The sequence below is a fragment of the Zeus faber genome (genome assembly GCF_960531495.2).
Source record: "Zeus faber genome assembly, chromosome: 13".
Taxonomy (NCBI): domain Eukaryota; kingdom Metazoa; phylum Chordata; class Actinopteri; order Zeiformes; family Zeidae; genus Zeus; species Zeus faber.
Genome location: NC_137198.1, coordinates 5,420,287 through 5,485,870, shown reverse-complemented (window position 1 = coordinate 5,485,870; position 65,584 = coordinate 5,420,287). Strand labels below are relative to the sequence as shown.

The 65,584-nt window shown below is 46.9% G+C and overlaps 7 protein-coding genes across 10 annotated transcripts in view; 5 read left to right on the top strand and 2 right to left on the bottom strand.

Moving 5' to 3' along the window:
* Positions 1-3,610, top strand: part of cdkn3 (cyclin dependent kinase inhibitor 3) — a 4,616-nt gene extending 1,006 nt beyond the window's left edge. For both annotated transcript variants that reach the window (XM_080012454.1, XM_080012455.1), the window contains exons 3-8: positions 144-199; positions 325-369; positions 1,508-1,730; positions 2,550-2,581; positions 2,727-2,830; positions 3,237-3,610. In XM_080012454.1, the coding sequence (XP_079868580.1) occupies positions 144-199; positions 325-369; positions 1,508-1,730; positions 2,550-2,581; positions 2,727-2,830; positions 3,237-3,326 (550 nt within the window). In that variant the 3' untranslated portion in view covers positions 3,327-3,610. The remainder of the gene's footprint in view (positions 1-143; positions 200-324; positions 370-1,507; positions 1,731-2,549; positions 2,582-2,726; positions 2,831-3,236) is intronic.
* A 2,173-nt stretch (positions 3,611-5,783) lies between these two features.
* cnih1 (cornichon family member 1) lies at positions 5,784-11,558 on the bottom strand. Its single transcript, XM_080012456.1, has 5 exons — positions 11,397-11,558; positions 10,312-10,380; positions 7,950-8,062; positions 7,171-7,314; positions 5,784-7,070 (listed from the first exon to the last, which is right to left on the bottom strand). Exons 1-5 carry the CDS (start codon positions 11,475-11,477, stop codon positions 7,043-7,045), a joined length of 435 nt encoding a protein of 144 aa, XP_079868582.1. The 5' UTR covers positions 11,478-11,558; the 3' UTR covers positions 5,784-7,042.
* Positions 11,559-12,298: 740 nt separating this feature from the next.
* Positions 12,299-21,794, bottom strand: gmfb (glia maturation factor, beta). Its single transcript, XM_080012457.1, has 8 exons — positions 21,762-21,794; positions 21,112-21,296; positions 19,255-19,351; positions 16,899-16,948; positions 16,191-16,240; positions 15,753-15,835; positions 15,551-15,624; positions 12,299-15,437 (listed from the first exon to the last, which is right to left on the bottom strand). The coding sequence occupies exons 2-8, from the start codon at positions 21,112-21,114 to the stop codon at positions 15,366-15,368; spliced, it is 429 nt and encodes a 142-aa protein (XP_079868583.1). The 5' UTR covers positions 21,115-21,296; positions 21,762-21,794; the 3' UTR covers positions 12,299-15,365.
* A 1,968-nt stretch (positions 21,795-23,762) lies between these two features.
* On the top strand, positions 23,763-28,753 carry lgals3a (lectin, galactoside binding soluble 3a). Of its 3 annotated transcripts, XM_080012450.1 has the most exons (7): positions 23,763-23,900; positions 24,262-24,279; positions 24,411-24,561; positions 24,919-25,142; positions 26,715-26,803; positions 27,363-27,519; positions 27,957-28,753. In XM_080012450.1, the coding sequence occupies exons 2-7, from the start codon at positions 24,265-24,267 to the stop codon at positions 28,110-28,112; spliced, it is 792 nt and encodes a 263-aa protein (XP_079868576.1). In that variant the 5' UTR covers positions 23,763-23,900; positions 24,262-24,264; the 3' UTR covers positions 28,113-28,753. The 3 variants fall into 3 exon arrangements, with proteins under 3 accessions (XP_079868576.1, XP_079868575.1, XP_079868577.1); XM_080012449.1 differs by having other exon boundaries at positions 24,411-25,142; XM_080012451.1 differs by lacking the exons at positions 26,715-26,803; positions 27,363-27,519; positions 27,957-28,753 and adding an exon at positions 25,739-26,213 and having other exon boundaries at positions 24,411-25,142.
* A 451-nt stretch (positions 28,754-29,204) lies between these two features.
* Positions 29,205-39,946, top strand: LOC307239160 (deubiquitinase DESI2-like; the record flags this gene model as incomplete). The annotated part of the gene is made up of 7 exons (XM_080012453.1): positions 29,205-29,360; positions 30,482-30,618; positions 32,081-32,176; positions 37,731-37,803; positions 38,904-38,997; positions 39,100-39,241; positions 39,701-39,946. The coding sequence occupies exons 1-7, from the start codon at positions 29,297-29,299 to the stop codon at positions 39,944-39,946; spliced, it is 852 nt and encodes a 283-aa protein (XP_079868579.1). The 5' UTR covers positions 29,205-29,296.
* Positions 39,947-44,282: 4,336 nt separating this feature from the next.
* srsf5a (serine and arginine rich splicing factor 5a) lies at positions 44,283-52,481 on the top strand. Its single transcript, XM_080012452.1, has 8 exons — positions 44,283-44,348; positions 44,730-44,864; positions 44,986-45,056; positions 46,358-46,480; positions 48,386-48,455; positions 49,889-49,962; positions 50,408-50,515; positions 50,656-52,481. Exons 2-8 carry the CDS (start codon positions 44,739-44,741, stop codon positions 50,978-50,980), a joined length of 897 nt encoding a protein of 298 aa, XP_079868578.1. The 5' UTR covers positions 44,283-44,348; positions 44,730-44,738; the 3' UTR covers positions 50,981-52,481.
* A 638-nt stretch (positions 52,482-53,119) lies between these two features.
* pacs2 (phosphofurin acidic cluster sorting protein 2) overlaps positions 53,120-65,584 on the top strand; it is a gene marked incomplete at its 5' end in the record, with an annotated part of 57,724 nt that continues 45,259 nt past the window's right edge. Inside the window, one exon of the mRNA XM_080012711.1 lies at positions 53,120-53,238. Within this exon, the coding sequence (XP_079868837.1) occupies positions 53,120-53,238 (119 nt within the window). The remainder of the gene's footprint in view (positions 53,239-65,584) is intronic.

The following is a 65,584-nucleotide window of genomic DNA, read 5'->3' as shown; positions in this document are numbered from 1 at the left end:
CCGAACGTGGAATGTGTCGAAATCTCCTTTACACCGGGGCGACGCGGCAGACACCGCGCCATGAAGGAATAGACACCTTTTCATTCAACTTTCCGAGCTTGTTTATGTGTGTGTTTCCATGTGTTGTTGCTTTTTGTTTTAAGGTTACCGTTGTCTGTGGTGGAATGCTCACAGTTTCTCGGCATATGTGCGTTGCCAGGTAAAGCGTTAAGCCCCCTTTTTGGAGCAAAAGTCCGTATTATTACTTCATGCATGGGGTTCTCGCGTGGAGTTGTGCATGGAGATCACTGATGAGTTTCGCATTTTTTGTTTTCCTGGTTTCAGGATGCAAATACAAAGACATCAGAAGAAATCTCCAAAGAGATGTCGGTGAGTTGACCCTGAACGGAGCGATGCAAAGAGTCTGTCACACAGGACAACACAGGAGCTGGCAGAGAGCTCTGATGTCGAAAAGTTGAACTTTTAGGAGAAGCTCTTCAGTGACTCGTAATGACCACAACAGCCGAAAGATTGGGTTAAAGTGTAAAAACAATGTCCGGGCTATAAAAGATATTCTAAACTATTTTGTGGAAAGAGTTTTTCTCGGTGTTTGATTAGGGTGAACTCCTGCCCGTCCATGGAATATCACTCTCCATCTGTGATTCTGAACCAGGCCTCGGCACCAAAGCTCACTCATGCGAGGGCAGGCCAGTGCGGGGGGGGTTTACTATCCTGAGGAATTCCAAAATAGATTTTCCTTAAAATATGTTGCACAAAATCAAAGCCCTGTGCCGCGTGATGAAGCCTTCAACCGGTGACAGGAGAATCCGCAAGCCCACGTTACATCACGTCACTTTATTCTGAGTCAAGAATTATACAATAGTGGAAGAAAGTTACTTAAAGGATGTTTTCAATGCCACAGTTTGAGATTTATACTGTGATTATTAAATAATCAATCAATAATCATTAATTTTTTATAATATAATATATTATTATATAATATATAATACAATGTACAACCTATATCATTATTTTATTATTTATTACTTCTAATTATCATTACATAACACATGTACAGTCATTAAAAAATAATAATTAATACTCGTAAAAATGCTGAAAATCAGCCATTCATAGAAGTGAAATGATTATGATCAGATAAGAGCCAAGCCTCTTTTGGGAAATCTAAAATGTATCAGTTTATCAGCAATGATCGCAAATCTGACCTTTTTTAACTCAACCTTTCTGCGGCCATTTCTAAATTCTTCAGTGTTTCAAGTAATTTATTTGTGTTTAGTTGTATTAAGATTTAAATTGGCAATGAAAAGCTTGCTCTTCATGGCACGTCAATAATAATTTTTTAATACATTTTTATTTTTCATATACAGTGTATTTGTCATCGTGGGGATTAGTGTGTTCCCCTGCAGACAAATTATGAAATAGAATAACAATACTAAAAAAAACAAGCGCAAGTTTGAAATAAGATTAAATGGAATGAAGTGGAATAACAGGCGGCGTTGTGTTGCTGCAGAGGAGCTGCAGAACCAGGGCGTCCAGGACGTGTTTGTGTTCTGCACCAGAGGAGAGCTGCACAAGTACCGCGTGCCCTCCCTGCTGGACGCCTACAGGCTGCAGGGCTTCAGCGTGCACCACACGCCCTTCCCTGACGGGTGTGCACCGGAGCTGGAGCAGTGCTGCCAGATCCTCAGGGAGCTGCAGGTCAACCTGGAGAACAACAGGAGGACGGTCATACAGTGAGTGAGACAAAGAACATTTTATTGATATCAATGTTGGCCTTCCGCTGATCCCTATTTTCTTATAATAGGAGTAAGGAGCTTTTGATGTCATTTCAGATTTTAAGATTACATAAGAAATACACCACCTTTTCATTCTATAATATGGGGTCCCGGCTATAAGCAGATATTGTTATATATACCGATATTGTGCCAAATTATATACATATTTTCCCAACCCTAGTTAAACATTAAACACGCACCTTTATTTATTTTGAATTATTCTGAATTTGAAAAAACACTTAAAAATATATGAAGATTGATAATGTTGTTTATTTAGTATGGCGTTTCCAAGTTTCTCTTCCTGTTGTGTTTTTTTAATGATATGTTTTTGGAAATTAATTTGAAACATTCGGGGTGCGTTAATTTAATTTAATTTTGCCACAACCTCCAAATGCGTATCAGTTTTCACCTGATTTTCTGCACTTATTGTTGTTTGTGAATAAGAAAATAACTGAAAATAGAGGTAAATACTTCATAAACCCTTTCATAAAATTCTACAAAACATCGCCAGGAGAATAGTTTCACCACCGCGCCTTTTATTCCTCCAAACGTTTCAAGGGACTTTCGGCTTTCCTGTTGCTAAGTGGGAATAGAGCAGCAAACAGCCCAAGAGAGATGCAGATAAATATAGACTCTCCCAGGGAATAGTTTGCACTTTGTATTACTTAAAAAAAGGGAACACAATGAAAGCCGTATATTGATGCTTTACGTTCCCACTTTAAGCAGTTTACTGACGTATGTTACCTTCCCCCTCCCTGTTCCCCCTGTTCCCATCAGCTGTTACGGAGGTTTGGGACGCTCTGGACTAAGTAAGAAAAACCTCGATATCAGGAGCATATTTCCCGTCTTGGTGTTTTAGGGGCATTTATTACTTGACACAGATTATTTCCCCCTGTGGACGTTACAAATCTATTAATATTTCCTCTTTTTGTGCCCGCACCTCCTGTCGTCCAGTCGCCGCCTGCCTGCTGCTGCAGCTCTCCGTTTCCATGACGCCCAACAAGGCCATCGAGATCCTCAGGGATGCCAGAGGAGGCGGAGCCATTCAAACAGTCAAGGTGAATAGTGGCTTTATCGTCGCCTTTATTTTGCTTTCTCAATTCCCTGCATCAAAAACAAACAAGACAAATACAATACAATTCAAGGGAGAAAAAGTCTATTTTCAGCATGTTTTGAACAACAGTAACATCACATTTTATTTAAAAACGTAATGTTGGCTACTGCAGGTTACCGTTAGGAAGCGACGCAACTTTCTGTTTCTAGTCTCTTACGTTGGCACGGATGTCGCCGAAAGATCTGATTTGCGGAAATGCAAGAGTCAATAAAATCCCCCCCCCCTTTTTTTTTTTTTTCTCCCTATAACTCATAAAGACTGTCTGTGTCGACTGTATTGGGAGGAGGGCGCGCGAAAGTACATTTTTCCCTAATTTCTTCCTTTCAATTTTCTGTTTCACTTCACCACAGCAATACAACTTCCTCCACGAGTTTCAGGAAAAATACAGCGCCTACCAGCAAATCAAGGGAAATTCCGAGGAGAGATCAGTGTCTCGGTGATCCACCCAAGCTGGTCATCCAGTTTATACTCATGATTAAGTTTTTCATTGTAATAATAACAAAAAACGTCGGTCTTCCGCTGTGTCCTCCAGTCGTTGCACTTTAAAACAGTACTCTTAATATATTATACCTTCCAATGTGTGGAGATCGAATCAGTTTGCGCTCTTTGTAATCAAATAAAAGGAAATGATTCATTTGGATATTATGTTTCTGCTTCCATTTCAATTTCTCTTGGCATAATTTTTACACCAAAAAAGGCTGCCTTACGAATAAAATATCTAGTATGTAGGTTGTAAGAATTCATCTTTAAATTAAATGATTTTCAGATCCTATTCTGTCTGAGACCTTTTTGTATTAAAATAATACTCTCAACCAGGGATGGTTGGTATAAATATGAACCACCTGAGACTTTAGCTACATTTGTTGGCTTTTGACTTTTTTTTGCATTATTTGGAAGTTGAGAATCAGAGCTTCAAAACAAGGTGTCACTTGTGCAAATTAAGTAAATATTTTAAAAGCTATGACTTGTTAATGACAAGGGTGTGGCAAACTGTTTCTGAGATAATCGCCGTTTTCCCCCACACGTGGCTTCATTCAGCCAGCTCCCAGAATGCAAATGAGTTGGAGGACCAACAAAGCCGCATGGCTACTTGTCACATGGCCACTTGACACCCTGCTGAATGGAACAATCTCTGCATTGTTTTTGTATTTTGAGGAAATATTGAACAGCCTCATTGACACACATCTTTTGTTTAAAAAAAAAAAATTTTTTTTTTATTTAACAGTAAGAATATACATGTTTTATAAAAGTAGAATTATTTTGGAGTTAAGTGCGTACAAAACACAACAAAATGTAGAGTCTGTCAATAATATGAGTCTCTGTATATCAGCCTCGGTGTGTCATTTAGTATATAAATGTGCGTATGCCAGATATCTTCAAAGTTCTTGGAGTCATTATGTGGGCCAACCCCAACCCTACCCCAGCTACACTCTGAGAGCCTGTTTGGGGCTTTTCATTTTCTTTTGGCCCCTGGCTGCATTTGCAGGTAAACTTGAAAATGTTGTCCATTGCTACTTGTTCATAATCTGCATCACCAACCTCAACGTCACGTAACGTCATCAACTTCTTCGGTTGTAACAACAATGGGCGCGTCATCGATCTCCTCTGGTGGTTCTTGAAAATATTCTGTTTCATCTCCACATTCAGGTTGAAATCCGCTGTTTAAAATGTTCTCCAAGTCCGGGATGAAGCCTGTATCGGATTCAGCGTCGCTGTCGGAGAACTATCATCGCGGAAAATTAAGTCCAGTACGCGCTGCTTACACTGACTTGGATCTATTGCACTGGTCAGATTAAGGTCCGTGATATGATTTAGATCTTCCACCACCTGCTTCTTGTAATCCATAACAACACGGAGACTAACGTCTTCACAGACAAGCGGATCCTCGTCTTGTTTACAGAAGTGACATCAGCATTTCTTCTTTGATGGTATACGTTGGTACACGCCCCCTACACAGTAACGTGTGTGTGTGTGTGTGTGTGTGTGTGTGTAAAAGTAGTACGATTTAAAGGTTGAACTCTATCAAAACGGTTTCACATTGTGACTTCACATCACATGGAACATGGAGGAACGATCCTCACTTGGACACTCGCTTTAAAGGAAACCATCGATCGGCGTTCGGGCTGTTCAGCGTCTCGGTAAGTGAATTGTGTTTCCGCCTTTAATCTAACGGGGATATTGACCTCCACGTTTAACATTTTTCTACTATTTATAAATCAAATTAAGTTTTGAAAAAATGTTGATAAAAAAAACCACAAAAGAACACAAATCTGGAAAAATCTCATTTTCCCCCTAGAAAGTTATTTGCAACTTATTTGGCTGCTCCTGGCCGTTTTAGAAATGTAGGACAATGCGGGTTTTGCTGCGGTGGCTCACAAATGGCCTCCCTATATTTTTGAGAAAAGATGAGAAAATAAGTTTAAAATAAACAGTGTTGTCCTCTTATATCATGGCAATAATATATTGAAACAGTTTCTTTAGAATGTTATGAATCCACGGGGACACGCCCACTCCATTTGGTTTCCATTAGGGCCAAACGCATTTGGCTCATTGACCAATCAGCAGCGGAGTCTTGTGCTAGGAGCACTGTGATTGGTCAGAACACACCGCAGGGGCAAAGTGACAGGAATTCAACGGACGACATTTATATGAACAAGGTGGACCAATCTGTTTTTAAGATGTTTTGGAGTTAAAAATGGAAGTAAAGCAGCGCTATCTCAGAATGTTAAATGACTATTTTACTCATACTTGTATCAAGTCATTACTCACAGCTGGCAGTGTGTGTGTGTGTGTTTTATGCTTCTGAAAGGAATCTTTGATCTAGAATTCTTCCCTTATTCCTTCGCCGCACCACAAAACCAAAATGACATTCTTATCCACAGCGCAGTGTAGTGGGATAGGTTTTTATTTGGATTCATACAAACTCAAGTCTTCCATTCCCTAGACGTGGAATCTAAGAAATGGATTTGAAAAATAAAAATGATGTGTGAGAAACGGCCATCCCTTTTCCCTGATAAATGTAGAAGTATAAAAATGAAAAATATACTGGTGGGCGAGCAACTGTCAAGATGTTACCGATCCTGGCGGGAATTAGAACAGCGGTGTTTTCAGATTCCGATGTACAAAATGACACTTTTTAGGAGTGCTTTAAACGTCGAGAAGGTAGATCAATTGTACAAAGCAAACAAAGTAAAAACACTGGAGTTCCAAAGTGAGATATTTAGTGTTGAAAAAAAGTAAAAAAAAAAGACAACCAACCAAAATAAATCAAGTCGGTTGGAAAGGTGGAGTCGACGGCACGGCACGTCGGGGGTCTGCTCGGTGTTGATTCTACCTTCCCGAGACGACTGCAACGGGCGTCTGCTCTAAGGGACAACACACGGCGATCAAGCTGGGATGGCAGGGTTCAGACTACAAGACAAAACCCAAAAACATTGACACTGGCGTCGTTGTGAAAAACGATTGAGGTTCTGGCGTTACGGCGGAAAACGCGTCGGTTGAGACTGGTTGTAAGCGTCGGAAAAGAAACGGGAAGAAAACACACAGTTCACATCTTCTACGCGTTTAGTCACGATGATGATGATGATGATGAGTCTCGGGCCAAGTCCTAAAGTCTGCTCTGGAAACTTGGGAGTCTAACTGACAGGAAACAAGAGCTAATGCAGGTAAGCAGAGACGGCTCAGGATCTCACCGACACGACGCACGCCGCAAATCAACGACTATTCTAATTCGAGAGAAGTAGAGAAACGTGAAAGAACTTCATTTTAAATTCCAAAGCGTTTAATCACCACACTGTTTAAAAAAAAAAAAAAAAAGTCAGTCCAGGCATCTCGTTCTTTCATTAAATTGTTAGCTGTAGAATTATGCGAGGAAATGCAGCGACCAAGCTATTCGTTTGTCTTTTTTTTTTGTTTGTTTTTTTTTGTTTTTTTTAAAAGGGCTAAATGTTTTTGTCCCCCCCCCCCCCCCCCTCCAAAATGACACTCATTGGGTGGTTGGTTGAGAGTCCGTCCTCTTGAAGTGGAGTCTTGTGTCGCTGGAGGTTGAGCTTCAGCGAGTCCAGCGTCCGTCACCAGACCGACATGGCAGCAGCGTTTGGCCGTCCACCGTGCATGCAGATCCACGGGTCGTGGCCGTCGCCGTCCGCCTCCCGGTTTAGGAGCTCACCAGCACGTAGATCATCCTGGGGGGGGGGGGGGAGCAGAAGGAACCACGTCTCTCGCTGCGCTCACGACACTGGGAAACAAAGCGACAGGGTCCAGGACGGCGGTGCGACCACGTACCCGTACAGATAGTAGAAAAAGGAGAGCAGGTAGAAGGCCAGTTTGCACCAGCCCTCCTTTTGGCAGTACGCCAGGACGTCGGCGTTCATGATGGTCGTCGGGTCGTAGAGTCCCGGGCCGCTCATCACGGGCCGGCTCATATACCTGGGGGCGGGGGGTGAAGACAGTTCCAAATGAATTGACGTTCATTTTTAAAAGGGGACACTTAAATACGCTTATTCACCAATATAAAAATCACTGTAAGCAGGCGTGTAGCCGTGTCCGTATCCTGCGCTCAAGGCTTCAGCAAACAGTGGATTTCACTTTAATTCGACGCTGTGCCGGCTTTGGCTTTCATCCAAATCACTGCCGGCCGTCACGATCATTACTTTTGAGCTGGCAAATTGAATTGTCTAACAATTGAATTGTCTTTTGTTCATTTTAAGTGTCTGTCAGCACCAAGCTCGTTAGTCCAAAACATCCATCACATCAAGAAGAGCCATCTATTGACATTGAACAGTGGAATGTAAAAATGTAGGTAGACAGTTAATTTGCCTCAACCCAAATTCTGAAAACACCTAATTCAAACGGTTGTTATTTGCAACATTTATAACATAGGCTTAAAACTTCCCCTTAAATTTGCACGGAAACAGGATTGTGGAATCTAGAGGGGATTTTTAATTGTATTGTTAATTGTATTAATAATTGGTTTTTTTTAAACCAACTGATTTGTGCAGGCTCAGACACCAGCGAGAGCGGGAGACGTGTCCCCGACGGGGTAACAGCGGGGGGGGGCCCACCTCCACACATGGTACGCCAGCAGCGGCATGTTGAGGCCCAGCGTGAGCCACTCCGCCGCGCAGAAGAACATCACGCAGAAGAAAACGTGGATGAGATACTCGGGCAGAACCAGCTGGAAAGAGCAGAGGCAGACGTTAGCAGCCTCCCAGGCCGGGATTCTTCCTAAATTCTTAAGGAACCTCTAGGGGGGGGGGGTACCTTTTCGACTTTTAGTTTTATTTTAGTTTTTAAAGACACGGGGGTCAGATTTATTAAATACAGATCACAGAAGGCGGCCCAAGAGGAGAGGGGAAGATAGTGCGAAGCCGCTAAACCCAGTTCTCCAACGAGGAACAATTTGAGCTCTCTGGAGACGTCTATAAATTGCTCGGCGACCTCCACGGTGTGCCGAGAACGACGAGGACCTGGATGTGACGGAGCGACTCTGGGGCCCGAGGGCTCGAGCTCGACGATGCAGTTCTTATGGCCGAGCGATTTTGGGGGGGGGGGGGGGGGGGTCGCGCATTACAGCTGATCGGCACCGTGTGAAGCCTCATGCATCATCAGGTGGAACCACAGGCGATAAATAAAGACTTTCAGCACTGAGGCCGGGGGAGGGGTTATATCAACGTCACCCTTTTTCTGCGGCGACTCAAGGGTCACCCCGCGTCACCACGAACGGGGATGGCCGAAAAACACACTAAGGGGGGGGACCATGCCATGTGGGGACCAGCAGCCTGTCTCGGGGTGACACTTTGGGCTAGTGAGACGGGGGCGGGCGGGAGGGAGGGGGCAGATGGAGTCACCACATGGAAGCCATGCATTCAACCGGAGCCAAGGGTGGGACGGACGAGCCCACAGATGGAGAGGTGAGGACGGTGCAGGGAGGGGAGTGGACGGCTTCGAAATCCTGCACTGTGTTGCCAAATGTAAAGCAACGCATCATATAAACAGTAGCGTCAATTGGGATGAATGTTGCCCAAGGAAAAATATAAAAATATATATATATATTTTTTTTTAAACCGCTCACTGAGGTTTTGGTATAAATAGGATACAAAGTGAGGCGTCTTAATTCTAAATAACCCCTCCTGCTACCCAAATTCCTAACCAATCATTGAAATCCTAAGTATTGCTGATCTAAGGCAATGTGTAGTTTCTGCAGCCATCTGCTCCAAACTGCAGGTCATGGGTTTGAAGCCAAAAACCTTGAGTTTCACTCATTTCCACCCCAGAGCAAATAATTCCCTTCAGATACTTAACAATCTGCACTTCTATGACATGACAGTTATTTTAGCTCGAGAAGCTTGATGGCATCTATTACAACCTTATCCTGCCTCGTGACAACAAAAAAAGAAAAGTAAAAAAAAAAAACCTGCATGGCCCATCGTCTTAAATGGGCCCAAACAGCCTGACTTCCAATTCCTTCATTGGTAAACACTAGATGCAAACAGAGGGTAGGTTGTAATAAAGATCATGCATGTCTTGAGCATTTGCAAGTCTTTTCAGTTTAACAGCTGAGCTGAGCTTTTAAATCATCAACAACATCGGACAATGCACCATTGAGAATACTTGCTCCCTACCCCTGTGAGTCCAATGCTTTTGATGAGCTATTTGTACAAAACGAGAACAGCCAATGGGAAAACAAATCTAGAAATAGCTTTTGGTGAATTTGATCCCCCGAGTTATACAAAACCCTGACAGTGTAAATAAAAAGGAGGTGAACATGGCGCCTTTCTTTCTAATGAGGAATGAGTTTGTTTTTCGATAAAGAACTGAACACTACCAGTACTTTAGAGAGATAAAAAAATTTTCGAATTAAAAAAAATATAAATAAATAAAAAAGACTTTTGCCGTCACAGTCGTTTGCCTTAAATCCCAGGACACCTGCGCCTGAGGCCTAATCCTACTCTGAACCCCAGTCTTTCCTTTGCGATTAGTTAACTGAAAAGACATTTGCAAACACTCCCCTCGTGCAAAATGACAGACTGCAGACTGAACTCAACTGAGCGGGCATTTTAAATCAAAGATTTGTACAAACCTTTAATGCAATTTTGATTCTTTTTATCTTTTTGACCTTTTCAACTGTCTTTTTGCCGTTAACAAAATGTAACAAAAAAAAAAGCAGATTAGAAAAAAAACAACAAAAAACAAAGCGTTAGAGTTTTGACAGCTGACAAGATCACACCTGATTCACAACAGGCAGGTTATTTAGCATAACAGTGCAGAGAAATCAATTCAAAAAAGACTAATAGGCGCATAAACTCATCCTTTGAAAAAAAAAAAAAAAAAAGAAGAATAAACGAACAATTTTGACAAAGCATAAGTGCATGCACTGAAAGAGGCAAGGAAGGAACGCCGTGTCACAGAGCGGGTCTCACTTACCGGATTTAAAGTGTTACACTGGTCAATAGGATTCTTGTAATCGGTCTTCAGCTCATCGAAAGCTATTATCTGGATGAGCAACACAGGTGTGTTAGCACAACATAAATCACACACACACACACACACACACACACACACAGTGACATGACATTAGATATGGTTTGGGATGACGCTCAGTATAGTAACTTAGGATATGACGTAGTTTAACGTCGTCTTTGAGGCTCGTGATGCCGTTTTCTGACCTTCACAGACTAACACCATGCGGATCCGTCTGATCCGAATCCACGCCTCTACCCGCCCGGTCACAACGTTCCACGTTGCCGACGGCCGTTTCTCGGACATTCCTGGCGTTGGTCACGGAGGCACCAGGACCGTCCTCCCCAAACGCGCCCAGAGAGTCGAGACCGGGGTGCTGTTATTGTCAACACACGCGTGTTGACAAACGCACAGAAGGCGAGCTGGACCTCCCGTGCGCCCACACACGGCACACGCCGCGTATTCCCGTTGCGTCACAATAACGGGGAGTTTCCGCGGACTCTGACAAGCGGTAGAACCTTTAAGCGCAGTGTCGTCGACGCGGTGAACTCGGTGTGAATTCAGACGGAGGAAACCAAAGCGTCCGGAGCTGCGGCGCCCGGGGCTTAGCCAACCTCAACGCGGTTAGCGCCGGAGATAACCCGCATACGGTGGTTGCGTGGGTTTTTAACCGCCCTCCCCGAAAAAAAACAAAAAACAAACAGAAAACCTCCCATTTAAAAGAGCCACGCGTGTAAAAAAAATAAAATCACAAAACAGCACCCCGTCTCTGGAGGGTCTAGCTAGTGCGTGCTAACGTTAGCCCGCGTCCGGGGTGTGTGCCATTCATTCTGCGCCGGGCGCGTTCCGGGTGATATCCCGCACCGAGCCCCGCACCGAGCCCCGCTCCGCGTCCCCGCCGCGGCTCCGCTTTACCGGCGACCCGGAACGGGGCCGGCCAGCTCCCCGACGGACCGGCCTAACGTCAACACGGGCCCGCTGGTCCTCGGGGCCCCGACACGGCGTTGACGTGCCGCCGCGCCCGACCGCGCCGCGGACGCTGTACTCACATGCCAGATGGCGAAGAAGATGAGCGCCGCCGTCAGCAGCAGAGCGAGCATGTAGCAGAAGGCCGCGAACGTGAACGCCATTTTCTCCCCCGGCAGCTCGACGCTCGTCGCTGGTTCTGAAGCAGCCGCAGCGGAACGGAGAGACGTTCGCCCGCAAACATCGCGAGAACAAGCGAGGTTTTCTTCAGGGCCGCGCAGGTGGGCAGCTTCCTGTTTTTATTATTCTAAATTAAAATTATACGAACAATGTAAATTCATAGTTAATATAAGATTGTGACATCATTTAAATTGAAGCAGTTAACATAAAAGATCATAAATAAAGCCAATTAAACGAAATAATATGAATAAATAATAAATAAAAAGGCCTACATAATAAAGGAAAGAATCATTTCGTTTTTCAAAGATAGATTCACAGTATTCGAATAATCTCTTGCTTTTGTAACTTGTTAGATTGAGAGATTTCAGGAGTGAATTAAATTACGAAATTGGGAAGAGTGGACCGAGAATTAAAAAAAAAAAAAAAAAGTGTTTATGAAGAATTTACCATCTTAAATGAAGAAATTGGCATCATATTCTAAGGGATTGTTGGTTATCTTATTGAGACACCAAAATGTATCCATGCACATGTGCAGTTGAGATTTTTCTGGCATATAATACGCAATTATTATGATCACAATACATTGCATACTATTTTTCATAGCATTAGAACCTTGCTTGAATCAGAACTATTCAAGTTTACCCCAAGATAAAGTGGAAGAAATGTCACAGAAAGAAAGAGGTAGACAAAGAGGTACTACTTCCCATACTGTAAAAATGTGGGTCAATTTAATTTAAAGAAAAAGTAATTACATAAGATTATAACATTTAATAGAAGTAATAATAAAAAACTGAAAACCAAAATGTTAAACATCACTGTCATTTTATTGGGACAATATTAGACATTGTACAAAGTATGGAAAAGTACAGATATTTCACAAGTTACAATGATCCCATGAGGCAGCTGGCTCTGTTTTATGATTCAGGTTTAGAGGTTTCAGGAATGATCAGAGAGAAGAGGTAAAGCAATCAACACATATGCATGTTTAAAACGACTCCAGGGGCCTAATATACAAGTTTACCACATATATACGAGAAAGCTGTTTTTTTTTGGAGACAGGTGTCAGATACACAGGAAATAACCCAGAACGTGGCTCAGAACCTTGTCTTTTCAACATGCCTCCCGCAGGCCTACGTAGAGCAAACATTCATCGGTTTCTGCAACATGAGCGAGTGCCTGGTGAACTGCATTAGATGCAAATTTGGAAGAACAGCACAGGATGCAAAAGCAGCCTGCATCAGCAAGCACAAATTCATTTTTATATTTAAGATATCATCATTCTCTTGGAAATATGCGCAAGAAAAGCAGCTTGAATTGTTGCTGGGAAATTTGTCAAGTTTATGCAAACTGTCCAGGCAAACACACTTAACAAGCACGCCCCTTTACAGTAGATGTCACGTTTTAGAAAAGTTTTGAGAATTTATTGTTAGAAATACATCCGATCAGGTTGTTTTGTATTCACATTGAGACTAGTACATTTCATATATTTTGAATAAAACACAAGGACTGTTTCATTGTTTCAGCATCAAGTCTTCCTTTAAAATACTATTTTGAGAGTGGTTCACAGACTCCACGATATTTAAACCTGTGTCCTCTACAAATGACCATGTTAACCGTCAGTTCAAGTAACATTAACCATCTAACTGCCATGTAAAACATTAGCCAATCACAAGTTAACATGGTTCAAAACCACGACTTAGAAAGTAGGGATCCAGTACATCCGATTGGTGTGTGTGTGTGTGTGTGTGTGTGTGTGTGTGTGTGTGTGTGTGTGTGTGTGTGTGTGTGTGTGTGTGTGTGTCTGTGTATGAAAAAATCCTTGTGTGTCAATTAACAGTATGTATTATACTTTGAGATGTTGATAGAAAAACATTCTTACAAATATTACAGATCAAACAATGTGTAGAAAATGAATCAAAATATTATTTAAAAAAAGGTGAAAATGTAAGAAATTTCAGATCATCCACTTTTTTTCTTTGCAAATCAATTCATTCTCACTCGTGTTGCACACTTCAATTCCATTCTTCTTTTGGCCCAAACCCTTTTCCGTAGATATAAAATGACAAAAAAAAATTTTTTTTAATAAAATAGCTACAGCAAGGCATTACTAAAGTAGATTCTGCAGTATGACATCATACTCCATGTGCTCTCACTCCCTCTGCGTCAGAGGGTGAGAGAGCTCCTCTGCCACGGTGCGTCGGATAAGCCACACCCTCTGATTATCCATGTGAAGGTGAGGCTACTCGGAGCTTTGTTACGTTGCTTATTATTATGGAACAGTTGGATGTCGACCGGATGGTTTCTTACTTTTACCAGTCTCAATATAAAGCAAAAATTGGCATTCAGAGACGACGCGTCTTTTGAAACGAAGCGCCTCAAGGCCGCGGCGAGCACGGTGCGCTAGAAGTGACTTTCTTCACGTTAGAATTACCACGACATTCAGACATCAACTACAGCAGCTAAAATGCACAATAACGGCCAACAATCTCTCAGAAGGCGGAACAAAGCCGGTAGATCGGAGGGTAGGCTGGTCATGTCGTTCCATGTGTGCGTTTGACAAGACGTGGTCATGGTTCTAGACAGAGGTTGTGTGTAAATGGCAGGTTGTTGTTGTTGTTGTTGTTGCATTGGAAGAACATCAAAAAAAAAAAAAAAAACTGTCGGGGATGTTCCAGTGGAAATATCGTTATCAAGAGACACGTGTGATGCTTCATGAATCAAACCTTTTCTTTTCCGACAGACACAGAAGTGAAACGGGTTGATTTGGTCTCCGCGACATGTTACGGAACGCGGTTTGTTTATCTAGTAAATCATCGGTGCCCCAATCCCCCGGTGGCTCACGGCGCACTGACACCAGTGACGATTCCTAACGAAGGCTCCAGGTCGACACGCCCAAACTGTGGATAACGTATTAGACTCCTCGTGTTTACATCTGCCGAACGCAGTGAGTCACGGTCAAGGGCGAAACGTCTCGTTAAAAGTTATTAGCAGCAGGATTTGACTTTGGGTAGGACTAATTTTTAGAAGGGAGTGCTGGGCTTCTCGTTTTTATGTAACGCCAACTCAGTCATTTTAATGCACGGCACAGGTTTGTAGAAAGTTGTTAACGTTCCGCTTGTTATGATGCAAGTGTTTATATTTAGTAGGAAGAGTGCGGATAGCAAAATAGGTACATGGGCCTACCCTTATCTTTGTGCTGTAGCGACAATTGCAAAATTTTCTTAGTTCAAATAAATGCATAAAAGTACATGTATTTATGAAGAATATTCTATTCGTAACCCAGGATCCTATCACTGGTTAGTACAAAAAAAAATATATATATAATAATAATCTAAAATAAAGCACCAAAAGATGCCTAGTTTTGCCTTTTGAGTTGCCAAAAGAGAGAAAAAAAATAAAACAAAAAAAACAAGGAGTCAATTGAGAGAAGAAGCCCGGCACACGGAGAGGTCGTATGGGAGGTGCAGTACAGACCTGCGTTAACAAACACTAACTCTAAATTATTTTTAGAAGCCGCTTCCATTTGCTTGTTTTGGCCGGAGGGTTTTGGCTCGCCAGGACCGCCCCAAGAATCGCCAGCAAACATCACTAATGGGCGGGGCGGGGGGGGGGGATGGACCGCCTTACAGCTACATGGTATAATACACCTACATTCCTGTGATAATAAAGTCCTAATGTGCTGGCCATCTCTTTGTCGAACACGAGGTGCGGTGAACCTCGCCCTGTGCGCAAGCGAAAAACAGACAAATAAAACCGCGTTGGAAACACGATTTGACCCAGATCTGGCACAAAGAGGGAAACATGAAAAGTGGTTGGGTCCCCGCACCCCCCCCACGGACGCCTCGCCCCTCGCTCCACCCCATACGACGCCTCTAGCGGAAGAAGCCAAGTTTATCTCTGAGCCATTCCTCCGTCAGGTCCTCCGTGTTCCTCACCTCAAAAACCTGGCGGGGGAAAAAAAAAATAAAATAAAAACCATTAACAAGGTTCATCGCTCACTAAACACCTCTGCGCTCACACAAATGGAGCGAAGCGCAAACATGGAAGGGTCACTCACTTTGGTCATGTCAACCGTTTGGACCAGTTTGTTCTTGCTCCCCGCATACATCATCTGCTGCTCTGGTCTGCAGCCTGGGAGACGTGCAAACACAGAATTGATCACAAAAAAAAAAAAAGGAGGCTGCGCGGCTGCCGGCGACTCGTAAAAGTGACGCTTGTATTAAAAGTAAAACACGAATAATGTTGATGGAATGACTCACCCTGTGGACTTGAGAAGATGAAGCAGAGCGGATAGGAAATGCGGCCGTCGTCGTGTTGGTATTTATAACTGTAAACGATAAACGTTCCTGGGGCTAAGGACTATTGGCACATTTTTGAGTTAAGTGTCAGTGAGATAGTGAAATTGTAGATAATACCTTAACCATAAGAGTACAGTCGGGAAAGAAAAAAAAAAAACCCTTAAAATGAAAACGTAATGGTAATGGTAAATAATCAATAATAAAAAAATAAACCAAAAACCAATGAAAGTAACCTGAAGGAGGACGATGCTGCTGCTCGGTGTGTTTACACATCACGGTGCCATGCGGTACCTTCACACGGCGCACAGGAAACACCACACTTATCCCTCCGTGTTCCTTTTTAAATCCTGCACGGGTAAAAGAGGATTTTCTGCCTCTGCAGCGGAATCAAAAGGATATCTCGGCTGTCGCTCAGGCAGCTCCTCCCTCAGATCATCGAGAGAAATATCCTAGAAATGGGAAAGCCAAATAAATGATCAGGTGTGCGCTGTTGTAGCTCACGCACACGCAGGTCTACCGGCGTCCAGCAGTTTGTTTTGTCAGTTTGCACCAGCCCTTCAGTAAGTTTAAACATATGCACACATCATTTGTTTTATGTGGAATTCTATTTTAATTATTTTTTTAAATCACATTTCAACACGTTCTTAATTCTCCATAAAAAGCTCAAATTAAAGATAAATTAAAATTGAACACTCGTCAAACAAGCAATATTTTTTTTGACTGAGAAGAAATTAAGAAACATAAGCTTTTATAAAGTTATTTGTTTGATTTTGTTTATTTCACTGAATATCAATCAATTTGAACGGGTTAGATAGATTGGCCAATAATAACGTTATTAGACAGGTATTAATACCTCGTCTTTTCTCTTTATATGGATCGGATCCTGCAGGTAAGAGTGCAGTACCTTGGGGGGGAAACAGTGACTTGACTTGGGACTTGATTTGCCTTAATTAAGGACTCGACTTGACATAACCTGTGACTTGCCCGAGGAAAAATGACTTTGGACTTGGACCAAATCATTTCCAAATGATTTGAGACTGGTGACTTGGATGAGAGGGACGTGGTCACGACGGCGTACGATAATTTGAATATTGACAAAACACTTGCCTCATGCTCCTCGTCGAGAATAACCAGCTGTTTGTCTTTGTCAATCTTCACTGGAAGGAAAAAATAAAAAATAAATTGAATAAGCATTCCCTGAAAAGTCCTTATCAGAAAGTCAGAAATTCCTGCAGATAAATAACGTCATTGGGTTTCGTAGTCCAAGTAATATTCTTTATTTCATCTGTGTGTTGAGTCGTTTTGAACTTCTAAATTCAGCCTGTGAAACGCACGGAACACGCAATCAGACCGAGCCCCGTGCCTTTCTTAAGCCCCCATGCCAAACAAACAGCCCTGATCCCGTTTACAATCAAAGACATGGGAGGCGGTGCAGGGCGGGGCTGATGGGTTTGCGTCCGAGGTTTACGTATCGAAAATCTCACTCGAACACAGCTGCTAAATGGAGATGGAGTTCTAGTATTTCAGCTCAACACTCCCACATTCCAGATCTACAACTGGTCGCCACAAAGTAATACCAAAACAGTGATACTCTGGTCCGCCTAGCATTAAGTTTAAACACAACATCTGTATTCTACGCATCTCCAGTGAAGCAGTACTACAGTCTAGTGGTCGACCGATATGGGTTTTTCCAATGGCTTTTGTCGATATTTAGAGAGGGGCCCATTGCCGAATAGATCTAGAATGACGATAATGGTTTTTTTTTTTTGCATCTGATAAAATATGACAATTTAATTATAATAACAAATGAGACACAAAATTGCTGAACTTAAATGAACCAATTTTTAACACCAATGCTATTGTCTGATGTGGTGTGGGGGTGGTGTGGTATACACAGCCACGCCTGTCTTGGGTCTACGGTAATTGATCCCAGGATCAGTGTGGCTGTACGCCTGTTGCCCGTTAGAGCAATCAGCGAGCAACAGGTAAAACCCCCATCCCTGCTGCTGCTCCTCATGCCGATCTGCTGCTCCCGCTCCCCATGTGACGCAGCAGCAGATTGCTCCTGAAAAACAATCCTGCCCTCGTTCTCCGGAACCTCTGCACTCGAGGACATTCCATCGGTGATGGTCGGGTTTATTTCCCACTTTCATCGGCACATCTGTGGGATTATTGGACATTCTGGTCGAAGGCGCAGCCCTCTCCCTTGAACACACAGTGAAACGCCGGAGGAGAGGGAGATGTGCCGGTGCGCTTGTGAGTCTTTACCGACGCAGACTTTGCACACCATTACCGGGAATATTTCTCTAATGTGTGTTCACTGCACAACAAGCTGGATGAACTTATATTGAACTTTATTGCTCGTCACAAGTTCAAGTGATTTTTTTGTCACATACACATGTGACAAAATCGCTAATTCTGGTTCGCTGATGTCAGCCAAAACATTTCATCAATTACTAATTTAAAAAAAATACACATTCATATGGCAATTTCAGCATTCGAATAATGTAAAAAAAAAATACAATTATTCTACGAATTTCGTTCCTGCAGCTCCAGTGCACATATTTTAAATTTAAAAAACATATCCACTAAATAAATGTCTACAGGTAATAAAAAAATTAACTTAACGGTGTGACGCGGCACGGGACAGTGGGGACACAAGGTTTTTGTCTGTGACAGGACTGGACCGTCCTTTGACTCGGTTGTGTGTGTATTAAAAAAAAAAAAAAAAAAAAAAAAAAAAATTCTTTCATACAAGTTATTAAACAAAAATATAAATAGATCTGAGTTAGGTTTACATGTTGCCTCAAATGCAAAGTATTTCCAAACAGCACTCTTTTCTTTCAAGAGCGGTTGTGAAGGCTCTACCTTTGCCATCTTTAATGAGCTATAACAAACTGGAGCGAATGAGTGAGAGGAGGCGGTGCTGCGTGGGCACTGCAGCGGTGTGTGTGGCTTGCTGTCAGAGCGAAGAGAGGCGAGAAAGCGCAGCTGGTACCGGTATATCCATAGTGTGGAAAAGAGTATTGACACAGTTTCAAATATTCAGAATCAATATGTTCAGAAATATTTATCTTTTTGGAGAGGCTGCAGACAATTTTTGGTTTATCGGCCTTGTGAGCACAGGCGTCAGCCGATGCTGGTTATCTACCAAATGCGCAAATATCGGCTCAGTTAATCGGTCGACCACTACTACAGTCAGGTCATTTTCTGATAAAGTACATCAAGTGGACAGTGATCCATTTACTTTCACTAACTAGGAATTTAAAAGTGACCTCATTGTTCAGAGCTAGTCTGCTCATTCAACACCCGAGTGGTATCCTCCATTTGAACAGAAAACAGTGACCTGCTCGAGGCTTCGGGGAAAGCTATTGTGACGATTCTGTGATAGCGCATCATTACAAAGCTGACAGACAAACACGCAACGCAACATGATTTAAGGCGACAAGACGTCGAAACTCACTAATAATAGCCGCATTGTTGGTCTGCTTCCGGAAACGGAACTGCTTGAGCTTTTCCACCAGATCTTTATCCACGTCGCACACCACCAGTGATTCACTCTGGAGAGGAAGGGAGAAAACTTATGAGGACCACAATGCGGAGGTATATTCTTCCTTTGGAACAAACCGAAAACAATAAAACTGCGTGGGCCTCCCTTGGATAAACTCCCAGCCCAGAGTTGAACCACGCCTTTTTGCGGGGACTGAAAACAAAAATAATACACGAGCTGAAGTACAGGTTCGAAAATAAAACCCCACAGATCAAAACCTCACACACACTTTGTTTCAAACTCAGGGCTTTTGAGTCTCTGCCCTCGTCTGTGCCTTTCCCCGCTTGTGCACGACTTGTAAAAATGACCCGTCACGCATGAAACACAACGGTTGAAAATGGGTCGATTTGAGCTCAGCCGGAGAAGAGGTCTTCCTGATCTTGTATACGTTGAAGTGCACAAACTATTTCCACCTCCCACAGAACGCCCAAACGCCAAATCGTCCTCGCCAGGGAAACGCGTCCTCGTCCACGTCGGTCACCTTCACCCCTACACGAGTGACTCCTGCCGTACGAACCCGACGTGTCTGGACACACGAGGCTGTTCCCTCGGCCCGGACGTCTTCACTCAAACCGGTTTACACGTCGCACGACACGTCCTCAAGCCCCGCGCTGGAAGTTAAGTACAGACGGACTCCCGCAGAGGGATCCCGGGGGGTTTTAATGGTAAGCGCCGGAGAATATTAGAGCCCAGCCCCGCGCTACTTTTACTAGAAAGGTGTTGCACAACTGAATGACAAACGCTTTGCTCTAAGATGTTGTTTTTTTTTTTTTCTCCCCCCCATTCAGACAAAACGAGACCTGCAGAGCCCGCAGATCTTCTAAGAGAAGAACATCCCAGATCCTGCAGGGGATGATTTCTGCATATGCTGCAGGATTTTAGACAGCCACGTCCAGAGTTCTTTCTCAGGCAGGACGCAGGTATGTGTCGGTGAAAAAATTCCTTAGTAAATACCCAAGTCGTGATGAATATCTGGCTGGATTTGTCCCTGCGTGCGTGGCCTGTGCGTGCGTGTAAAAACCTATTTTTGTGCGCTGCAGAATGGTCACCCAAAGAATTTTATAATTACGCCGTCCTGAGCAGATGGCCGGCGGGAGCCAGGATTTCTTCAAGCTCCGAGAGAGATCTTCGCAGATTAACGAGAGATTGCGGCTTCTTCAATCAGAACCAAGAGAAATTGGGGGAAACAGGGATTCCCACAGGGAGGGCAGGAGACAGGGGGGGATTGGGGGGGGGATTTGGGAGGGATTGCGTGGGTCTTTCTGGGTGTCTCACTTTCTTCACCCCAGGGGCAGTAAATACGATTCGTAACGATGACAATATGGTTTCTATGCAGACATTATGGGCTGCCGTGCCAGATCGCTCCAACTCAGACTGGGAGATGAAGACAGCTTACTTTAGCTGGACAACTAACGGCATGCACCCCACGTCCAACTAGTGTCGGGCAAAATGGGACCGTGGCGTTTCCTTCGCATGAAGTAAACGCGCAAATACAACACCGCACTAACGAGAAAGGAAAGAAGACCCTCCATTAGTCGTCTAGATTAGGCGGATAGCGTGTTGGCCAACCCCCTCACACACCGAGACGTGTTCCATCACGTCTCCAAGCACGATGCTAGGCTAACAGGCTACCAGGCTAGCGCTGGTAAACGCACCGGACCACTTCTTCCCAGACCCCCCGGTACCGCAAGACCAGCGGCGGCGAACGGAGAGGCCGAACGAGACGCGGAATCGCGGCGGTTCCGTCGCGATTCCTGCGCCCGAACTCACCATTTTGCGGGACGGGGCTGGACGCGCTGTCGACCTGTGGCTGCTCTGGAGGGGGAGGCGGGAGGAGCTGGAGCGGGTCCCACTTCCTGACGCTTCATCCGGCGACTGCAACCAAAACACCCAGACGGGAGTTACATGGAGGAGGGGGATGTTTTACAACGACGGTACTGAGACGGAGGATTATCCTGTAGTGCAGAATAATAATGACAACAACAACAATCATAAACAAAATAAAATATAATAATAATAATAATAATAATAATAATAATGACAATCATGATAACAATAATGATAATAAACAATGACAATAATGGTTAAAAAAATGAAATTAATGATAATAAAATGACTAAAAAATATAATAATGATAGTAATAATAATACAATTTAATAATAAAAATAAATAAAATAAACTACAGTAATGATCATATTAATAATACAATTAAAATATAAAACAATATAATAATGAAAAATACAATAACGTTAATAATAAAATCTAATAATAATAATACAATTAAAAATAAATTATGTTAAGTAAGTCATGCTCCACTTCTGGAGCATAACATTTATGATTCATGCATTGAATTGCATTGAGAAACAGCTAAAACATACGAAATGTACACCAATGGAGAAAAAGAAGGTTCGAGGTCTCACACAAGACGGCTGCAGGGTTTTCTGGAGCAGTTTTCCCCCCAACAAGACTTTTCCAAAAGCGTCTTTTAACTCAAAAAGGCCGACTGACGTCAACAGGCAAGTGGGAGCGGCCCCCCAAATATGGCGGCTGGCTCCATTAACGTGACGTCAGCGTCACCTTCCCTAGTCAATGTATAACGTTGGAGAAGATATCGATTGCAAATGTGAATTTAATAAAAATGAAGAGGAGACAGATAAACATCTATTTATTGAATGTCAGTACACATTAGTATCCTGGGGGAAAAAAAGAAAATGAGGACTATTTTGACTGTCCAATCTTCCAGTTTAGATGGAAGCCAAGGATGTAATAATACTATTATTATGACAACAAAACAAAAACATTTATTCCGTTCTAGTCAATTATTCTTTATTTTGGGGAGATTTCACATCCATATAGACAAGTTCTCAAGAGTCTATCCAAGTTGTAAACAATAAGAAATTTCCACATACAATTACTATGGTGCAAGAGTTGTTAAAGGAAATGTGATTTTAATGCCTTAATTTTCTGTTAAATTATTATTTGATATTATTGTCTTTTTTATTATTTCATTATTATTATTATTTTTTTTACATATGTATTTTATGTTATCATGTTACCAGTCATGTTATCATGTTGAATGTATTGTCTTATTGAGTGTGGAGTCATGTGTCTTATGTAAACATTATTTTATTATGACTGTTTTATCTTTTTGGTCTAACGTCACATGTTGTAAGAGACTCAATTGATTCAATAAAGAGTTGGAAAAAATAAAAATTGACAAAATAACATTCTAGAAAGTTTACTTCCGAGTGTTTTTAAATCAACGTTTCTCCATCAACATTTACACAAGGAATATGTTTGAGATTCAAAATTTGCAATTGTAAAGAAAATACACTGAAATCAATGAGGGCTTTTTATGATTTACCATTTAATACGAAAATATGTGAAATTTGGCAGTAAATTAGATTGAGACTTTTAACAAAGTTAATAGTCTAATCAAACAAACACAAATTTACCCATCTTTACGGTTGAAGGCAAACTTTCCTTCTCTGAAAACTCTGGAAAAAAAAAATCACAAAAATAGGAATTTCTAAGAAGGTTTCTTTTTTTTGTTGTTGTTGTTGCATTTTTTTGGTATTTTCTATTTCTTGGTTTTGTGAGGCTCCGGTCGTGACGTCATCGCCCAGGCGTGGAGGCGCTTCCTGTTCACGGGCGCTGTCAGAGCGCGCCGCGTTCAAGTCACGTGGGAATTAACAGAACGTACTGGGGAAAAAAAAATACAAAACTAAACCGACAACAGAGAGACAATAGAACATAACATGGACCTGGATTGACACAGAGATAAAATGAAAACCATGAAGGATCACAGCAAGACCTTAGTTTACAAAGAGATATATAAAAAGTATTTCGACGCTGTACAGCTTTCTCAATAGAATACATAAACAATGTTTTTTAGCGCTACTCTGATTTCTTGAGTAAATAAAACAAAAACAGAAAAAAGATGCTTCGCTTGCTTCAATAAAACAGTTGTTGTTCGCATTGCAATAAAAGGTGTGCTGTTATAATACAGGGGAAAGTCTCAATTTATATGATCATAATGACACTCAAAGATATTCTTTCCTCGATTGATTGGCGTTGAGCTTGGACGTGCTCGCACTGTTCGGAGATTTTTTTTTATATTTTACGTTTTACATTCTCATAAAATACATCGAAGAAAGTTAATAATCCTTGTATTGTAAAAAAAATAACGATTTAATGACAAAATAATAAATGAGCGATGAAAAATAGCACAGTTTACAAAAAAATGCATTCGTTTTTTCGTAATGTATAGCTTTAGGTACATCACACGTTATTTGGTTGCGTCAATGCTCATTAACTGGGAAGTCGAATCATCGCACAACTTCGAGTTCTCAAGTAACAGACAACGGCGAGAACGGCGTCCCCCCCGTGTTGGAACTCGCAGTTCCCACTCCACTCGAACGCAGCACGCTGCTACAGTAGCTGAATTAGCTGGAAGCATTAGCAGAGCTGGCTGCTAATAACCACCAGGCGTCAAATCTGGACAAACTGTCTGTTTGACAATAACTACCAGTCGAAAAGGAGTCCCTTCTTGTGGAAAGGTAGAATGACGATCGAAATAACTGTGACCGAGCCACACTCTGGCTTGAATAAACTAGCGAGCTAACTTTGAACGAATAACTACTGTTGAAATAACTTGCTAGTTAGCAAGGTGTGTGCGACATGATGTGCGAGTTAGCTGTGTTGACTGTAATTCAAGTGCTTCCTAACGTGGAATCCTGGAGCTGTAATGGATCCTCTCGGTATCTCTGCCTCTGAATCATCCCACTAGGAAACAGTTAGCCCGCTCTTGCGTCACTTCAGAATGTGCCATGTCTTCATAGTTGTTTCCAGCTGCTCATTATAAGAGGTGTATAGAATCAGTCAAAAGTTAAAACTGTCTCTCCTTTTGTTTTGTCTTAGATCATGGCAGATTTCTCGGTGAGTTGGAATGCTCCGATCTTATTATCCAGTCGAGGTTAACAGTCGCATGGATTTTTGTTTACCTTACATATTATGACATGGAAGAGAAGTTATAAATGACGTCTTCTCTGCTCTCCATCTCGCTCTAGTTGTCGGACGCCATCTCGGACGATGTCCCGGGCCAGGCCAGCAAAATGGGCAACACCAACCCTTCTGCCCCTGCCAACAACGCTCCCCCTGCTACCAACCCAGGGTGGCCCGGTTCGGCCCCCGGAGCTCCAGCTCAGCCTTCTGCCCCGGGTGAGTTTCCCGGGGGACCGTCTGGGCCTGGAGCTCCGGGGCAGTTCCCTGGGGGTCAGGGACCGTTCCCCTCTGGTCCCGGAGCACCGGGACAATACCCAGGACCTCCATCAGTGCCTGGTGGCTTCCCGCCAGGTCCTGGTGGGTTCCCACCAGGACCTGGACAATATCCATCCGGACCGGGAGCCCCAGGACAGTTCCCCTCCGGCCCAGGAGCACCTGGGCAGTTCCCGGGGCAGTACCCACCTGAGGGGGCTCCGGGACAGCTCCCTGGAGCCCCTGTGCCATACCCATCTGGACCATTTCACTCTGGCCCTGGAGCTCCTCCTGGCCCTTACCCCAGTGTGCCTTTCCCAGGAGGAGGGAATGGAATGTATGGGCCTGGTGGCCCCGCCGCCTTTCCCCCAGCAGCCGGTCCAGGTGCCTTCCCAGGATTCCCTGGTGGCGCCTTTCCCCCGATCCCGCCTGGATCATGGGGTCCACATGGAGGAGGAGGATTCCCTCCTGCCCCTGGGCCCTTCGGTCCAGGACCAGGACCCATGGACCCATATGGTGGGCCTGCTGCTCCAGGAGGAATGCTGGTGAGTATCCAAGCTGCTGACAAATTGCATAGTATCTTGCTTGCTTTCTGCATTCTTCACAAGTGGTTATGCTCTAGTGTGCGATCCAAGAAAAATTGGTGTGGGTACTTTCTTCTGGATTCAGGATACGGCCATAGGCCTGTCACCAGCCACCGCATAAATGTCTCCCAGTATTTGCTGGTGGCTTGTGAACTCATCTACTCAGTGAGACAAGAACGTGAACACACACCATGATTTAATGAGATGCTAGCTGCAGGATTCCAATGAGTAAGAATACAACACACTCGGCACAGCTCAGTGCTGAGTGTGTTGTGAGGTTTTCTTACAAATATGAAACCATCCACTAGACTACTAGACTACTATCCATTTGGCTGAAAAGCAGCCTAAACAGGTGAATGTGACAGTGAAGCCGGTGGGGGTTCACGTACCTGTTCTGTTGGGCTGCTGGGAGCGGATGCTTCGGTGAAAGCTGCATTGCTGTGTTTCTTGGGTAACCCGGTCGCTGGCTCTGTGGGCTCGCACAGTGTACAAGCAAAAAATTTCAACCAGAAACGACCAGAAACATTTAGTTACCCAAACTGTTTCTTGTCTTTCAGCCCAGATATTATCCACCATATAAATGAAAGCAATGAAATCAACTTTTCAGTGGGACGAGGACCTGACGTCCAGAATCAACCTGTGGTTTGATTAGTTTCCATTCAGAGAGCCTCCTCTTGTAACTGTGTGCCATGTAATGCTTTATTTACCCTTTACAGTTTTGAAAAGTATATGAAGATATATTTTTATGATAATAAAGGTTTTTCCCTTAATAAACTACATGTTGTTTATTATTAACATGTTGATCTTGATTCCAATTTGAAGTAATTACTCTGTATACATTTTTTATTATTATTATTATTGTTAATCTATTTACCTGAAACATATATCAGTTTGTATTTCTTTTATATAACAACATAAAAATTATTTATCACATTAAGTTTATGTTCACATTGTCAAAAAACTGCTTTTCCAATCTCACAGTTTCTCTGCAGCCAATGTTACGTTGAAAAGTCATTTTAACCATGTTTTCAACCCTGCTTTTGAAGTTTCTACAGCTTCATACATCTTTGATGAGGTGTGTAATTGCAAAAAAATAAAAAGAGCTGTTGCCTGTGTGTTAGCTTGTTTGTCATTATCACCAGTTAATCACGGTGAGGTCGTGGAGAACTGTTGCTGAAGAGGCGATGACTCATTTGGGTGTTTGCTCCGGATTGTGGGCGAGGTCCAACATTTTGAATAATGTTCAACTCAACTTTTTCCTCCTTTTCTGTGGCGTGACGCAAACAGCCTCACGGCTCCTTCATTTAGTCATTTAGTGCTGCGTGGAGGATTTTCCTTCCGCCCATGTCCCCCTGGTGGATTCTATAAACAGGACAAATTCTAGATGTTGCTCAATAAAATAATAATAAAAGGGATAATACAGATACATCAACACAATCTCAGAATTCGACTCCAGGAGTAAACGTCCTGCACTGAGCTCAAGTTGTGTGTGTGTGTGTGTGTGTGTGTGTGTGTGTGTGTTGTCTTTTTCAGATGGTGCCTTATGATCTTCCGCTACACGCTGGGATCATGCCGCAACTTTTGATCACAATAATTGCGGAACCCGTTCCCGGTGCAGACAGGTAGTTCCACAACCTCCCTCCCTAGATCTCCACAAAGGCGTCTGCTCCCGAACGGGCCGGCGGAGACGTCGGCCAGGGCTCTAGGAAAACACCGTCAATAGAGACGCGTGAAACGTCCACGTCAGTGCTGTACTGTAATGAATATTTTACATGGTCGGAATACCTTCCCTTATCTGTGTCATAAATAGTACACATATTTGAACAGGACATGATGAATGGTGAATCACTCGGCCTCTCTGGGGATTATTTGTGCCCGCGATTACAGTATTTTAATTTTAGAAACCTTGTTTTCAAGTTGCATTTCTGTCCTACTTGCTCCTATGCAATGTGATGTCACTACTTATTGGTGCTTGAATTAATTCTTGAAGGGAAAAAACCAAACAGGGCTGCTGATATGAAAGAGCTAGTGGAGGGGAAAAAAAGGAAACAAGGTTAACTTCCTCAAAGCTTTACAATTGAATACATTTCGACTGTTAATCCTACATCAGTAAACAAATTACAAATTGTAAACGGTGAGATCATGTGGCTTTTTTATTTATTTATTTATTTTTCCTGCCAGGTTTCACGTCGATTTTATCAAGGGTCAAGATGTCGTCTTTCACTTCAATCCACGTTTCCAGGAGCAAACCATCGTCCGGAACTCCAACCTGGCTGGACACTGGGGGCCAGAGGAGCGCGAGGGAGGATTCCCTTTCGCCCAAGGACGTCGTTTCGAGGTAGGGTGATCTCCGAGTGAATGAATGAAGCACGATGTCATTGAAATAAAGTCAAACCGCTTCTCAAAGTTCAAAGTGTACTTTATTGTCAATCGTACCATGCAACACCTAATTACACAGAGGATCAAAATTGCGTTTCCCCATACTCCAAATGTGCAAGTAATATTTGTATTATAACAATAGACACAACACAACAAGACTAAGGATAGTCTTAATATACTCAAGAAGTCAAATGAGGTATGTTATTAAGGTAACACATGAGATGAGATGCACATTCAGTGATGCTGGGTCGCTGGTGGATTCTCGTTTCGCCCTTTTCTTTTCTTGCCTTGTGAAGGGATTGGGATCCCTGAAAACAAGGGCGAAAGCGGTCGTAATGCGTTTCGTGATAGTCCACCCTCGTGTTGATCTCGGTTTTTGCTTTGGTTTCTCCGTAGCTGAAGATCCTGGTGGAAGAGGACATGTTTAAAGTAGCGGTGGACGGCGCCCACCTGCTGGAGTTTGAGCACAGAGTCGGCGGCCTGGAGGGCGTGAACCTACTGCGAGTCGTCGGAGACGTGGCGCTCTACAGCGCAGCCCCCAGCATGATATAAAACCTTCAGATGGCAAAACAAAAAAAGAAATGTATACTGTGCAGAGGACCTAAGTCAAACTTTACCACTGTATTTTATACACTTCCCTGTCAGACACCCAATGGAACTCGCAGGCACATAGTCAGCACAGTGCATTTTCAGCCGTTCAAGCACAAAGCGCTGATTGGGCCCGTGTACGTTAATTTGTTTACTTTTTTTTTTTTTTTCCTTGTTGTTTTTAATCGGAACTTTTCAGATTTTAGCCACTAACAGTGAAGTGATTCTTTTGACGTAACGATAGCGAGGGTAAAGGTAGTACACGGGAGGGGTATACCTAAAACAGTAATTATGAATTTCCTCAGGGGAGCGCTCCCCCTAAATCTAATGGAAAAAGTGGTGTCCCCCCCCCCTGCCCGATGGCAATGTGTTGTGCCCAAAATCATTTCAGGTTTTTTTTTTTTTGGGGGGTTTGTTTTGTTTTGTCTATACCCGCCCCATAGCTGTATGCTGTATTTAAAATGACCTGTGTGTTTACCTTGCTGCCCTATCACTATCCTGATAAGCCTCTATGATTGTGAAGCATGTAAGTGTGTTGCCCAAAAACCAACGTAGTCGCTCGGGGGGGCCTCCGCCGCCAAAGCTGTAGGACCCCATCGTTTTGAGCCGGGTGGGGGGGGGGGGGGGCAGGGTGGGGGCTCCACCGGCCGGTGCCCCCGCCGATGGCGATCTTTAATGATATTTATGTACCCGTGTGCGGAGCCACTCCTTATCCAGTATTAACCCCCATCTAGTGTCCTTCCGACCGGATGGTCACCTTTTTCGGGTCGACTGAATAGGGTTTCATGTTGAAAAACTATTTACACAAGGAGGGACCTGAGGGGCGTGGGGAGGGGGTTTGGGGGAATTCGTTGCCAAAGACATAACAGTGGTACACTATTTTGAGACGATTATGCTTATAAATAAAAGATGCAACAGAGACATGTCGGTCCTCCCGTCACTCCCCCCCCCCCCCCTCGCCTGGTTCAGCTGCGAAACCTGCAGTTGCCGCGGTTCCTCCGCCAGGGGGCAGCACACCACCGGTCCAGCAGGCGCCGGCGGCAGCGGCGGCGGCAGAAGCGAAAGTCCCGCATGAGTTGGTCCATCTCCACCTGACGAGTCGGTCCCTCCGAGTTCAACTGGGCCGAGCTACCGAGTCCGCCGGGAAGATGGACGGCTCAACGCGCGGTGCGCACACCACGGTGGACATCCAGCTCGAACGCGGGCCGTCCGGTGAGAAGGAAGCGGAGTGAGACGACTAGCTTAGCGCTTAGCGTTAGCTTAGCATAGTCAAGTGTGGGACCAGCCTCAGAAGGTTTATTAGTGAGCAAAAAAAAGGCTACACCTAAATATTTAAATAAACCGACAAGATATGAATTAGTTCAATACATTTAATTGAAATTTATAATTGAAGTGTAATTTATTTACGTGTGTATTTAAATAAAATACAGTGATTTCTAGGTAGTTCTAGATGCATTTTGAGCCTCAGAATGGTGAGAACGCTATGAGGGTTAGCTGCGTGGAATTTACCGAAACTTAACTTCTCACCGCCAAACTATTTTCACTTTTGCACTTGTCGATATTGCGGGGGCAGAGTTTCCCAAGAAGGGACAGCAAGCTGCGGTTGGCGGCACAAATCGCGGGTCGCTCGCTGAGCGGGAGGGATTCGATCCGGGGCGCCGCGCAGCCCGGCGGTTACCCAGGGACAAACCACCGCGGACCGGTCTCTTGTGTTGTGTAACGCTCCGCTCATCCTCCTGCGGAGTGGGTGTTACTCCGCCCGAACTTTGACCCGTCGAGGAGGGGGAATTGCTTTGACCAATCTGAAACTGGAAAGTGAAACTTAAAGGAGAGGGGCCCATGCTGGACAGGGGTGGATCCGCTGGCACCAGAGTGTGTAACCAGTGGACCCACCTGCTCCAGCCACACTCTGAAGCGGGGTCTGACTACACTCGCTGATAATACATCCTTAAATCTGGCCCCGCAGACAACTTATCCAGATCACTAAGCTTATTTGTTGATCCGCGCAAACGTACTTCATGTTTTCAAAATACGAACCGGGATGAAATAGATTGTTAGGGCTGTTTCTAACAGGATTACCAGGCGATTCAATAATGCGCCGGAGGAAAAACCGAACCCAAAACAAAGCAAACGGACCCCTTCCCCCAGGAGAAGACGCCCCGGCGGCCCCCTGGTTAGAGTTTGAGTTTGATAGACCCCCGCCCTTAAAGCTCGACTTTGAAACTCGCCTGCGCTCGTACAGAGCAGGTGTACGTTCACCGGGTGCGGGCTCTTATCTCTCGCCGTTTGCCTCTTGTTAACTCTTGACTTCCTGCCGCCGCCCGTTCCCCCAGGCCTGGGCTTCAACATCGTCGGCGGCTTGGATCAGCAGTTTGTTCTGAACGACGCCGGGATATACGTGTCCAAAATCAAAGAGAACGGAGCCGCGGCCCTGGACGGGAGACTCCAGGAGGGAGACAAGATCCTGTCCGTAAGTCTCGAGCCTGTCGTGGCGGGGTTCGTGTTGGGGCAAAGGGCGACGTCCACCGATTCAGCCGCGATGGACGGAGCCTGAGCGGTTCAGTCTGGTGTTCGATATCCCTTTTGCAGAGAGGGCGCTGGATTGCTGAGATAAAGAAGGAGGGAAAAAAACGATATTAGACGTGATCTGCGTTACAGGGTTGAGAATTGTGACCATAAAGACGTTCTGTTACGAAGGACAGGCTGTTCCACACGACTCGAAGGGAAATCCTCTTGCGTCTCTTTGAGTCCTCACTGTCCCGGTAACGATTGGGGTTTTTTTTTTGTTTGTTTTTTTTTAGGGGGGTAGTGTGACATTAGCTTCATGTTGAACCGAAGAATGTGTTCCTGTTCTACCGATGAAGAACGAATTCTGCACAACTCTGCTCCATTAAATACAGTTTGATAAACGATAGGATTGCGAGTAAGATGGTTTTCCCGAGAGTGAACTTCAGTTCAGATCATCCAGACCGCACGCTTTGTGCTGAGGCCAGCAGCCCTCTGTGTAGCTCACTTTAATGTGGATTAAAACACCGGCTAAGACCCGAAGTTGGTTTCAAATTTCATTTATTTTACTCACCCAATGCGTTGCATTTTTTGTTTAAATTCAGAAAGCGACCCAAAGTTGAATGAACATTAAAAGAAAAAAAGGTGTGTGTGTGTGTGTGTCTGTGTGTGTGTCTGTGTGTGTGTGTGAGACACCCTTCTTCCCAAGTTCCTGCTTAGGCGTTTCTAATTGCAGTGCCACAACAGCTTCAGGCAGACCGCAGGTTAAGAAACTAAAACTCTAAACATTAATGCATGCACGGGTTTATCCATGGACACCTTTGTACGCCCGGCGACGTTCCTTAAGGGAGATTCTTTCAAACTCGGCACAAACGTCCACTTGGACTCGAGGGTGAACTGATTAGATTGAGGAGGTCAAGGTCACTGTGGCTTCACGGCCGAAAATATTCTAAGTGAAGACAGCACGTTTCCCCCCCTGGAATCATACATGTCCATATAGTGATAACTTCCAATTTCGCCAAAAAATCCACTTAATACATTTTATTAAATTCCTTCAAAGTCTTCACTCCATATATTATGAGTCTGGACGTGGATGTAAACGGCAACTTGACTGGTTGGAGGAGGCGACGCGGTACTTCTAGTTTCCAACCAGATCCTCTGTCTGACTGTGGAATGTGCAGGATGATGCCGCAGATCCTTAACCGCACCAAAGCCAGATCTGAACTTCAGAACCTCCCACACGATGCCCAAACATAAAAATATAACCATCTCCAATCGAATACCTAAAAGTTCATAAATCTGTGTCTTCGGACCCTTTAAAAAAAGAAGAAAAAAAGAAGTAAAGATTAAAAATAAAGACAACGCCCCACCTCCCCACCCTTCACGCTTCATTTAATTTATTGTTTTATCTGCTGTTGGACGTGTAGATAAATGGAATTAAACTCGAGGATCGGACACACAGTGCTGCAGTGGAGCTGTTCCGGACGGCGGGCGAAGACGTACTTCTCCGTGTCCAGAAAAAGGTGGGTGTCCTGTCGGCCGTAGTTACGTCTGAAGACCAGCGTGTTCCTCGATTGGGGAGCAGACGTTTTTAATGGGAATTTCGGTAATATTAGACTGCAGATCAGTCGGCACTTGAGAAAATCCACGCCAATATTGTAAATCTTGTCGAGGTGAGAACAGACAGTTGGAGCGTTTACATGGACACTCCCTCAGCGCTCCCCTTGCGGCGCTCTTTATCGCCCTGTTTGCTTTTGACCGTCTTTTTCCGCAGCACGCCCGCCACCAGAACGGACCGTCCAGCCCACACGGCGGGGATGGACCTCCCGTCTCCGTCGCAGTGGTCGCTGTCGTGCTGGGAGCCGCCGCCCTCTCTGCGTTCCTCTACCTGCGGTTCCGTCGCTGACGCCCGCGCAGCGATGACGCCGCCATCGCCAAATGTTTTAAGACCAAAAAAACTTTGCTTGAAGGCCAAAGAACGAAGAGGGAATTGACGCCTTGAAAATGAGTACACCGCATTTTTGGGGGTTGGTAGGCATTGATGTCACTGTTGTTCTTCCACACACTTTGTGTGTGTGTCATGTAATAATCATCGCTAGCCTGCTGAGCATAAAAGTGGCACGGAGATTAATTAAATCGTTAATTTTTATGACGCTACAATGAGAACACAGAAGGGAGAGGCGCCGACGGCATTCTCACTGCAGCCCTGAGCCCGGCCGGGGAGTTCTCACCCAGAACTCCACCCACTGTAGGTTTAGAGTAGCAGCGTGGTATATGCGTGGGTCGAGTCAGACACACCTGGGAAGGGAAACGCCCGTATTGTGTTCACCTTCCCCCGCTTTGGCCTCTCTCTACCTTCATTAGGTCTGTGAGAAGCGCCCTCCTTATTTTCCACCGCCGGCCTGAATCCGCGCAGTGCGGCGCCATTTTCATCCTGCGCTGTCGCACGGAATGGCGTGTCGCCGTGCTCCCCGCGTTGGGAAGGATTGCAAAGGCGGCGGTTCAAAACGTCGTGTTGAATCGTGTCTCATGGCGGACCCTTTGAGTGCCTTTCCGTCTACTTTGTGCTGTAATAATAATAATAGTACATAGTTCACATTGATTTTCCAGAATGAAAATCCAGCCCGTTGTGTCCTCCCTATCCTTTCACAGGGAAACACGCTTCATTACATAGTGTGTGTCAAATAAGAATCAGTGCGTCGGTGCCAAGTCTTGTCCCCCCACTTTTTTTTTTTTTTTTTTTTTTTTTTTGCGCCACGAATGTAATAGGTTTCAGTGACAATGAGGGAAATCACATGTGCATTTGGTGAACGGTAATTCGGGCGTGTTGTAACCTAATAACAAAGATCGACGGCTTAACATTTTGATTATTTTTACGTGGGCGTGATCTTTGAGCCACTACGAATTGAAACGGAGAGTTCTGAAGGAAGGAAATACTTGTTGCTGTCAACGACTTCATGTTTTGCACTAACCACAGTCCTGTTATCAAATGATGGCCATATAAAATATGACTACAGATGTTTTGTGTGTTGACAATTTGCCTAGATTGTTCTCAACGCCAACTTTTAGCATGTCTGTCATGTAGATATATGGTTCTACATAGCTCTATCATTTGTAAATACACTTCATGTGGCCCTGCTGGCGGAGATTGTGAATATCTAAACTTATTCAGGATGAGAGATCCCAAGTAGTAGATACTATGTGTTTGGCCTCCAGACACCTAATAAAATTCATGTTGAATTCACCTGTACGTATTGTGTTGTTTTTTTGTTTTTTGGGTTTTTTTTATTAATTCACCTGAATATCTTCACTTTGTACGGAGCGCAGACCTTTTTGAAGAGTCATTTTAACGACCCTGGCTTGAGCCTGGGTCCACTGCACGAATTGGGGAGGGGGCGCGGCCTGCCACCGAGCCGGGCGTGGTCTCACGGTGACGGGCGGACCCCCCCCCAAAAAAAACCCACGTTATAGTGCGCAGTCCCTCTCAACGAGACCGGCGACAACATGAAGAAATAAAAGAGCTGACTGACGACCATTAGGTTGCATTGCTTGTTTATAGAGGAGTTCCGCACTCCGATAGGCTCGATGGGGGAGTGGAGAGAGAGAGGCGCCGGTCATTAGATCCGAGTCCGCCGCCTCCGCCCCCCACCCCCACCCCCATCCTCCCCGTCAGTCGGATGCTGCTCGGAGCAGCGGTGATGTAATCGCACGCTTCCCCTCATCCAGCCGGAGCGTCGGCCGGGGCTACGCTCTGCACGTCATCCGGAGACAGCCGTCGACCCGCGGAGGAGCCTGGAACCGGAGCCGCCGGTCCCCCCCCCCCCCCCCACACACACACACCGCCCCAGTCGGACGCGTCTTCGGGAAAGCGAGCCCGCCGCGGAGTGAGCCGGGATGAGCGCGGACGGACGGGTGGACGGACCGCGGCACCGTGGACGTGTCCTCCCCCGGAGCCCGTCGTCCTCGGCCCCGTCGTCCCCGGCGTTCGCCCGCGAGAGCGGAGTGAAACCTGCGCCCTCGGATTGCGACGTCTGCAGGCCTGATCCGCGCTCTGCACCCGGTTGTTGCTGCCGCCGACAGTGATCCCTCCACTGACATCGTTGTTGTTTGTTTGTTTGTTTTGTTTGTTTTTTTATGTTTTGTTTTGGGGTTTTTTTGCTTGCACGAGCCCTGCAAGGATCTGTTTCTAATGCAACAGATCTCTGTTTTACCGGAGTGGGAGATGGGCCGGGTCCACTGCTGCAACTCCTCTGCTGCCCCTGGAATCTGACTTTCATCCCGTTTGCTTATTTTTATTTTTTTTTGACACGGAAGAGAAGATGGTTCTTTGACATCCCCATGATGTTTTTATTTTTATTTTTTGTTATTTAAACATTATTCCAGAAATACACGCGGGACAAACCCCTCTCTGTTCTGCACAAGGGGAAAGAACTGCTTCCACCAAGTGCTTCTGCTGGATCTGGTTCTGGTTCCTCCATGTGATCCTGGTGCTCCTCCTAGTGTCCTCTGCCTTTCAGTCTCAGGTTTAAGCCATGGCCAATGAACCTGTCATCCTTAACGTGTATGATATGGTAAGGTATGCTCCATTGCTTCAAATCCTTATACTCGTGCATGTGCAAAAGCAAAAAAACAAAAAGTTATGCACGCTTTTCCTGCAAAGCTCCGTTATTATTTCATCACGTGGCAGCTGCAGGTCCACACTTTACACCATTAGAACCAGCTAATCTATTTACATCTGCACTTTATAGATAATTCGATTTAAAATGATACCTGTTTGGGGGATGCTGAGTGTAATGGTGCTCAACGCACTGCAGTGGCAAGGGATACAAGGGAATCATTTGTGGTATAGCTTGAATATTCAATCACCAGCGGCTGCAGACATTCTAAAAAAAAACAAAAAAAAAACCCACAGTGTTGTTTGCTTTTGTCATGCGCGGAAAGTTGTAACACTGAGGCTGTGCACTATGGGATGCACTGGAGACTGGAGAGGTTCCTGCTCAGCAACAGGATCTGACCTCAGTCCTCCGGCCTACACACTGTCTCACGTGACGCACGCACGCACACCATCGCTCCTCGAACAAGGGTCCTCAGTCACACTCTGCCCGTCACCTCTGCTTTGAATGTGAACTCCAGTGTGTGTGTACTATAGAACAACACCCAAAAGGATTATTACACAATGTTTTCACAGAGTGGCCTGGTTGAAACCATGCTGTTTTATTTTCTGTTGATTTGACGCCAGGAAATGTTGAAAAGACACAATTAGAGTAGTTACACATGCGCCGTATGAACTGTGTTTATGTGTTAGTGAGCACTTTTTGGTTTCTCCCAGTTTAAACTTTATAATTGGGTAGAACGCGACAAGTTCACAGTCATACATGTCACTGTCACAGTGGTGACATGTATGGACTTTGCAGAGTCATTAGGGTTCAGTTAATAGTTGATTTGACTCCAGGCTTGTATGGATACAACACACACAAGGACCCTCAACTGTGGTTGTGATGTGAATAAGTACTCCAACACACGCAGACAGACACGCACAGAGACTCAGGGGCCAGGTGCAGTGGCGGACACTCCGCCTCCCTGTGATTTCCCAAAGTCCTCACCCAGATGAGGACCCCGGGCGCAGCCGGAAGGGACAGCTGCTCGACAGCCTGATTAAATTCTGAAATCCTGACCGCAGGCCACGCCGGGAGGTCTGCTCCAAGATGGAGCACCCACCGTGGGAGGGGGCCCCGGGGGCCAGGGAATCGTAGGCGACCTTTGAGTCCCAAACGCTGAAGTCCAGCTCTGAATCATCCACAATGAGGGAGGGGGGGAGGGCAGACAATGAGGTGAACATCCAACGTGAAATCAATGTGACTGGTGCACGGCCGCTCTGCTCGGCCATTTAAAGGTTGCCCGGGATGGAGGGATCATTAAAGTGGTCTTTGTCCTGCAACCTGGCTTGACCAGAGAAACAATACAACAGAAGTGTGTTGTCCCAGAATCAGGATCAGAATCGGTTTATTTCGCCAAGTACATTATCACATACGAGGAATTTGACGTGGCAAGGATTGCATAAAATAAAATTTGCAGGCTGAGAAAAATAAAACAAGAATAGACAAATAAACAAAAGATGGCCAAGTCTATTGCTCTATTTTATTTTATTGTATTTTATTTATTTATTGTTTTTATTTATTTATTCATTCATTCGTTCATTTATTTGTTTTTTAGGGTTTTTTTTGTAATTTTTCTCTTCTCTTCATGCCTTATTGTGTTACATTACGGACCTGATGTAGGGGTGGGAAGTGGGAGTAGATCTATTTTTTTTCTAACTGTTATTATCAGTTATTGTATTTGAACCCATGTGCTTACAGGAAAAAAATATCCAAGTAAAAAACAACAGAATATACAAAAAAAAAGCACAACTATGCAAAGGATAAGTTAAGTATAAAAGATTAAAAAAAAAAAAAGATTGATCCCTATTTGGTTACATATCAGATCAGGTCTCAGGTCTCATCCTGGCGTCTAATCCTTTGTTGAAACCAGAGGACGTCCCGCGGGGGTTAAAGGTTACGATTGCACCAACGCATAGTTTGCTATTATCAAGAGGAGGCCGGGCTTTAGCGGGAACGGCGCAGGAAAGTCGTTCTATTATTAATGAGCGACAGCCGGGAGTGCACGGCGAGCTTTTAACACCCGTCCTCAAGGGCGTCGACCAGGACATCGAGGAAGTCGGGGCCGCGGTCCCGCCGTGAATCAACGGCGGCTTTTGTTGCTGCCACGGTGCAGGAGGGGCTCACAAAGAGCAAACTGGGATGAAACGCAAAAACACTCAGAGCCGGGTGGATAAAGGTGACCGGCGCTGGGGGTGAAACCCCTTTTCCTCCTCACCCATAGAAAGCCACGAGGGCCGGCGACTCCGCGCCGGGTCACGTTATCACAGTTTCGGCGTCGGGATCAGGAGGAACCTGCGACGGGCGGACGTCCCGGGCGCTTCCTGTCGAGCTCCTGCGGCGCTCTGCGACTGCGATGATGCTCGTCTCACACAATAACTGCCTGATTTATTTGCTCTCCCTCCTTCCTCCCCCGCTCCAGTACTGGATAAACGAGTACACCGCCAATCTGGGCATCGGAGTCTTCCACTCGGGCATTGAGATTTATGGAAGGGGTAAGACGGCTCTTTATGTCCATTATGTCTTGGAAATCGAATGAAAGTTTGGTAAAGCACATTCCCAGAAGCCTGTGGGAAGCTGTGGATGTTGGTGGTGTTACGGGATACACAATTTGGTTTTCTATTATAAGACCCTCTTTCTCTTCTCGGGTTTGAGTCATCTGCGGTTCTTATATAATGTGCGCGCGTGGGTGTGCATGTGCGCGTATGTGTGTGTGTTGATCAGTGTATTTGTGTGTATTTGTGCCTCTGTCTTTGTGTCTGTGGTACGCACGTCCGTGAAGCACCCGTTCCGGGGCTCCGACGTTCGTTTCTTTGCTCGTCAGTGAGTGGATTTCCCTCCACCCTCCTTCCTTGAGGCACTGGTTAAGCATTCAAAAACATAGATAGTGAAGTCATGATTGTTATTTGATGAATCCCTTTCAAACACGATGAAACTAAACATTACGTGACGTCATTTCGCTTCCAATGAACCGCCTGTGCGGGAGCGAGCCGCCAGACACAGATTGAGACGGTAGATTGAGGCAAAATTAGGATTATTTGACCTAATAAATATAATCAACTTAGGAGGGTTGCCAAGCCAGTGCAGGGGGAAACTTAATAAAATGAACTCAAGTATGATAAAACTAAAAATGAGGTCAAAAGAACTTAAACAGGAGTGACTATAAGGACTACACACACCAAACAGACCTGACCAAATAAAACAGGAGGGAACACATACGGGGCCGAACCAAAAAAAACCAGCAGACGGGCGAAAGGACGACAAAAATGATTAACTCTAAATATTACACAACAAGGGACTAAATAACACGAGTGCACATTTTTAGATAACTGCAAAATAAATACAAACACTCTCTATAATGACAGATCATTATTATTAAAAAAAAACTGGGCATGGGGAGCGTCCTTCACGCCGTCCCATGCACCACGCTGTGGCCACGTGTGGGCTGCCGCCGCCGCCGCTTTACTCTGTTGTAAATATAGTCAACGGGAACCGTAATTACTCCGGGTTAATGACATAAGTGCGGCTTCGCAATCAGCCGTTGTCTCCTCCTCTGTTATTACGATGCCTGAGTGATCTTCCTTGTGTGACGCAGAGTTTGCGTACGGCGGCCACCCCTACCCTTTCAGCGGCATCTTCGAAATCAACCCCGGGAACGCCGCCGAATTGGGGGAGACGTTCAAATTCAAGTAAGCGATATTTGCACGCCATCGGTGGCGATTGTCACCGGAGGTCCGGTCGATGGACGGAGGAGCCCGGCGCTCTGCTAACCCTCTCTGCCTTCTGGACAGGGAGGCCATCGCCCTGGGAACGACCGACTTCACAGAGGAAGACATCGACAAAATCATGGAGGAACTGGGCAAGGAGTTCCGGGGCAACGCCTACCACCTCATGCACAAAAACTGCAACCACTTCTCCTCCTCGCTGTCCGAGGTCAGCGTCTGTCAGATGGGGCTCCTTCTATCAGGGTCAAAAACAAACTGCTTTAACCTTTAAATATGCACACATTTTTATATACACATAAAGGTAGGCAGCAACTGGATGCATATACCATGACCCTACCCCTAGAAAAAATATGAATACAATAAATACAAATATAATAAATATAATAAAACTTTTGCGATTTGTGTGATACAATATTTTATGGCGTGACCTGTAACAGCAACTCTCCAATTTTCCTCCTTTCACAAATTTCTGCCTATTTTATTTGAATTATTTTAGCTTTCCTCTGATTTATTTTCCGGGGATTTATTAATCCCCGGAAAATAAATCAATTAATGAATGAATAAGTGAATAAAGTGTTATCTCAAGTTATTGTATATACAGATATGCACATATAATCCACAGCAACAAATACAGTTTTCTGAAGACTCTTTCTGACTCTTCCTTCAGCTGCTGTGTGGAAAGGAGATCCCTCGGTGGGTCAACCGACTGGCGTACTTCAGCTCCTGCATTCCTTTCCTCCAGAGCTGCCTCCCCAAGGAGTGGCTGACCCCGGCCGCCCTGCAGAGCCACATCAGCCTGGGGCTCCACAAGGAGGAACACAATGAGTCCAGCGACGAGGACCCGGCCTCGCCCTCGGGGGGCGCTGCGGCCGGCCAGGGCCCCTCGCACAGCTGCCGCCACACGCGTGTCTGAGCCGCCCCAAACTGGTCTGGAAACAGCCCGTAACAGGTCTGGAGACAGCCCTAAACAGGTCTGGAAACAGCCCCAAACAGGTCTGGAAACAGCCCCAAACAGGTCTGGAAACAGCTCAAAACAGGTTTAGAAACAGCTCCAAACAGGTCTGGAAAAAGCCCCAAAAAGATCTGGAAACAGCCTCAAAAAGGTCTGGAAACAGTCCTTAACAGGTCTGGAAACAGCCCCAAACAGATCTGGAGACAGCTCAAAACAGGTTTAAAAACAGCTCCAAACAGGTCTGGAAACAGCAACAAACAGATCTGGAAACAGCAACAAACAGATCTGGAAACAACCTTTAACAGGTCTGGAAAGCAGAAAACAGATCTGGAAACAGCTCAAAACAGGTTTAGAAGCAGCTCCAAACAGGTCTGGAAACACCCCCAAACAGGTTTAGAAACAACTCCAAAAAGGTCTGGAAACCGCTTGAAACAGGTCTGGAAACAGCTTAAACACGTCTGGAAAAGACCCCAAACAGGTCTGGAAACGACCCCAAACAGGTCTGGAAACAGTTCTAAATAGTTATGGAAACAGCAGCAAACAGGTCTGGAAACAGCTTGAAACAGGCCTGGAAACAGCTTGAAACACGTCTGGAAAAGACCCCAAACAGGTCTGGAAACGACCCCAAACAGGTCTGGAAACAGTTCTAAATAGTTATGGAAACAGCAGCAAACAGGTCTGGAAACAGCTTGAAACAGGCCTGGAAACAGCTTGAAACACGTCTGGAAAAGACCCCAAACAGGTCTGGAAACGACCCCAAATAGGTCTGGAAACAGTTCTAAATAGTTATGGAAACAGCAGCAAACAGGTCTGGAAACAGCTTGAAACAGGCCTGGAAACAGCTTGAAACACGTCTGGAAAAGACCCCAAACAGGTCTGGAAACAGTCCCAAACAGGTCTGAAATCAGCCTCTGAACAAGTCTGGATACAGCTCCAAACAAGTCTGAAAACAGTTCTAAATAGTTATGGAAACAGCAGCAAACAGGTCTGGAAACAGCAGGGAACAGATCTGGTAACAGCTCAAAACAGGTTTGGAAACAGTTCCAAACAAGTCTGGAAACAGCCCAACCAGTCTGGAAACAGTCCCAAACAGGTCTGGAAACAGCTGGAAACAGCTCAACCGGTCTAGAAACAGCTGGAAACAGGTCTGGAAACAGTCCCAAACAGGTCTGGAAACAGGTCTGAAAACAGTCCCAAACAGATCTGGAAACAGCCCTGAACAAGTCTGGAAACAGCCCTAAACAGGTCTGGAAACAGCCCTAAACAGGTCTGGAAACAGCTCCAAACAGATTTGGAAACCGCTCAAACAGGTCTGGAAACAGCCACTAAACAGGTTTGGAAACCGCTCCAAACAGGTTTGGAAACCGCTCCAAACAGGTTTGGAAACAGCTCCAGACAGGTTTGGAAACAGCTCCAGGCAGGTTTGGAAACAGCTCCAGACAGGTCTGGAAACAGCTTGAAACAGGTCTGGAAAGAACTCTAAACAGGTCTGGAAACAGCTCTAAAGTGGTCTGGAAACAGTGCAAAATAGGTCTGAGACAGCCCCAAACTGGTCTGGAAACAACTCCAAACAGGTCTGGAAACAGGACCCGCCGCACCAACCTCACAAGCACCGGACCAGACATGGCCCCAGCGGCACCTTTGGGCTCCAACAACCACCTGACCTCATAGTGTTCCACCTCTGAGAAAAGAGGCAGGAAATGGGATGGAAGCTGCTGCCGGAGACTTCACAACCGAGCCCAAGAAAACCCGGAGGGACGGGATCCCGAGCCCCGGGTCCCGGGCCTTGACGCGTCACTCGGACTCCACAACCACCACGCGTAGGTTTGGAGGCTTTTTCTCGGACAGTGTTATTCGTCTTTTTTCCCGTGAACTTTGAACCCTTTGCCAGCCTTTTCTCCGCTGCCTCCAGAGCTGCTTTTGCGGAGCAGAAACGGACCCCCGGGAAGACCCTCACCAGGAAATGGTGAAGCGCTGACATTGGAAAAAGGCTCTTGTTTAAACGACCTCTATGTGGCCTTCAGTTAGTATTGTCCACCCGTTCTCCCTGTGTTCAGCTTAAGTTGGGATGCGTTCAAAATCTTAAATTGTAAATGGTAAAAGAGTTTTTCCCCCCCATTCCTTAACCAGTAACACAAACAGTCCATAATTACTAGAATGAGAAACTTTAAAATCCACACTTCTGACGCTTTTGTGGGATATCACCGTGAACAATGGCCCGTCTAAAAATGATGCACAGAAGATTACGCGGCCATCCCATAATCCACTTACTCTGGGTATAATCCACTTACTCTGCGTTACAGACAGTTGTAATCAAATCATTCCAAATGCAAATCCTGTTTGCTTCACTTTTCACCCCTGCGTTGGGGCAGCCCAGTCCCCTTTGTGAAATGCACTGTTTCTTTTTTTTTGGGTGGAATCTCCCAACGTAAAAGACCAAGCCTCACCATCGGCCATGAAGAACCTGACTGAGTCAAAAGTGCACTCCGCCGGTCGAAACTTTTATATACCCGGGAAAAACAAAAGGACTTTATATGACATTGCGACAGTGCTTCTGACTTCCCGACCTGGAAATGTATTCTTACCCTAGAGAAGTATCTGGGGGACCTTGTCCACATCACCGTTCCCTTCATTCCAATTCACCCGCAAAGGGACTTTCTGTTGGTTTTAAAGAAAAAGAAAAAAATGATACTGTTTTTTTTTTGTTTTTTTTTTGTTTTTGGTTCCGCACGGGAGATAATAGGGAATAATTTAAACAGAGAATACAACCCAAGTGTTTAGGAATGATCAAAGACACCCAGTGCTCCCCTTCAAGGGAAATTGCTGTGTGTGCTGATGTTTCTCCACCGCGACGGTGAATGGAAGGGTAGAAAAAGCCGGTCGGGGGGGCCGTTGGCGTGACATTTTATTGGGGGGGTGGGGTGGGGGAGAGGATTTAACACGGCGGAAAAGGTGAAACGTCTGTAACTTTTGTTGTTAGTATTTTATTATTATTCAGAGTGAGTTACAGCTGACTATCCCTCTCTCAGGAAGGAGGACAAACTTCACAAATGGAGATCAACGTGCAAGCTACTTCACGGTTATATTTTCAAACAATCTATTTATGTATTTATTTTTTCATGATCTACATCGTATTACATTTCGCCGGGTGTGTGCTCCGTGTTCCGATGGTCTTTGTTTCAATAGATTATTTTGTATAAATATGAGTTGGGGTTGGCTGCACATTCATCAGTGTTCCATGTTCCAAATGTTTTTTCACTTTCTACAGGACAGACAAGGACAAGTACCTTTTTTTCTATTGTATTGTGAACCTTAACCTTGTATGTTCTTTTCCAAACACAAGACAATTAAAAAAAAAACGATACAGTGTTAGAATAAAGCAAGGTTGATTGCTATGAAATGTTTTCCTTCTTGTGTGAAACATTGTTTTTTTAAATACAGACTATTATTATTATTATTATTATTATTATTAATAATAATAATAATAATAATTATTATTATTATTATAATTATAATAATAATAATAATAATTATTATTATTATTATTATTATTATTATTATTATTAATAATAATAATAATAATAATAATAATAATATCAATAACTTTTTCTGCTGAGCGCGCGCGCTGCTCCCAAACTGGAGCAGTCAGCACTTCCGCTTCCTGTCTCCAATGCTGCGTTCAAGTCATGTGGGAATTAGTTTTAGGGCTTTCTTCCGGAGCTTCGGGGCGTTGAAAACGGAGGAAACGGCGGCACCTGGTGGTCTGTGGGGGTTACAGCAGCCGCGATGAGTAGCCACACACACACACAGACACACAGACAGACAGACAGACAGACAGACGGGTAGATAGATACACATAGGAGTAGACGGGTGAAGCTATCTGCTGATATGTGTGTTTTGGCTTGACAATGCCCCGAGGTTTCTGCTTAAATCTCTTATCTCTTGATCCCCGGGAATCAACTGCTTCGGCGGCGTTCAAAGTTTCTGACGTCACAAGCACCTGGTAATCCAGATTCGGCTCCGACGGTTTGTGTGGAAACCCTGAAAAAAAAGAATATACATATATATATATAATTTTTTTTGTGTTCACAAACCTGTTTTACGCATAGATGTATATTTTCTAAAAACTTTTGTTTGCCATTACCAACTACAAATTATATATATACGCGTAGTCGCAATATTCTCACGTGATTAAACTGTCTCCGTGTCGTAATCGTAGTTCCTATCTCTCCGATTTGACGTGAACGCAGCACAACGCTCTACGTCGGGTGCACTTTGCCCCTTTGTCGCCATTTTGATCCAGGCACCAGACGCGGACTCGGCGGAGCTGCGACGGAGCCAGAGACCGCGAAACAAAACCAAGGTGAACACGCGGCGTCGTCTGCGACCAGGCGCTGACAAAGAAGCCGCCGAGCGTCGTCGTGTACAACCACAACAGTTATCGACGCTCTTTGTTCGTTTTTTTAGCGCTTTTGCGACGAGCGCCGCGCTGACGGGAATCGTCCGAGCGGCTAAAGCTAAAGCTAGAGCTGAAGCTAAAGCTAGAGCTAGAGCTAAAGCTAGAGCCAAAGCTAAAGCTAGAGCTAACTAGCCACCGTTGTAGACTCAACGGGGCGGTTTTAAAGCGTGAAATGTGATCGAATCAACATCGGCTTTTTTTTCCCCGCGCAGCGACATTTAATTTCTCTAAAAAAAATAATAATAATAACTAAAACTGAAATCCACGGCCGCCTTGCTTTTGCAGCAGATCAACATGAGCGGGTGTCGTGTGTTCATCGGCCGCCTCAGCCCGCACGCCAGGGAGCGGGACGTGGAGAAGTTCTTCAAGGGCTACGGCCGGATCCGGGAGATCAACCTGAAGAACGGCTTCGGCTTCGTGGTGAGACTGAGCCCCCTCCTTCCCGCACACACACACGCGCACACTCACTCACACACACACGTACGTGTTACCCGGCTCCCCCCGAGCGGGGTGTGTGTAACCACGTGCTCTGTGGCCCCAGGAGTTCGACGACCACAGGGACGCGGACGACGCGGTGTACGAGCTGAACGGGAAGGAGCTGTGCAGCGAAAGGTGTGTATCGTCCTGAGCGCTACTGCGCGACCGCCTCGGCGTCGACTACCCCGCGCGGTCGCGATTTATTGCTCTTTTTTTTGTTGTGTTTGTTTGTTTGTTTTTTTCTTTCAATAATCGGTAAAACTATCAGATTCCGCTATCGCGTGTTTCCCCGCACTCGTTTGTGTTTGTCAACGGCCAAGCAGGGTAAAATGGCCGTTGGGCCTCTAGATGCCGCGTCCCCTTGTGGCGGGGGAGGGGGATGTGGCTTAATGCGGAGCTGGGCGAGCCTCAAGTCGGGAGACGTCGGCCACACCGGGCGCTGCGATCGGGTGTTTCGCGGGGGGGGGGGGGGGTTGAGCTGATTGCTACTGTGCAAATGAGCGGCGCCGGGCGACAGCAGGGAAGGTAGACGCCCTCTCAATGGCACGATCCCTGGAAAGCGCACACCGGACCGTCCGCGTACTTGTTCGTGGTTAGGCCTCCTTTAAACCCGATAAAATAAGGAACACGTCGTTTTATCCTCCTCCTACAAGGACAATTCTTTATTTTAAGGGAAACATGGCAAGACTAGTAACAGTTTTTCAAGAAGGGATTTATTTTGCAGCTCCACTATTCTAATCAAATAAAAAGTGGCACCGTCCATCTGTGTAATGTTTATTAAATATGGATATTGGGAGAGGTTTGAATGTTTGGCGCGCCCACAACAGTCAGTCCCGTTTGGGCCGACACGCCCGAGAACCTGGCGACGGGGCGAGAGCCACTTGGGTTCACGCTGCACCACCACCACCACCACCGCCGGCGGTGTGACTGTACTTTTACGATGAACTATACCAGACATGTTGACGCAGTGGGTTTTTTTTACCTACCAGCTACACCGGCCACGTGTGATGCGTCCCAGAGGGGATGACGTTTTAGTAGAGTAAAGAGGAATAACAGTTTGATAACAGGTCTTGTCTGAAATTCCACCAATGCTTTTGTAACAGTGTGAAAAATAAATGTATCTTTATGAATTCTGCTATATACGTGTTTGAAAATGATGTAACATGGTGATCTTGTTTAAACTGTCTCACATTATGTCCTATGAACCCCAACTCTGCCCACGTAGCTGCATGCAGGTGAGAAATAAATGGAACGTGGAGTGCTCCAACAGGGGATTAACACAGATTTAATAGCGCTCCGCCCCAGGCCCGGTGTAGTTACACTGATAACTTTCACATATAAATTGGCCCAATATTTCAGACTGGGTAACACTGAGTACTCAAAACTAGTCAACCAACGTCATGAGGTTTTTTGTTTTTTTTTCCCCCCTTTCTCAGGGTCACAATCGAGCATGCTCGCTCCAGGAGAGGGGGACGGGGAGGTGGTGGCGGCGGCCCTGGAATGGGTCGCTTTTCACCCAGGTTTGGGAATCAGCGCCAGTCTCGCAGCAGTGGATCCAGGTAACCCAGTATTTCCCAGTGTATTTGTTCTTGTTTCTTACGGTACCTGTATAAACTGGTATTTCAGGTTGACTGGTGCCTGAAGGGCTCATTACATGTTTGCCCAGGGTTCTTTGCGGATGGCGAGCACCCTCCCACAAAGAATGCGAGGTGTTTGTGATTGCCCCATTGTCCGTTGGTTGGAAGTGGTTTGTCCGCCTGTTCCATGCTTAGGCAAGAGACGATGTTTGAACTCAAGGCCTGCTCAACATTTTATAACAAAGGACTGCTTACTGAGTGTAGTCAATCAGTCATAGTAAATCACAATGTAATTATTCTCCCTCATTGCGAGGTTCTCCAAAAATAAACTGCATATAAATACCAATAAAAAATCTTACCTTCTAGTTGCAAACTGCAAAAGAAAATTACAAGGACCCTGTTAATTCACAATAAAATCACCAAACTGTTAGCTGTTGGCTATGCCACTTTGTCTCTGCCTCAAAAAGTTTGTAGACCTGGAATTTCTTGTCTGCTGAAGATTGGTTTTGGGCTATCATTTCAGAAAGCAGATCTTCCATTGCTTCCAATGCAATTCTTCCATTCTGGACTGAGGAACGCATTTTCCTTACGCCAAGTCACAAAATTTAGGCGGTGTGCGACTCTGTGCCACAGCTTCGCACAGGTACAAAGTCCCATGGCACCGGCGACTGGGGATGTCATTTGTGGCGCGCAGCCTAGCACTAATGCAAGCATACATCTAGCTTTACCCCCCCATCTGGTGTTGGCTCTCATTTATCTCCCTTGATGTGGTTGAATGCAATATTGGCTTCAAAGTCAGATGTCAATCTACAAAAAAAAAACAGTTTCTGCCTATTTTCAAAATTTTCAAGAAGTTTAATTAATGGGTGGGCTCTCGTGTGAAGCCCCTACTCTTAAAACCTCTATATTAGTATATTATAACCTCTATATTACTATAGAGTCTCTATTTCTGATGTCATTCACTCAGCGGTTATCGGACCGGCGTCACCGATCCACGTACCGGTCCAAATTCCATTCCATAGCTTGTGCTGGACCATGAACCCACCGTGTCACTTTTTTTTATTAATGATCTGCCTCCTCGAGAGTTCCACTCCCCAAATTTACCTGTAGAGCGCAATGCGCAAACAGGAAGTGGCAATTGGAGTTGGGCAAACCGTCACTGCACAGGTGGCTGTAGGAATGAAATTCTAATAGAATTCAAATATATTAAAAAAAAAAAACTATTGCTGAAATTCCCATTTGATTGTTTATATATATTTTTTGTAAATAATTGATGGAAAAATGTTTTGGCTAACGTAAGCGAATCAATTAACATGTGATGAGCAAAAAAGTTCAATATAAGTTCATCCAGTTGATGTCGGCAGTGGTGCACGAGTGCAGCGATGCGTTTCACTGTACAGGGGAGAGTGCTGCCTCTTTGACCAGAATGTCCAGTAATTCCACAGATGTGGCGATGAAAGTGTGAAATAAACCCGACCATCACAGACGGAATGTCCTCTAGTGCAGATGTTCTCAACCACTGGCTCGTGGACCGTGCCGTGCGGCGGGGCATTTGCCACCGGGCCGTGAAAACCCCGGCGGGAATTTTTTCAGGGGCGATCTGCTCGGCAGCTAAGCAGCAGGAAACGGGAGTAAATGAAATACATCTATAGTTCTTATGCACCTTGTTTGGAGAAAAGATCACTGACTGGATCTGTGGAGCAGTGCATAGCATCCTCCCCCTCCACCCCCTAATTGAATTTTATGTTCTCAGATATTCTATTTTAGCCTGTTGTCAGACAGATATCCAACGCTGTCATAGTCCATTTCTACTTAATGTGCGTATGTATGCTAGTTTCCCATGCTTTTATACAGTCAATGAATAGAAATTATTTCCGTAACATTCAGATATGGCCCTCCAGTACGGACAGAACACAGACTCATTGTGGAGAATCTCTCTTCACGAATCAGCTGGCAGGTGAGTGATTATTGTATATTTTTTATTGTATATTATGATGTATTCAAATTTTCACCTTTAGAAACCTTGTCTAGCATAATTAATGTTCATGAACAGCTTAAATTGTTAAATGTAGAACCTTTCTGGTGTACAAATTTATAAAACAGTCTAGCAAGCTCCTTTCTTTTTTATGATAAAATTTACTTAGTCCAAATTTACCGTTTCTTCCAGAGAAACAGTGTTAATTCTGATGGGCTTTCTAACAGAGACCCTTTGACTGTTTTTTTGTTTGTTTTTTTAACAGCTGTTCTGATATGGTTTCCTTTGGTCGGAGTTGCATGCACGCCCTCAGTAGAGGGCTCTCAAGTGCATAGCGCCTTCTCCTGGTTGTTTGTCTGAATAGTGTCCATTTGGTGCCTCTCCTTACACGCAGTTGCCGCTGGTCTAAGTCTTGGCTGGGCCCCCTAGCGGGTGAAAGTGGTCTAGCGCAGGATACGGTAGCCTTAGGAGGTCCGTAGCCACAGTCTGGAGGCTCTGTGGTCTGGCTTCCCCCCGACAGCTGTATTCCCCCAGCCCCTACCCTCTTCCGTTTGGGTCTTTTTCTGTTGCTGATGGAGCTGGGGGTGTTGAGTTGGGCGCACACCCCCTCCCCCTACTTGGTCTCTGGTGGTTCCTTACTTGTGGAGGCCGGATTCCCAGTCAAGGCCGAGGTCGTTTCTCAAGGGCTTAACACTGCATTGGTTCCGATTTGCTATTTGGACAAGTGGCTCTATGCTTTTATCTTCCTGGGTATGGAATGGTAAGTAGCATAAAACTCATGTGATTGGGTTTGTAAGGGGTTGGGCAATTAAGGGGAGTAGAGTAGGTCATATTTTTTTAGGACTGGATTGGGGATGAGAAGTTAATGTTTAAAGCAGTGTATTTGCTGGAAATGCAAATTAGCAGTAATGATAATTTTTTTACAACTTTAATACACCACAACTTATAGAAATGCTACACACAGCATACTTGTGCTTACTCGGCCCATAGATACAGTAGACAACACTGATACTGGTGCTTTAAGTATAGTCCTACAGTCATAGTATCTTATTTGGCCTTAATATTATCTTATTTAGCCTGTTACCCTGGGCCATTATTAAAAAAATAAATGAAATCTAAATTCAATCAACCACTGAATGGGATTTAAACAGCCTTTCTTTGGTTGAGGCATCACTTGTCCAAAATGACCAAGCATTTCAGTGGATGTTTGTTTACCCACCTAGGCCTCTCCACTGAAATGAAACTAACTTACTGTTTTTGCTGTGAGGTCAACATTAGATGACCAAAGTGACAGGTTTGACTGCTGCTTTCATGTTGCTTGCCATTTTTACCTTTGTCTTTCACTCCAGGTTTGAGAAGGCTCTCGCGGACGCTCTGTCCCTTTGTCTCATTATTACACTTGTGCTTTGAAACAGGACCTGAAAGACCTGATGCGAAAAGTAGGAGAGGTAACTTTTGTGGACGCTCACAGGACTAACAAAAATGAAGGGTGAGTTCCAGAGTCCCTGGAAGTTCATTGAGAAAGAATTATGAGAAGCTGCTGTGTGATTCCAAATGACATGAACATGATAACCAGGGTGTCTTCATTGTCTTGCCATGGCCAGTTAATTAACATGAGCATTTTGCAGCGTTGGCAGGGTGTCGGCCTTGAAATCAAATTTTTATACTTTGTCTTGAAAAGATTAAATAAATGAAAGATTAAAATTTTACATTAAATTGTGATCCCTGCAGACACTCTGGAGGACTGGAACGCTCTCATTGTGATGCATTCCTTAAACCAGATTCCTTCCACCTTTTTTGCTTCAGAACAACAGTTGACTTGAACAGTCACTCAAAACAAAAACAAAAAAAAAACATTTTGAGGAGCTTTAAGATGCACTTGATGACACGGTGTCAAATGTTTTTATTTTATTTTTTAACTTTCTCGCCCTCAGGGTGGTTGAGTTTGCCTCTCGCAGTGACATGAAGAACGCCATCTCCAAGCTCGATGGCACAGATCTGAACGGGCGCAAGCTGAAGATCTTTGAGGATCGCAGGAGGAGGTGAGATCAGATCAATAACCATCCTGATATTGATCATTTTCCTGTTTAGCCGTTCAATCTGTTGTTGAGTTTCATAAAGTACGTGTTTATTTTATTTGTTAAAAACTCTCTCGGCCCCGTCTCTCTCTCTCTCTCTCCAGCCAAAGCAAGAGCCGCTCCCGGTCCCGCAGCTACTCCCGCTCCAAGAGCCGCTCCAGGAGCCGCAACCGCTCCAGGAGCCGCTCCAGGTCCCCCAGCCGCACCCCGGAGAGGAAGCCTGCGGGCGGGGCCAAGGCCGCCGCCCGCTCCCCCTCCCGCTCCCCGTCGCGCTCCAAGTCCCGCTCCAAGTCTCGCTCCAAGTCCCGCTCTCGTTCGCCCGCTCCGGTCCAGAACAAGCAGTCCCGCTCCCGGTCCCGCTCCAGGTCCCGGTCCCGCTCCAGGTCCCGCTCCAGGTCCCGCTCGGCGTCGGCGGAGAGCCAACACTGAGCCCCGCCCGCCTCCTAACGGACTGACGTGTGACGAGGCCAGAGCTGCGAACGCCGGCCTCGCGGTGTCCGTGTCATTTCCCGCGGGGGCGTGGTCTTCTTTCAAACAGTTGGTCCTGTTCGGACCAGCAGCGGCCGTCGTCTGCAGGAAGCCTTTCTTTTATCCTTAGATGTTTTTGGATGTGCGTCCAAACGTAAGATCTTTTCTTTTTGTTGCTAATTCATATTTTTGCCCCCTTTTTTTTTTTTTTTTTGTCATCCCTTCATTTTGGTGGGACACGGATTGCCACAAAACATGTAGAATGTTCTGTGTTTTCTTACGATGTCAATATTTTAGGAGGGTTTTTTTGAGCCGGCGTTTGGGCGGCTGTCCACGAAAACTGCTGACGGTTGGATCTCAAGCGGCGACCTTTTATTCGATCCTCCCCAGAGGGAAATCACGGCGTCGCCCCCCGACACACACACACACACACACACACACACACACACACACACACACACACACACACACACACACACACATATGGTTATTCCGTGTGTTTCTGTCGCGCCTCTTCTGGGCGTCGCCGTGATACTGTGAATCCGCTCCTTGAGAGGCAACCGCGTCCGGCGGCGAGAGAAACGCTTCGTTCGCACGATCACGTTTCCTTTTGAATTTCAGTCGACTTGCCACCGTTTCTGGGAATGTCTTGACTCCACAGCGTTTTGGAGCTGCCGCGAGGCTGCAGACTGAAGTTCCTTTACATTTTAGAGCCTTATTTTCATTTTAGTCCTGCGGTGACTGTGTGTAAAGCGAAGATGTCAAATGTCTTTTTTTCTGTTTGTTGCATTGCGGTCGGGAATATCTGCTCAATGATGCGATCTCTCATTTCTACGAATAATAAAAAAAAAAAAAGAAACCCCAATCGATATCTTCATGTGAACTGAGATGTTTTATTAAAAAGAAGGAACACCGTTTTCTGCCATCATTAATATGCGACACTTATAAGGGACGGGTGGGTGAAGGAGCCGGGTTCAGAACTGGAACTCAAAATGCAGCTTTCTATAATCAAAACAAATGTAAAACTAGATTTAATGTCACATGTAAACTCGGTTTTATTCAATAAACTTGAATATCATTTTGAAGGGCGGCGCAGTCGAGCCCCTGTCTGTCTCTGTTGCGGCCCATGGGAGGGTCAGATACCGCTGGTTCGCGCTCCACGTGGTGGCGGTGTGGGCTCGGCTTCGATGGGACGTCGGAAGCTGCACCTGCCGCTGCGCCCCAGTGGCAGAGGACGCTGACGGCGCATCGAGACGCTGGACCGCGGTTAAGGGTCAGTGTCGCCGCCGCGTGGGCGCGTCTCCTGTGTGGTCCGCCCTTCAGGTGCGCCGAATGGACGACACCGGCGGCGGGGCGACGAACTCGCGTCGTTCGGTCGTGTCAAAATGAGTTCGTTCAGGCGGAGCAGTGCGAGCTGCGCATCCCGGAGGATGTTGAAGGCCAATTCACCCGAAGATATGTTTTGGCGGAGAAATGCAGAGTCTGCACCGCAAAAATAACTCACTTGAATGTTTATTTTGGTGCAAGGTGAACATTAAATTCGAATTATGCCAAATGCCTGCGTCTTTTATTCACTGCATTGGACTGTCATGTCCTCGGGTTTCTTAAATTGTTATTTTTTTCCCAGATTTCCGAGTGAAAGAGTCGCTCGCGCGTCACGGTGCCTCCGGACGCGAGTCATTTAGTCGCGAACGGCGTGTGGCGCTCTGCGGGTCTCGGGGGTCGGAGCCCCGGGACACCGACCCGGACCCCCCCCGTCAGATCAGCCCCCAGCCCTTCCTCCTCCTCCTCCTCCCTGCGGGGGAGCTGGGTGCCGCCGGGACCTCTGGGCGCTGTGATGACGTGCTTCCTGGGGGGCGGTAGCAGCAGCAGCCCGCTCCGCTCCGCTCCTCATTCCGCAGCGGAGCTCCAGCAGGGGACGAAGGAAGCGGGAGAAATGTGCAGGACCGCCGCGGTGCAAACGGCCCTAATGTGAATCGTTTCGGGGGGGGCGGGGGGGGGGGAGACAACGAACGGCGAACAACAACAACAGCCCCCGGATCCACAGCGGCGGGACGGTAAACAAGCAGACAAAGCAGCGGCTCCGCGGTTTTCCTCGGCATGGCGGAGCGGGGCGGCCGGCTGAGCTTCCCGGGAAGCGGGGCTCTCAACAGACCGGTGCCCATGAACCTGTTCGCGACCTGGGAGGTTGACGGATCGTCCCCCAACTGCATCCCGAGGTGAGTGCGGGGCGCCGCGCCGGCAGCCCGTCGCCCGGCCGAACTTTAAAGGGCGAGCTGTCATTTTGTCAGGTCCACCTGCCGGTCCCCCGCGGAGCCGGTGCGCGGTGTGGCCTGCGCCCGGCCGGACGCCTCCCCCCGGCGCCCGGCCGCCCCCCTGCAGAGGGCCGACACCAAGCACCCCACACCCGAGGGTGCACCCTGCCTGGATCTTTGTGGATGTCCTGATCGTTTATCAGGCGTCTCCAAAACCCCGCAGGTCCAGTGTGACTGCAGAGTTTCCATGATGGTGCTTTTAATGACCCCCGGGTGGAATCGAATGGGGGAATATATTACTAATGGGAACAGAATATTATTTTCCTTTCGAGACAGATGGAGGGCAGGGATTTTTGCTTGAATGCATATTATGCCTCCCCATATGCGTCTTTTACACTGTGTTTTAAAACTTACTGCATTATGTGAAATGCATTGCAGTCAGACTTAGCTCACTAGTGCATTTGTGAAGAAAAGCACTAACTAGCCCAGTTAATCTGAAGTGTGTGTGTGTGGTGTCCTTTTTTAATATATATTTATATTGCTGTCTACCATTCGGTCAAAATCAAAGTGAATAACAACACAGCAAAGCCCTCGGTTGGAGCGATCCACACCGCCTAACATCTGTGTTGTGACACTGTCCTTGAGCAAGGCATCAATGTTCTGCCCGGCCGCCGCCCCCGGTGCTCAGTAGCCAGCCATCCACAACAACAAAAAAAAAAGACATGTCCTTCAGACATTTGATGCACTGTGTCGAGTCTTAATTCTGTAGGATTATTATTCAGTGTATGACGTTGCTACCCAGGGCAACAGATTGATGGGCTCCACATTTTAATAGTCAACTAGTCAGTTTACAGTCAAAACAACCTCTGGACTACTGTAGTTGGTGAATACAAAAAGCACAGATTTAGAAAAAAAAACAAAAAAAAAAAACCCACAATGCCTGGCAAATGTATTTGACTCTAGGAAAACAATAGCTTGAGAAATTTGCTAAAAACTAAATGGTGTCAATCTAAAATGAAATATGCAAACAAGAAAGTCGACTCTGAAATGTGTATCATAATTCAAAATGACAACAACCCCACCGGTACAAGCGCTATGTATAAATGATAGACATCCCAGCTGTAAGGCCCCGGGGCCATTTATGATTCAGTTTGATGAATGATAGTGTAAAATCATCATTAAATGTGAATTTACAGCTAAAGGTCTGCACGCACACTTTTAATCCGCTCGACTAGTCAACTATTGATGGCACATCCTGCTTCGGACCGAACTCACTCCTCGGGCGGGGAATCGAACTGATAATCCCAAAACCCGCCGGTGGATCGGAGAAGCTCCGTTATTGATCGGTGTCCCGAGCGTGGACCCGGTCGACACGGTGCTCCGACCTGATTCGGGCGCTCAAACCTGTGGCAGTCGAAGGATGTTCGCTGACACGGCACCGCCTCCCGCGCCGGCTGCCCCCGGCTCTTCCTGTGTGCTCTGGACCGGGGCGTGGTGGGCGTGAGGACGGGTCCTTTGCTTAATTCTTCCTCACTGCAAAGACCGCGTTTTTAAAAATCTGAAGGAGGAACACCAGGCGCTCCGGGGGGGTTGCATCTGCAAGCTCTGGAGGCGGAAAACCTTGCCCCCAATTCTAAAATTCTTTTGGATTTTAGCTGGTGGAGGCTGGGGCAAGGGTACGTGACTTCCTGTTGACCCTTTATTCCAAATCTATCAGCAGGAAATATTGGTATTTTGTACCAGTGTGCAATCTCTTCTCATTAACCCATGAATCACTATGTATTTGGGTTGGTGCAGGGGGCGGGGCCGCGCACCTTCTCTGGTCTCAGGTTCGAAAACCCGCTGAAACTGCCGCTAAGTCGTACACCGGGAAAAGACTCACTGCTCAGTCGCAGAGCCCTGGAGCCCCGCCCCGCCGCTGCACAGAGCTGAGCGGGCACGTGTTGTTCATTAATATTACGCGTGTTGCGTGTCCAAATTGCACAAAATTGGACTCTGCGCGCCCCCCGGGGGTCCCCGGCGATACACCCATCGAGTGTGAGGTAGATCGGATGAGCGGTGTAATCGAAGGACAGACAGACAGACAGACAGACAGACAGACAGACAAGAGATTCCTTCCTTCCTGGTTCGATGATGTGTGTTGTGCACTGGGTGAACGACGCGTTTCCCTCCTCTCCCGCCTCCTCGGTGCCTGAGCCCTGTAGCACTCGACGTCGGGGTTGCACAGACTTTCAGCTTTGAGGATGAATTTTGCATAGAAAATCGTGGGGGGGAGGGAATAATAATAAAGAAACAGGAAGTCAGTTCAATCACGTCACGTTGCGTTGGTAGGTTTTGGTTTCAGGTTTCGGCATCAGAGTGTTTGGGGGCTGATGCTGGTATCAGATGTTAGACTGTGTGCATCCCCACTCCAGGGTCAAGTCTTCGGCGTGCGCGTGTGTTTCCCCACATCACGCTCCCTTTTCACGTCCTTGCGCAATTTGTGCCTCTCTGGTTATTTCGTTTTGCCATCTATTAATCCCTCCATTTCCTCCTGCCTTTTAACAAATCCCGCCCCTCTCCCCCGCTCCCCCTCTGCCCGCCAGGGATCCGCAGTCGGAGCCCGGGACGATTAGTCAGGGAGGTTTGGTGCTGCAGGGTCGGCTGCTCGTGCGGCGGTCTCGTGTTTCCTGGAGTCACCTCGGGACACGGGCCCTCACCGTGCCGCTTTAAAATCCCCCGCAGCCGAGGGGGGAGCGCGGCGCATCAATCTGGGCGGGTGTTGAGAATTGCCTTTTGATGTGGAGCGGAGGGGGGGGGGCGCATCTGCAGGAGTGTCGGGAACCCCCGTATCGGGTCCCAATGTCTTTTTTTTTTTTTGTCTCCGGGGACCCGCAGGGCATTGGGGGCGGAGGCGATGACGCCGGCCGGAGAACATTTTATACCGAGTCGGTGACAGTCGGTGCATTGTACCGCGGTGCAAACAGGCGGCGGCACGGAGCAATAAGCTCAGCAGACACAGAAACAGCCCAGAAATACAATATATACAGAATATACTGAATGTGCTCGATGCACCAGATGGAGGTATAAAAAAAACATTCGACAAATAGTGTAATGCAGCGCTGGCCTGCGACGTAGCACCCCCCCCCCAGGCCAGGTGGCGGGTGCAGACCAGTGTTTGGGAACCCCTGCTCTGGCGCATGCTCACGAGGGTTTCTCTTCCCGCTCCTCAGGGCGACCGCTCACCGAGACTCTGATTTCCCGCCCCGTCCGTCTCCCGCACGAGGAATCAATCCCGCCTCGGCGTCCGCGGTGCGGGGGGGGGGCTTCGTTCGGGTCCCCCCGAGCCCCCCCAGGAGGGACCGAAGGGGGCCCCCCCCCGGAGCCTCTAAGCCGCCATATTTGTTCGGGTCGGAGGGGCCAGAGCGGTGCCGGGACGTCCCTTTGAATCACGACGAGACACTCAGGCCTTTTGTCCGCGCGCCACCTCGGATGCTCACGCGGCGGGAAATTTGGGAGCGGGGCGAATCGGACGCCGTTTGTTGCCGGGGCGACCCCCCCACCCCCCCTCGCGCCTCCCCGTCCTGCGCATGTTAAGCCGCATCATGTCAGATATCCGCCCCCCCCCCCGCGGCCCTGCGCTGCCGATACAGATGCTGACGCTGATGCTGATGCGGTCGGTCCTGGAGGACGGACACTCCTCCACCGCCCCCCTCCCGCCGCCCCGCCGGAGGCTCTCTCTGACTCCGCAGGCCGATCAATTCTGTCTCCAGCTGTACCTCCCCCACGCCTGGCCGCACAGGGCGCTGCGCCACGCCCGACCGACGCCCGCCCTTTCATTCTCCTCCGCTACGTCGCCTCGGTCCGGTGCTCCAACCCGCGTTTCAGGTTCATTCACAGCCGCATCCATCTGCCTTTTCATTTAAGAAAAAAAAAAAAAAAAAAAAGAAGAAGAAAGAAAGAGAAAGGAACTCAAAGGATGGGGTTGGGCGTTTCGTCCACCTTGGAAACCTGAAATCCAGACAAAACCCGAATCAAACAATGAGCGGCTGCCGGGCGCGGATAAGCCCCCGGACAGGAACTGCGGCCAGAAGTCAAGGCCGAAGCAACGCGCGGCGTCACGCCTGGTGCCTGACTGATAAAGTCAGGGCGTAAACAGCAGACTGCGCCATCGACCCCCTTGGCTCAACCGAGGACCGGTCCAAGCCCTCGGCGTCTGATTAGGAGCCTCTGAAACCGCTGAGGAGGCCGTTCAGTGCAGCGCGTCCCGAAGCGCGGGGCCTGTCGGCGCGGGGCCCGTCGGCGCTGCACGCCTGTTGGAGATTGACGAAAGCGGTCAGTCTCCCCGCGGACACGCGCCGCATGTCAGCGTCGACCCCAAACCCGCCACGGGGTCGGGCCGTCGCTCCGAACGAGCTGTTCCTTTGGCGGAAATCGGTGAGCTTAATGTGTCGCGTGTGACGTGATTGATGGGATCCCATCCCCCCCCAGAAAAGTGGTCTCTCTCTCTCTCTCTCTCTCCATTAACGAATAATGAAATTGAGTGTGGAGTGCACTGAGCTGGGCTTGAAGGATCCTCGCGGGCCGAGCGGGACGGCAGCCTCATCCGCGTTCCGACACCGCACAGCTATAAAACAGTGATTTGCTGCCGCCGCCTCGTCTTTCCCTCGTCACGCCGCTTTGCACAAAATCCTGCAGAGGGGCGCCGGGAGCCAGGGCCGCAACGAGCGTCACCCCAAAATCCCTCCTCCTCCGGGTAGGTACGGGGCGGTTACCGTGCGGCGGGACAGAATGTGTTTTGGGTGTGGAGGTGGCCGCTCTCCCGGCCTCGACACAGCTCCCGGTCCAGGGAGAGGAGGCCAAACATCCAACCCGAAGGTGAGGGGATCGCGCTCAGGCACGGAGCGGCCTCCCTCCTCGGCGGAAACGCCCTCGGGGGCGTCGGTTTGAAAACCCGACGACGGCGGAGTGAAGAACTTCCGTCGGGCCCTCCGGGCTCCTGAGGTGCAGTAACTATGCAGCGCACCGGAAGCCATTTTAGAATTTCAAAGTGCACTCGCCCCGAGGTGAAGAACGTTCCCGGCGCCAATTAGTATAATGGCCTGCAGGGGTACTAGCCAATTAAGGGTTATCTCATTCCTGAGCTCTTTAAAATGACTCAATGCCCTTCACCCTGATGACAATTCAGTTTTAATCAGAAATGAATTAAATTAATGAATCCTCACAACTGTTACTTGTTGTAGTTCTGTATTCGGTGTGCGGATTTTTAATTCACACCTATGTCGGATTCTTACGACTTATTACGCACGGCCTTCCAAATGGAAACCCGGGCAGCCTCTGCCTTGGGAAGTGTTCCTTTGCGGCGCGACGCTTTGCTTATTTGTCGCCGCTTCAGGCCCGTTGTCCCGTTGCTTCCTCACCTGCAAACGCGGCTGGAGCGGTCGGACGAGGAGAAGCTCTGCGCTTTGGAGCGTTTGAGGCGGAAAGAGCGGTGGATCGAGGCTCACGAGGGAGGAAGGAAGGAAAAGGGGAAGAACGAAGAATGACCTTCCTATGTCCTGGGGAAGTCGCCATCTGGACATTTACCTGGGATAGAGCGACGCACAGCGCTCTACATCAGACGCCAAAGGTCTCAAGACAGAAACTAAACAGTCACAAAAAGAAACAGAAAATGCAAAAAGCCGCCGCCGACGAGATAAAAGATGAAAAAGATTAAAAACAACAACAATGCTGTGACATCAGAGGAATACACTGGTGACAGGCTGGTTGTCCACTGACAGGCTGGTTGAAACTGACAGGCTGGTTGTCCACTGACAGGCTGGTTGACACTGACAGGCTGGTTGACACTGACAGGCCGGTTATACACTGACAGGCCCGTTGTCTACTGACAGGCTGGTTATCCACTGACAGGCTGGTTGAAACTGACAGGCTGGTTGTCCACTGACAGGCTGGTTGACACTGACAGGCTGGTTGACACTGACAGGCCGGTTATACACTGACAGGCCCGTTGTCTACTGACAGGCTGGTTATCCACTGACAGGCTGGTGATCCACTGACAGGCTGGTTGACACTGACAGGCTGGTTATACGCTGACAGTCCGGTTGTCTACTGACAGTCCGGTTGTCCACTGACAGGCTGGTTATCCACTGACAGGCTGGTCGTCAACTGACAGGCTGGTCATCCACTGACAGGCTGGTCGTCAACTGACAGGCTGGTTGACACCAACAGGCTGGTTGTCGAGATAAAAGGCTGGTTGACGCTGTCAGGCCGGCGGTCGACTGACAGGCTGGTCGTCAACTGACAGGCTGGTCGTCAACTGACAGGCTGGTCGTCAACTGACAGGCTGGTTGACGCCGTTAGGCCGCCGACGTCCGGAGACTTTCACAGCTTCTGTTCCTCCGGGCGTTGTCCGTCCACCATCCAGGCCCGTCCTCCGCCCCGACGAAGGGGACGTCCCCGTCGCGTGGACGGGACGTCGTGACGTCGTGACGTCGTGACGTCGTGACGTCGTGACGTTGTGACGTCGTGACGGAGGCTGCGTCCGTTTGATCTTCCTTCCTTTCCTTGCGAAGCTGTCGCCCCCGGTGCCAACCAACGGCCCTCGATGCTTCCTGCCATTCAAGAGAAATGAATCACCCAAAACCTAAAGTGTCAGGGTCCGGGTCAGTCTCGTCGTGGCGACGGGTGAAGAGCCCCCAGCGAAGGGCCCCCAGCAAGGCATGGGCTGCTCGTCGCCAGGGCAACAGTGTTTGTATTGCTCTGTACTTTGTCGCTCTGTGAGCTCTGTTTTACCGCTTTATTTACCCTCGGATGTTGATTTTCTCCTGTTTTTTCAGAATTTTGTCCATATGCTTCATTTTTGTCATGCAATCACTATAAAACATACGTACATAATACATACGTACATAATGCATACAGTACACAATACATACAGTACACAATTCATACATACATAATACATACATACATAATACATACAGTACATACATCATACATACATAATATGACATTTCACTGCATATATATATAGGTATGTATATGTATGTGACAAATAATCTCTTGAACTTGAACATACATCCATAATACATACAGTACATAATACATACTTACATTCATAATAAATACATACATACATACATTATACATACATAAAACATATGTACATAATACATGCATACATAATACAAACATAATACATACATACATGATACATACCTAATACCAGTTCAAGTTCAAGTACATACATACATACATACATGATACATACATAGAAACAGAAGAAGAAGAAGAAACAGTCTTTAATTGTCACACGACACTCCACAACACATGCTTGCACACACACACATGCACATGCTTGATGGTGGCCGGTGAAATGGCTCCTCTGCTTTTGACCCATCCTGGCTTGTCCTTCCTCCGGGGGCACAGCCAGGAGCAGTGGGCAGCGTACGTGGACGCACCCGGGGACCAGGTGATAAGTGTCCATCGCTGGTCAGACGATGATGGGTGCATGTTTTTGGTGGGGGTCCTTACTGACGTGAGGTGGAGGAAACCCCACGTGAGCACGGGGAGAACATGCAAACTCCACACAGAAAGGCTCCTGTTTTGGAAGATAACCCACCGGAGCACGGTGCCAACAGCGCCCCAGGCGGGAATCGAACCCAGGACCTTCTTGCTGTGAGGCAGCAGTGCAATGCACTGCGCCACCGTGCCACTGTGCCATACGCATGATACATACATAAGCGCCCCGCTCCTCAAGCGAATCAAGTCGTGCCAACGTTGTTCAACTCCCGGTCAGAGTTACCACCGTTTTGCACTCATCCTGCTCCAAATGTGCATGGATATCGACCAAACCCCCACGACTAGACGTCTGAACGTCCCGGTTGCTACGAGACCTCAGCCGTGTTCCAGCTGTGTTCCAGACACTTTTAGCCCGATAAACGCCAATAAGACAAAATTCGAGCAAAAACGAGGGAGGTGGAGCAAAAATAAAAGGGGTCCAGCCCCTAGAGGGACTTTGTTACGCTACAGAAAATGTTCTTTTATCAAATAGACGTTTAGGATCAATGTGTTTCGGGGAATTTGTGCAAACACCGCTCAGGGTCTTTGTTGCTCTGCCGCAGCGGATTGAGGTGCAGGGAGCAGCTATTTCTGCTCCAACTCACACAGGCTTTTACTACTCCCTTTTTTTTGTGATGAATTGGGAGCAAGGCTGAGGGAAATGTAGGTCACGATTCTTTTTCCAAAACCTGAGGCTGTGGCCGAGCTGGGAGGCCGCAGCACATTGAAGCGGGTTTGGGAAACGCCGCGCGGGCGTGGCCAGCGTCACGCAGCCTCCTTCCAGTCGCGTGTTTGGAGCGGGCGGCGGCTCCTCCGTGTGCTGCCGGACAGATGGACACGGATCCCATGTTTGGCACCGGGAACCAGAGCACTGGCCCTCCCAAATACACACACACACACACACACATACGCATGCACACACATATACACACACACATATACACACACACTCAGACGCACACACACGCATGCACACACATACACACACACACACACACACACACACACACACACACACACAGACAGACACACACACACGCACACTCACACAGACTCGTGCACGCACATGCATACACACGCATACACACATATACACACGCACATACACATGCACACACACAGGCATACGCACATGAACACAGACAGACGCACAGGCGCACGTACATACATGCACACAGACACACACACACGTACACACACACACACACACACACACACATGCACACACACACACACAGACACAGACACAGACACATACACACACGCACACAGACGTCCACGCAAACGCACGTACACGCACACACACACATGTGCGCACACACACATTCACATAAACAGACGCACACACACACACACGTACTTACACACACACACACACGCAAACACACAGCGACTGCAGGAATTGTCAAAGTACGACTCCGCAAGAGGGTAAACGCCGACGTCCCGGGCCCCCGGTGCTGAGTCGGCGGGCGCGGGGCGCGGTCCCCTTACCGCACCGGATCACTAACGCTGACTCCAGTCGTCCGTGGATCCCAACCCCAAAGTGTCACCCCGGAGGACAAACCCTGCATCCAGAGCGGGTGGTGTTCTGCGTCCGACCCGTCTCCATGTCCGGCTAATTCCTATTCTGTGGTGTAGACGCACAACGGGTTTCTACATCTCTGCTTCCTTCACAAGGCGGACGACGTGAAAGAGGTTTTTTTTCTTTCTATATATATATATATATACATATATATATATCTCATTACAGGAAAATGGACGTCGTGTTTGGACATCACCCCTTGGTTACCGAAGAGATGATTTGAAGCCTCGGGTTTATGGGTTTGGGTTTATGCTCCACGATGGGGCCGCAGCTGAACTGGAACGAGAGACCCGTCGATCGGGGCATCCACTCGGACACATCACTCAGCCTCCATGTCTTCCTCATGAAAGCACAATTCCCAACACGGAAGAAGTAGACGCGCTTGGACGCCCCATCAAGACCGCGCCCGGGGGGGGGGGGTCGAGTGCGGGTTGACCTGTCTTTGCCACGCCCGCGGGGGGAATTTGCGAAAACATGGGCCACAGGCGAAGAAGATTTCGGCTGAAGATGGTGGAAACCAGCAGAAAGTAGAGGAGAGGACTGGGGAATGGACTCATAACTGGGTGAAGCAGGTGGAAGGTTTTTTTTTTGGTTTTTTTTTGCCAAATTTGCAAAAAGAGTTTTTAACCCGGTACATGTGAGGCCCACGAGAGACGATTTGCACGGAGCTGTTCCGAGCGAAGGGGTGGAACAGACGTGTTTATTTTTTAAGATCGATGCGCGTTATATCGAAAGCCCTTTTTCGACTGCCTCAGCACGGGCAGCGTGTCTCGCATTGTCCCCACACAGGAAACGCGCTCCGTCCCGTTTCGCTTCCCGCGTTTTAAGAAAAAAAAATAAGAGGGGGGGGGGGAAAACAGTATTGGAATGGAACAAAAGGAAACAGTCATTTTGTGTAAAAGACCAATAAGGATCAATGACCTCGGTTGGACCCACGGCAGCGGCCGATACACGACCGACCGCCACCCATCCGGGCCCGCCGTCACGGCGTCGCCGCATCTGCTTCTCCTCGCGCTTGTTTTGGTTTTTCTGCATCGGATTTAGGGTTCGGGGGTCCGGTCTGCGTCCAGGAGAGCGTCACAGCTCGCACATCTCTAAATATATCAACGATAACACCGACCGCGCAGGCGGCCTTGCTCACGGCCGCGTCGTCACACCCGCCGGCACCCGCCGGGCCGCCCCCGAGCCGCTGCGGGACGCGGCGTTTTGGGTGGTTTCGGTGGGTGTCCAGCTTCTTTGTGTTTGCGTGACCCTCCCTCCGCGCCCCCCCGGCCCCCGCCCCCCAGCCTCTCGCCCGGCGGGCCGCGCCGCATTTTGTGTGCTTCGGGTGAATTAGATCCCCACCGTGTGCTGACTGTGGACATAAAGGTGACTTGGCAGCCAGATGGCATGCTTTCAGACAACACACACACACACACACACACACACACACACACACACACACACACACGACGATTCATAACCAGCCGGCTTTTATCCCTCCCAATGCACCACACGTGATGGATTTCATAATGCTCCGTCTCATCTTTCCCGACAAACACACTGATCCATATTTATATGTGTGTAAATATGCAGAGGTGAAAATGCACAAACGCACACACGCACGCACACACACACACACACACACACACACACACACACACTCGTAGATCTCCCTGGAAGATTTAATTGTTTCTAGGTCACTGGTACCTCGAGCTGATGGAAGAGACAGAATTCCTCCCTCTGTCCTGCATTTTTAATGCTCTGCATTTATTATAGATAAAAAGATTTCTCTTTCTGCTTTGGTGAATGGAGCTCGGACTCTCTGTCCGTCTGTCTGTCTGCCATCTGTCTCTCTCTCCCCTCTCTCTCTCTCTCTCTCTCTCTCTCTCTCTCTCCTCATTCTCTGTCCGTCTGTCTCCCTCCCTCCCTCCCTCCCTTTCTCTGTCCGTCTGTCTGTCTCTCTCTCTCCTCTCTCTCTCTCGCTCTCACCTCTCTCTCATTCTCTGCCCGTCTGTCTGTCTCTCTCCCTGCCTCCCTCCCTCTCTCTCTGTCTGTCCCCCTCCCTCTCTCTCTCTCTCTCTCTCTCTCTCTCTCTCTCATAGTCAGGAGTAGTTTGGCGCTGGGCAGAAGGGGCTGGATTTGATTATGGGCTGCTCTCCCATGGACGGCCATTCAGCATTCAGCAGCTTGTTATTTGCATGTGCCAGTAAGTGTAGGAGGCATCACTCCCTCTCTCCCTCTCGCTCACTCTCTCTCCCCTGTTCCCTCTCTCTCTCTCCCTTTCTCTCTTTTACGTGCAGAGGACTTAAAATCATTATTGTGTGAGGGTGCTTTCACATTTCACGGCGTCCCAGATACCCACTTACTACAACTTACATGTCGTGTGCAAATCCTCCTCCTGGGGTGACGCGCGCTTTTCCTTCGCGAAGCGGGACATCGATGACGCACTCGATGACATCACAGTCTTCGGAAATATAAAAAAAAAACGTTGACGGGTTCCATTTCCACCGACGTCTTTTGTTCATCTCGGCGTGATGGCTGCATTAATTTGCTCCATTTGGCCCGTTGTACTTCATGTTGAAAGCCATGCTGCCACTTAGCGATGCTGAGAGGGTCCCTCTCTCTCTCTCGCTCTCTCTCTCTGTCTGTCTGTCTGTCTGTCTCTCTCTCTCTCTCTCTCTGCCTCCCTCCCTCTCGCGCTGTCTGTCTATCCCTCTCTCTCTCTCTCTCTCTCTCTCTCTCTCTCTCTCTCTCCATCTCCCTCTCTCCATCTCCCTCTCTCTCTCTCTCTGCAGTATGAGTCGATGGGCTCACTCCGCTCTGGGTTTTGCTGTAGTAAAACTCTCTCTCTCTCTCTCTCTCTCTCTCTCTCTCTCTCTGCAAGGCTTTAATTTGAGGAAGAAAGTCTCCTCAGTTGTAGACGTATAAAACTGCAAAGCAGGACATAAGGACGGTTTGTTTCATGTTCTCTGCTGCACACACACACACGCATATATATATATATATATATATATATATATATATATATATATATATATATATATATATATAGATTTATGTGTGTGTGTGTGTGTGTGTGTGTGTGTGTATTTACACAGTATATTTGTTTTATATTCATTAAATATCCTCCGTCCGGTGCAGGGCGGCACACCGTAGCACAGGGCCACAGTTTCCACCCGTCCAGGAAGTCGTCCGGTCGAGTCGCTCCTG

Excerpts from the sequence above, each read along its gene's own strand:
- srsf5a (XM_080012452.1), top strand. The coding sequence starts at position 44,739 with ATGAGCGGGTGTCGTGTGTTCATCGGCCGCCTCAGCCCGCACGCCAGG. Across the intron at positions 44,865-44,985 it reads AGAACGGCTTCGGCTTCGTG|GAGTTCGACGACCACAGGGA; the intron begins GTGAGACTGAGC and ends CTGTGGCCCCAG. Across the intron at positions 50,516-50,655 it reads TTTGAGGATCGCAGGAGGAG|CCAAAGCAAGAGCCGCTCCC; the intron begins GTGAGATCAGAT and ends CTCTCTCTCCAG.
- cnih1 (XM_080012456.1), bottom strand. The coding sequence starts at position 11,477 with ATGGCGTTCACGTTCGCGGCCTTCTGCTACATGCTCGCTCTGCTGCTG. Across the intron at positions 7,315-7,949 it reads CTGGCGTACCATGTGTGGAG|GTATATGAGCCGGCCCGTGA; the intron begins GTGGGCCCCCCC and ends CCCCGCCCCCAG. Across the intron at positions 7,071-7,170 it reads TTTTTCTACTATCTGTACGG|GATGATCTACGTGCTGGTGA; the intron begins GTACGTGGTCGC and ends CCCCCCCCCCAG.
- gmfb (XM_080012457.1), bottom strand. Across the intron at positions 16,949-19,254 it reads CAACAATGCGGCTATTATTA|TGAAGATTGACAAAGACAAA; the intron begins GTGAGTTTCGAC and ends TTTTCCTTCCAG. Across the intron at positions 15,438-15,550 it reads AAACGGTTGACATGACCAAA|GTTTTTGAGGTGAGGAACAC; the intron begins GTGAGTGACCCT and ends TTCCCCCGCCAG.
- lgals3a (XM_080012449.1), top strand. Across the intron at positions 25,143-26,714 it reads CTGCTCCAGGAGGAATGCTG|ATGGTGCCTTATGATCTTCC; the intron begins GTGAGTATCCAA and ends TGTCTTTTTCAG. Across the intron at positions 27,520-27,956 it reads CCCAAGGACGTCGTTTCGAG|CTGAAGATCCTGGTGGAAGA; the intron begins GTAGGGTGATCT and ends GTTTCTCCGTAG.